This window comes from Xyrauchen texanus, chromosome 6 (genome assembly GCF_025860055.1).
Source record: "Xyrauchen texanus isolate HMW12.3.18 chromosome 6, RBS_HiC_50CHRs, whole genome shotgun sequence".
Lineage (NCBI taxonomy): Eukaryota > Metazoa > Chordata > Actinopteri > Cypriniformes > Catostomidae > Xyrauchen > Xyrauchen texanus.
Window position 1 is genome coordinate 7,726,565 of NC_068281.1, and position 70,402 is coordinate 7,796,966.

Genomic DNA, 70,402 nt, shown 5'->3' on the forward strand with positions numbered 1-70,402 from the left:
TAGCCTAAGACATTTAACAATGTTTTGCCTCACTTTTACTATACAACATTGTTCAAGTTGTCTTTTGTACAAAAAAGTATGAATCACCATATTACATTTTAACACCTTTAATTAGTTTTGTGTATAAAGCAGATTTTTTTTGTAATTTAAATACATTAACTAAAATGATAACTATATTGACTGGTATACAGTAAATAATGTGAAAAATGCAAAAATAAATCAATAAATGCCTGAATCGTTCTTCAAACGACAGCTTCCAGTTTAAGTTGTCTTTTTGTTTATTTGTTTCTTTATTTAATTACATTTTAGGAATATTCAGTATTCTTGAATTCACTGAATGGTTCTTTCGAGACTTAAACAGTTCTTAATATATTATACATTCTTTAGGTAAACATTAATATCTGGATTATTTAAAGCCACTTCCATAATAATCTGTTAAATTTGAAACCTCCGCTTTCAGATTCCTAACGCTGTCATAATTTCAAGTATTTAATCAAAAGTATGCGCTATGAAGAACATTTTTTCAGAAGTCTCTTTGTCTTTGAAAAATTCCATTCTACTCTGGACGGCATAGGCATAGATGTAGCGAAATCATTGCATTTACAAACAAAAACTTTTTGTGGACATGGCCTAAAACACCAGTACATAAATGGCTTTCTAAAGTATCAAACTACAATTCTCTAAACTATTAAAATTTTCTTAGTGCAACCTCCATGCAGTTTTATAATTGCACTAGGCTACAAACCCCTTCTAGGTTCTAACTGGAACATCTATTTTATTTTATTTTATTTTTTTATTAAAAAAAATGTTTACAAGCAACTTTATGTCCACTGCCAGCAATCTTAGACTAATCATCAACAGTCTATAACATCCCATAATAAATTGTATTTAGCTTAAGCACAGAATTACAGTATGAGGCATGGCAACACATTTAGCATTTTAAACTAAATGTGCCAGATTCCGTATTTTCCAAAAGCAATTGTTGTCCAAGGATGTTATCGTAAACTAATATGAAAACTAAAACTAAATGTAAGAAAACTTAAAAGTAAAAAATAACATAATTTGAAAAACTGAAACTAAACAAAAATCTAAATTAATTTTGCTGAAGCTAACTGAAAATAAAATAAAAATAATCTTGAATAAGATTTAGTTTTTTGTTTGTGTTGCGGTATGGTTTTAAATACCATAAACCCGCCAATACCGTAAATGGTCTGCACTTATATAGCCCTTTTTTTAACCTTAGAGGTTTCCAAAGCACTTTATACTGCGTCTCATTCACCCACACATTCACACACCAATGGCTGCAGAGCTGCCATGCAAGGTGCTAGCAACTTGGGGTTCAGTGTCTTGCCCAAGGACACTTCAGCATGTGGAGTCGTGTGGGACAGGAATCAAACCGGCAACCCTGCGATTGGCAGCCTACCTGCTCTACCACCTGAGCCACAACCGCCCCTATCATAACATGAAGATGCAACAAAACGGCGATAATACCTAATACCTCATTGCATCAGCAACAGAGCGAGAATCGCTACCAGAGAGGCAAAGCAGGTAATCTAGTTAAGAGTCTTTTTACTTGTTCTGTCATACCCTGTCAATCTGTGATTTGTTTTACATTTAATTCTCGTAAGGTAGAAAAAAAAAGAGATTTGTTTGAAGTTCTACAGGGCTCGACAATAATGCTTGTCTGGGACAAGTGGATTTTTGATGGGACAAGTAAAAGAGAAAAGTAGCCTGAATGACAATAATGAGAAAATATCTTGCTTCAGGGGCAAACTGGCCATAGGGAGAAACAGGACTTTTCCGTGATACGGGCCACGAAAATCTGAAACAGGATGCGGGGAACAGCTGCCGTCTGCGAGGCGAGGAGGGACAGTCCTCCCTGAACACCTGGAGTGATGGAGTTGCTGCCAGGGGCGGAGGAGTGTCCTCATGTGCCAGCAGAAAAATGGAGGTGCATTCTGTCCACTGGGGGTCAGAGGTTTGACTCCGATCCGCACGGGCAGGAGCGGCTGTTGTCCACCTGAAAATGTGGAGGAGTGATCAGGGACCATGCGACGGCACATCAGAGAACCAGTGAGTGAGCTTCTTCTCTCTCCTCTCTCTCTGTCACTCCGTGATGACCTTTCCCTTGCCATTTTTGTATTTTATTTTTTGCTGTTTTTCCCCTCCTGTCTCCTCCCAGGTCGAAGATGGCGGGGATGACCAGCCGGCAGACGGGGTTGCCAGGGAGCCTAAGGGGGTCCTAAGCAAAATCCTACTTGGAGGCTCCCCGCAGTAATATTACAGTATTTACAAATTGGACATTGGTGAGTCCAGCTATATGACCCACACTGCACAAATGCTTGTTTCCCCATTCTCCATTATCAATTAATATAAATACTAAAATTAAAATAAAAACGAAATGTACTGAAAAACGAACAAAATGTAAACAAAAAAATAACTAACAAACAAAACTAAACTAAACTGGAGTAACAACTTGAAAAATAAATAGAAATAAGAACTAATTTAAAAATTAAAAACTATTAAAAACTTGGTCTGTACAACAATCCTGAACAGAATAACATAAACAGGCTCTAAGCCACAGCTGGAGTCAGAACAGGAATCAGACACCAGCCTGATCAAACATGAGCGTAGAATGGCTAATCGTCTGTGGGTGAGATTACTCTTTGGATGAGTCCCTCCACAGTCTCTGCTCCTTTTCAGCTGCACCAATTTTCCCCAAGATTTCATCCCAAAACAATCTTCCACAGAGAGTTGATAAAGAGGAGGCTGAAGGCTGTTCCCTAATAAGCGCTCACTGATGTTTTCTAGCACCGTTTAGACAATGCATTCAGATTTAAAGAATTTGTTATTCTATAATAGCTCAATAACTTCAGGACAAATTTAGGACCAAAAATATGGCCTCATTTTTGTCATGTACTTCCAGGGCTGCATGCACCATAGAAAAAAAAAGAAGTTTAAAATAGTGCAGATGTATTTCTAGAACTTGCCTGTGTTTCCTAACAGAACAGAATAAACAAGATATCTGTCTCTGCTGGCATTTTAAATATAAAATTGTGATTGTAAACACCATTATCCAGGTGTCTGCTGCATCAGCTTATGTAAACAGGTTAAATCTGTGGCTTTTCATCCAATTCTGCATCCCAGTTCAACAACAGATAGTAACTGTTGTGCAACCATGTGGACGAGTCACCGTATGAGGTTACCAAGGAAATTACAAAGATTCTGGCATAGTGACAGATGTTTGATGACATTCAGAGGACTGTTGCCAAGGACACCGTTTTTGATGGGCAAACCTGCCACAATAACCTATTATTGAGTTACCGCCACAGAGACCTTGGAATGTAATGATAAGGACAAAAATCGTTAGGTAAATAATGGTGGAATACAATAAGTGCTATGCAATACAAAATTAAATTCACAGATCCAGTGCCTTGATCTAAACAAAAGGTGAGAGACTTCAGCAGCAATGTTCAGTTACATTTTTCACTATTTGGGCAGTGATTACATTTATTCATCTATGGTAGTACAGTCGAAGCACAAAGTTTACCTACACCTTATAGTTTACCTACACCCAATACATTTAAACACAGTTTTTCACAAATCCTGACATTTAATCGTAGAAAATATTCCCTGCCAGTTAGGTTTTCTACTGTATTTTAAGAATGTAACATCTCAGAATAATAGTAGAGAGAATTATTCATTACAGCTTTTATTTCTTTCATCACATTCCTAGTGGGTCAGAGGTTTACATACAATTTGTTAGTATTTGGTAGCATTGCCAAACGTTTTGGGTAGCATTCCATAAGCTTCTCACAATAAGTTGCTGGAATTTTGGCCCATTCCTCCAGACAGAACTGGTGTAAATGAATCAGGTTTGTAGGACTCCGTGCTCGCACATGCTTTTTCAGTTTTGCCCATCAGGGCTTTGTGATGGCCACTGCAATACCTTGACTTTGTTGTCCTTAAGACATTTTGCCACAACTTTGGAGGTATTCTCGGGGTCACTGTCCATTTGGAAGACCCATTTGCGATTTTGAGCTTTAATATCATGGCTGGTTTTTTGTGATTTTGTTTCAATATATCCACATAATTTTCCTTCCTCATGATGCTATCTATTTTGTGAAGTGCACCGGTCCCTCTTGAAGCAAAGCACCCCTACAACATGATGCTGCCATCCCCATTGCTTCACGGTTGGGATGGTATTCTTCGGCTTGCAAGCTTCACCCTTTTTCCACCAAACATAACACTGGTCATGATGGCAAAAAAGTACATTTTTCGTTTCATCAGACCATAGGAAATTTCTTCACAAAGTAAGATTTTTGTCCCCATGTGCACTTGCAACTGTAGTCTGATTTGCACTTTTCACAGCAAACTACATTCATCTCTAGGAGACAGAATGTGTCTCCTTCCTGAGCGTAATGATGGCTGCATGGTCCCATGGTGATTATTCTTGCATACCATTGTTTGTACAAATGAACATGGTAACATCAGGCATTTGGAAATTGCTCCCAAGGATGAATCAGACTATAGTTTGTACAGTATAAAAATAATTATTTCTATGTGGAGTCCTCATAGGGATAGCCGCACCAACATGTGTGTGTGTGTGTGGTGTGTGTGTGTGTGTGTGTGTGTGTGTGTGTGTGTGTGTGATAGTGTAAATGTTTAATACATGCTCCGGGCGCTATTTTCAGCTATTAGGAACAGGCAAATTCAAGCTGAGAAATAAGAAAAAAGAGAGGAGTGAGTTGAGCTGAGCTGTGCAAGCAGTGCAGCTACTGATCTTACACTACAGCTCAATGAACAGTGTGATAGAATGTACAGTAGGAAGGTAAAAACTAAAGAAAGCCAAAAACATTTGAAAAACGTTGTAAAGTGACCAAAGAGTGAAAGTGAAAAAGAAAGTGTGAAGAATAAAACACTTTCTACTAAAAATAGTCAAAAGCAAGAGAATATGTGAAAAAGAGCAAAGGGAAAAAGAGAAAAAATGAAAGTGCAAGAAAGAAAGTGAAAAAGAATTAAGAGAAAACAAAATGTGCGAAAGAAATAAGACAGAAAGAAAGTGCTTTAGAAATAAGAGTAAAATAAAGTCTTTCAATGAAAGTTTGAATGAAACAAGAGCAAAAGCAAGTGTGCATTAGAAACTGGGCAGAATAAAAAAAAAATGTGTGTGAAAGAATTCGGAGTAAAGAAAGTGTGAAAGAAATAAGAGCAAATGAAAGTGCGCAAATAGTGTGTAAGAAACAAACAAATCAATGTCTGTGAAAGAAAATTTGAAAGACATAAGAGCAAAACAAATTGTACAAAAGAAAGTGTTTTAGAAAAAAGAGAAAAAAGTTTCTAAAAAAGTTTGAAAGAACATAAGGGCAAAAGCAAGTGTGCAAAAGAAAGTGTGTAATAAATAAGAGCAAATGACAGAGTGAAAAAACATGCTTCAGAAAGAAGTGAAAAATAAAGTGTGCTAAAGAAAGTGTGAAATAGAGAAAAAGCAAGTATGCAATAGATACTGGGCAGAAGAAATAAGAAAAAAATGTGTGCAAGAGAATTAAGGGCAAAAGAAAGTGTAAAAGAAATAAAAGCAAAATATATTGTGCAAACGAAGAGCAAAATAAATAAGAGCAAACAAAAGTGTGCGAAAGAAAGGTGGAAAGAAATAAGAGCTAAAGAAAGTGTGCAAAAAATGTGTGTTAGAAATTAGCTAATCAAAGTAAGAAATAAGAGCAAAATAAAGTATGAAAGAAATAAGAGCAAAAATTTTTAAATCATAATTTTTACTGTGGTTTCAGTGTTATATCATCATGGCACATCCATTGTAAGTGCTTTACTGTACCCCAGATTTGTGCTTTTTTTAAAGAAAAGGAGGGACAAGTCAAATTACATTTTTGTGGTAGTCAAAATTATGCCACAAATGCTGTTGATTGAGCTGTACATGTATTGAACCTGGAATATTCCTTTTAAGAGAAAAGGCAATACTAAAAGTGCAAAATACAATCAAGAAAGCACAAAAAGAAAAGTGCAAAACTATGACAGAAGTCTTGAAACCAAGCAGTTTTGATTACGCTTCACTGGTGGCCATTACATTGAGAAGTCTCTATGTCCTCTAATTTACAAATAACAGATTTGTTGTCACATCCAATATATATTTACCGTACAAAAACACTAGTCAATAGCTCAACATCAATAATGGCATTTTAATGTCTTTATTTACAACAGCGCTAAATGTGCTTTGACAGATTTATTGTGATTATGGCAAGGAGCCCAATGTACATTATAATTAGCCGTGAAAAGAATGCTCTGACATTGAAATGCTGTGGAGACGCCTTGACAGGAAATTATGCGGAGCACACAATTCCAGACAAAGCCCTGGATTCATACAAGACTAACTCGTTTTTAATTCCTGGTCAAGGACAGGTCTCATGATCACTGCTTAGTGACGGACATTTTATAGTGAACTCTATTCATCTAAAAAGCCTTTAGAGTCCACACCGCAAACATGTTGGACAGCAAATCACTCCAATGAAAGAAGTTGACGTTTTTTGCCCAATCTAATAAACTAAAATGACTCAGGTGCTGTCAGCATGCACAAAAAGCATGCTCGGATCGGCTCTTAGAGATTTTGATGTTTCCAGAACCCTGTAAGGCCGTGTTAACGTGATTTCATATGCCCGTCAACGTAAGGACTTATCGATCTTGGCAGGAATTGAAAAGCAACGGAAGACTACAGAAAACCCAAGCCTCTTCAATATTGGCAGTGCCACAATCATATCTTGTAGTGGGACTCTGAGAGCTGATGCATACGAACAGTCAGCCAATGTTTGCCGAGGCTGCATCCCAGAATCTGCTCAACATCAGTAAATGTGTGCAGGACATGCTTTATAAATGCTTGATGGCTGCAGAGTGGAAAGATCTAAAGTAATAATGAATTTATTTATTTATTTATTTTTATCTTGTAGAGAAATGGTTATATACTACACAGACAAACGTTTAAAGAAAATAATTTTCTAAGTAAAAGGTTTGGCTATTTCAACTACACCCATTACTGACCAATTGGGTAGTTTGGTCTCCCCATTCCCAGTGGTGTGAATGAGACATACAGTGTGTGCCAATGTTTCACTATACTGTCTGCCAGTGGTGGGCTGTGCATTTTAAGTCTAGACCTTCAGTGTGGTTCATGCCAATAAGAAAACACAGTTTCACAATGAATAAGACACCCCTAACCTTTGGGCATCATACATTATGTTGCAGCTATCTAATAATACCAATTTACATTTTAAAAACACGTCCACGCACGAAAGACAGAACTTGAAACAACACTTAATTCTCAAGCAAGCCTAATTTTAACTGCATCATGCTATTTTGTGAAATAAACGTCTCCCGAACAGACATTCAAAAATTATAATTTTGCATATGAATCCACCAAGGAGGTTTATAATACCTCGAAAATGTATCTAATAATATTTGCGATTTAAATGTTGCTTGCAATACATTTTGTATAGACAGGGTACATTGTTATGCTGCGTTCCATTGGAGTTGGATGTAGGATATTCCTATGATTTCTCTGACCATAAATTCACTCCATTCCCCCATATTCGGAAGATGACCTTTAAGGAAAAAAGCAACGCTCCCGTTAAAGTGAATGCTTATCACTTATTTCGTATATCTCCCTGAGCGTCAACGTGTTTGTGTGACATCATGCACCTGCATCTCAGCAAAATCTGAGTTGAGAATTTCTGCACGAGCCTACAAGTTGTAATTCTGACTTCAAGATGCATTCCATTTCACTTTTCCTAGTTGTAAGTTGTAAATCCGACTCTCCGAGTTGAATGGGGCACAGCATTACTTTTCATAACTTGATCCGACACTGAATACTCCAGCAGCCTAATTTACACTTAGAAAACTCCTGATGTTGCTATAACCATGCAAAAAGCACTTACCAATTTGCTTGAAGTGAAAATCATCCCTCTTTTCCTGTTTAATAAACTAAGCAATCACATGGCCATGCAGAACATCTCGTGTTTTTAAATCCATAAGGATCTCTTTCTCATCAGCAATGACAGCAGTGATGACAGCCGACTTGTCAGCAAGATCTTGCACTCTTTGCTTTCAAATTACGTACATCACTTAAAGTGTGATTGCGTCAAGGCCATTGACATATCCTAAAGATCACACCCACCAAGAACAATGAGCTTTGCCACAGCATCTGATTTTTGAATTTCAGGGACTGAGAGATGTCTTCTCCTTTGTTCAGTCAGAAAATCCTGATGGTATGAAGCTGACTCTGGCATGATATCCTCACTATGACATAAGCATAGATGATCTAGCTTCACTAGCCAATCATATTGGAGTGATTGTGTAGGGTTTCAAGATTACCACCATTGGGAGAAGCTCCCTCAGCATCAGCAACTCCCTGTTTTCAGGGAACCAAGGTTACCTAAGTAATAACTAATAAGATTTCTTTATATTTAGTGTTTGGAATGGCGTTTCATTTTAGTGAGTTGGTTCTTTTGGAGGGTTCATGTAATTTAACTACTTCATATAAGTGATTAACTGATTTACTTGAGCCCCTGTTCAGCCTTAATGGGACTTTGCCTTCTTTTTTTAAAACAAAACATTTATTGTATTGTTGCTGTTTATCACTATATTTTGATTCAGTTATAAAGTGTTTTTTTTTTTGTTGTTGTTGTGTATATTAACTTTACTTTTATGTTAAATTCTATGTAGACACCCTATTTGTTAAACACTGGTTGTACTTTATTAATGTTGTAGTAACCATGACTGTAGTAAGCAGTTTTTTATGTTGTATTTTTTTATTATTATTTAATTATTTGTGATAGGAACCATGGCTCTGATACTATTAACTGTGGTTTTACTACAGAAATACTGTACTATACATATAGTAACCATGGATTTACTTTAGGGATATTGTGGTAACCAAGACTGTAGTAACCATGATTAATTTTCAGATCTGACAGCAAAATTGAATTATATCATTCAATTGTTTTATATCTAAAAACAAATATCTTCATTGAATAGTTTTAAAAAGTTAGTAACTTGAAGCAGTTCAAATACAGTCAAGCTACTCAAACATTATAGCTGCACTACCAGCTACTAACAAGAAGTGGCTAACAATTTAGTTATATTATTTTAAGAATAGCTTGACTGTAGTTTAACTATTTTAAGTTATATGCATTTTTATTTATGTATGTATTTATTTTTAGCTTGGGAAACTAGACAGTTTGAAAATAGCTTCCTGAATGCTGAAGAATGTGAAGTTCTTCATGTGTGAAATAAATTCACTGGCCAGCAAAAACCCAGACCTGAACCTCACTGAACAACCTGGGGATAAACTGGAAAGCTGGTCAACTCAGATCAATAGTTGATGTTCATTTAGGTAGAAGATAAACAGTTATCATAACTTATTACACACATGTGGAGCGGAGGGGGGCGGGGCCGGGTTGGAATATCGCGCGCCCGGTCCCCAATCGGCCTGATGAGGCGCGCGAGCATTGTTGCCAACTTAGCGACTTTGTCGCTATTTTTAGCGACTTTTCAGACCCCTTTAACGACATTTTTTCAAAAAAGCGACTAGCGACAAATCTAGCGACTTTTTGGACAAACCTTAGCAACTTTCCAAATTCCAAATATCGCCAGTACTGCAAGCGTGAGCTCTTACTTCCCCGCTGCGTCTGCTCTGTTCAGTGAGCGGCTGAGAGGAGCAGCACATTCCGTTGACTGCACGCCAGCGGACATAGACATGAATGAGCTGCGCATGTGCACGCTGTGTTAGCAGGAACCAATCAGTGATCACATAGCAGCTGCCTTCTCCTTTGTTTTGCAAAACATTTAATTTGACCGTTTTTTCTTGGCATGCGCTTATATTCACTACTAATCAGAGATTTAGTTCATTCCGGTTCGGTTTCTGAACTCTCCGACTTCAGATCGTATATTTACAGACTCTATACATTTTACTTATCCAAACACAACAATAAACCTTCTTCAAACTCATAAACATGTAACGTTAGCTAAGTTCCGTTCCGTTCCGTTGTCTAACAGAAAATATGTAATTGAGAACCGTTTTACTGGACATTCGGCTATATACTTAAATAAAAACAGTATGAGCACGGTTTAGGGGAGATAACCGTTATTATAAACTGAAGTAGGCTACAGTACCGTTTGAGTGGTGGTGGCGTACAGTACCGTTGGAGTGGTGGTGGCGTAGTGGCTAAAACACAGGGCTGTTAATCAAAAGGTTGCTGGTTCTAACCCCACGGCCACCACCATTGTGTCCTTGAGCAAGGCACTTAAATCCAGGTTGCTCCGGGGGGATTGTCCCTGTAATAAGTGCACTGTAAGTCGCTTTGGATAAAAGCGTCTGCCAAATGCATAAATGTAAATGTAATGTAAATGTGGTACCGACAAATTAGGCAGAATGCAAATACGACGCGATGACGTCATTAATATGCTAATGACGCATGACGTCATCTGGCGACATTTAGCTACTTTTTGAGCAGGCTTTAGCTACTTTCCATTGAAAATAGTTGGCAACACTGCGTGCGAGGGATAAAGGCGGCCGGTGACGATGTGTCGAGAGAGAGAGAATTACGGGCATGTCCGTCATGTGTGTTTATGTTTGTGCTTTTGGTTTAAGTTTTCATTAAAATATAATTTATGTTGACAAGCCGGTTCTCGCCTCCTCCTTGCTCATCCTTTAACTGTGTTACAACACATTTCTGGAATAAGTGACTATTGTTAAATGTCTGGCTTACTGTTTTAATAAATCCCAACTGAGTGATCAGGAACTCAATGCGAAGCATACGTTTCAAGCTTTGTTGCCATCAGTGTGATTCACAGAAGGAAACGAAATGAAGAGTGTCATGTTAGATCACAGGGGGTACAGGCAATTCAATGCAAAACCTTAGAAAATGAGACAGTTAAAGAGAGAAAAAGAGAGCGGTTTGAGGTAAAGAAATAAATTATGAAACGACAAGCACCTGTGACAGGCCGGGATCCTTTATTAAAATATCCACGACAGGGTTAAATTACTGGAAAGAGAGGCGAAACAGTGCCCTCTACTGACATGTTAGTCCTCTGAGTGTGTAAAAATGGAGGGAAATTAGATTCAGAACTGCGAAACGAGACAACATATCCTGTGGAAAAAAAGAACAATCTGGGCTCTGGGCTTAATTTCAAAATATTTTAACTCCTGCAGAACAATATATTTTTGTCAAAAAAAAAACTGCAGACAATGCCTCTGACTCAAGTCCTCTTGGCAACATCAAAACTTCAAATTCAAAACTTACTGTGCATAGTGCAAGTTTAGAAGTTTGTGACCTTTACAAATTCCTTGACCACTCACTAATTTAGAATTTTCACAAGCAACTAAAAAAGATTGCTCTCATTGGTGTGCAAATGCCCATGCTGCTTGTGGAATTTATTAGTGTTTATTAGTCCGAAGAGACCTACATGTTTAGAATGAATTTCCAACCTCCACACGATCTTCTGTTAACTTCTCAACTTTTAAGAACCAGATGAAAACATCTGTTCCACAAGCACTTTTAACCAACCTACACTAATTGCACTTACAATTGCACTTAGCTTGCAATTAATGTAAAAAATTATATATATATATATATATAATAGTTGTCTCTTTCTTCTGTGCTAGCATCTTTACTACCCAAGCCACTGTGAGAACTTGGCAGTCCTATACTGCAGATGTTGTTAAACATCTGTAATTTGCTTTGGATAAAAGCATCTGCTAAATGACTAAATGTAAATGTACCTGGAGTTCAAAAGGTTTACTGACCTATATATAATGTCACTTTGATTAATTGTGCTTCTGTTCACTCATTGGCATGGGTGAGTTTAGCCATTGACCTGAATTTGGGTGTAAAATAAATAAAAGTGTGATAAAATAAAATGTGATATTGCTTCTGCCTTTACTTTAATTTATATATATATATATATATATATATATATACACACACACACAAGGTTGGGGAGTAACGAAATACATGTAATGGGATTATGTATTTAAAATACAAAATATAAGTAACTGTATTCCACTACAGTTACAATTGAAATCATTGGTTATTAGAAAAAATTATTTTTATTACTAAAGAGATTACTTTGCATTTTATTGTCATTTGTTTCATTTAATATCAGATGGAAAACATTTATACATTTATATACTGTATTTATGCATTTGTATAGCCGTGAAACACTTTCTTTTGATGTGTTACATTCATTCGAGCAGACAGAGAAGTTGGAGCAGAAGAAACAGAAATAAACCTTGTGTAAATTGTCAGCTTTTACAAGTTCAACTTTTTCCCAAGAATTGCACTTTAACTAAGTTTAAAAATGTTATACTTTTACTTGAGTACATTTTAAGTCTGTAACTGTACTTTTAATGCACTATTTTTCCACCGTCTGTGTTCGCTACTTCCCTGTCCTGATTTTATTTTTATCTATCAACATGATTGGCTAGGGAGAGTCTCGTGTCTCCCGTCAAAATCAAATCACAGATAAAAAACTTGAATGGCTGCTGCACATTCTGCACCAACTGTGGGGAATTTTCACAGTGAAAAAGGTAAATTGCTTGATCCTGTCATGTGAGTTTAACTTGCTTAAGCCAGATCCTTTCTCTAATTTGAAGAAAAATATCAAGGTAAATCTAATTTTCCTGCTTACTAGATTCTGTGTGCCTATAACGTAGCCTGTAATTTAACTATCTATCACTGAGATTATTGGGCTGCTGAGAGAGATTAATGCAATGTTATCAATAGGGCTGGGCAAATATTTTTTTTTTTATGTTTATCTGAAAAAAAAAGAGAAATTTTGAGTAGTTTTCTATATTTAGCATATGTTCTACATCTAGAACAGGGGTGTTCATTACACCAATCACAATAGCAAGAGCACCACTGGTTGGTTGATCTAGATGAACTATAAAAGATTAACTTTTTATATCCTGACATCTATAGCTGCGTGCTGTTTGATTGACATTTAAGCGCTAAATTATAAAATACACTTTAAAGATCCTGCCAATGCCCATCTTGGTGAGGATTTAATGTAAACACTGTCGTTTATGTCTAAAGTTAATTTAAACAGTGGGACAAAATGCGTATTTGCATCAAAACCAAATTGAGCACTGAATAGTAGACTGTCATATAAAGGCAATTAATCAAACAACATTAACAAGGACTCACTACTTTTGTCCGAATAAATTGAGTAGCTTTAGAAGTATCAATGTAATAAAATAAAACAGTGACATTTTTAATAATAATATTGTTTTATAATATTGTTCATTTTTTAATAATACTGACCCCTGATTTAGAGAGTGTGTTAATTGGAATAATAAATTACCAGGAAAGTAGAGATGATAACATAATTTAGAATTATGATTAGCCTTTATAAATATAGAAAAGTATCAAAGATTTGCAGAGCAATACTTCAGCAGAACATTCCACCAGTCACAAACTTCAGAAAATTGTGCGTCACGCATTAGAATGAGAATACAACTATAGCCTAGTTTTCATCCACCTTTCGTGCTATTTTGTCATCGACAAAGTGAAAATGCGAAAAATAAAAAAGCAACATTTGCTGCCTTCTATTCAAATGGCCTGTTATCGATAAAAAGGGTGCGCATGATGATGTCATCCCTAAAAAAACACTGATACCAAGTTTTGGTATAGCGCAAAAGAAATCTGCCCTGAAGCCGTTTCCATTCAGAAATGTATATTTATCGCTAATTCGCCTCCCAGATGTCCCTAATTTTTTTCCTCCGAAGTTTTGGTAAATTGGGAAGAGTATTGAGACAATTCATTAAAATCTGCCAGTTTACTCTCATTTTAATTTCACAAATAAAAGCAATCAAAAGATGAGGAATTGCAATCAAAAGGGAGCAGTTGCCTTCTGATAGGACTGTAATATTGGTCCTGATGTTGCACCTATCGCAGGTTGGCACCAGTTCCGATCCGAAAGGGGATCGTCGTGGCCCTGTTCAAGCTGGCATCCTGCACCAAGTAGTGGCGGAAACTTTCTGTCTCAGTATAAGGACCATCAATCGATGTGTATATGCTGTGTGCAGGGCTGGCCTGAGAGTAGCATGAGTCTCCACATGCGGAGTCTCCGCGGTGTCATGCACAACGAGCCAGGTGACAAGATGCGTTGAATGACTGTCTCAGAATCGGAGGCAACTGAGGCTTGTCCTCATCACCCTGATTGAGGTGAGTAATCGTGCCACCACGAGAACCTACAGTGGTGGGAATTTGACATTACAAATTGGGAGAAAAGGGGATAAAAAAATTTATACAATTTTTTGTTGGATCATAATTTCTTTTTTCTAGTAAGACCTTTGATATTAGGGCAAAAATTGTATTCTTGATAATATTTTTTTTTTATTGTTTTCCTGTAAAAATATCTATAAATCCTAAAAACAAGATAAATTTGACTGATCTTGTTTTAGAAACAACACTGCATATGATATTTAGGTTTTTAGAGAATGTATTTTTAACTGTATTTTGTCTCATTGTACTGGCAGTTTTTATAGTCAAAACAATTGAAAAAATCTACCAGTGCTGAAGAAGTAATCCTAAGTATTTAGAATACATTACTGACCTTGAGTAATCTAATGGAATACGTTACACATTAAATTTTACAGCAAGTATTCTGTAATCTGTAGTGGAATACTTTTCAAAAGTATCCCTCCCAACCCTGTTTATATTATGTTATTTTTTTGGAGGAGTTGGGGTGGGGGAGGGGCTCTGAACACAAGCTTGACTCACATGATTGACTACAGCAGAGGCCAAGCGCGTGCTTGGTTACCGCAGTGGGTGCACAGTTAATCTGCATGAAGGGCTCTGAAGGAAACTTTGCATTCATTATCCAATTAATCGACTGGTACATGTCACCGACTGAATGAGAGGAGCATGTTTTTCATCCATTTCTGCATTGAAATGTGACACTACCTTATTCATCGAGGAGAGAAAGGTGCGTAAAAGCTATTTATGCATATTAGTGACTTCTGTTTAAGCCCAAAGTATACTTTGGGACACACACTGTCAAATGAAGTATACATTGAAAGATGAGCATTCGACTGTCAAAACCAAAGTATACTTTGGGTTTATACATTAAGGAGCTTTTATATGACTCGTGTCAGTGCTACAGTATACAGTACATTGAAGTCTTTGGAGTGAACATCAGCATTGCCCCTGGCACCAACTTTACACCAAAGTGTTTTTCACTTCATTTTGCCTAACAAATTGTATGTCTTTGATGGAACAAAGCTACAAGAAACATAAAAAAAGACAGAGGTTATTGCACAAAGTGCAAATATTGATAGATGCTATTTACAATAAGCATAAAGACAACTGCTTTTGCATTAAATGTAAATAGCAACAAAAAGAATCTTCTTTACATTAAGTGCAAATATCAAATCAAATCAAATCACTTTATAGTCACACGACCATATACCATATATAAGTGCAACAGTAGGTGAAAGTCTTGTGTGCAGTTCTGAGCAACATAGCATGACAGTGACGAGACATATACCAATTACAATAAACAACATATTTACACAACACAATTTACATATCAAATGTACACAATACACAATAATAATATACAATGTACAGTAATCAATACACACAATATAGAATACACATACAATAAAAATAAAGAGTATATAAAAAATATATATTCAGTAGTTGTATTGTGGATAATATAATTATGACAGTCCAGTGTGAGATATAAGATTAATAAAGTGCAGTGCTGATGTATTAGATCTTGAGAGATCAAGTGTTCAAAAGTCTGACTGCTTGGGGGAAGAAGCTATCATGTAGTTGGCTGGTGCGTGTACTGATGCTGCGATACCACCTGCCTGATGTTAGTAGTAAGAGCAGCCCATGAATCGGGTGGCTGGAGTCTCTTATGATCCTCCGAGCTTTTTTCACACACCGCCTTGTATATATGTCCTGGAGGTAGGGAAGCTCACCTCCGATGATGTGTCTGGCAGTTCGCACCACCCTTTGCAGGGCTTTCCGGTTGTGGGCGGTGCTATTGCCGTACCAGGTGAAATAAATAGTGTTAGATACTGATATATAATCTCTGTGTATATTAATATTAACATACAGTATACAGTATCACTGAAGCATGTATAAAACTTCCCTGAATTGAGGCATCACTGCATTAAAACTATGAATTCCATAGTGGTTACTACAATATTATTGTAGTAAAACCATTGTTTATTCCACCAGGATCAAAATATCTCAAGGAAATCAATTAAATTAACATTAAAGGATATATTAATAGTGGAGACAGGAAACAGAATGGGAAAAAGTAGGTCTCGAACCAGGTTCAACCGCAGGGGCTCATTTAGTTACGGGTGACATAGGCAGCCAAACTGAACACCACCAGCCATCTCATTTCCAACTAACCACAACCATCAGCCGCAACATGCTCCAAAATCGTCTGTCTGACACAGGTGTAGCCTACATTGATATATCCTTAGACATGCCCTTAAAATAAATCTTTCTTGGACAGATGAATTCAATTGTAAAATGTATTACTGTGAACTGTAGACCAACAACTGGCTTATGTTCAATAAATTGGAAATAACAATATATTGGATTCTAAAGCCAATTTTTGTATTGGAATGCAGTACTTGGAATGTGCACTTGCCAGTCCATCTTTCTCCTTCTTTCACACTCCTTTAAATATGTCACCTTTTTATACCAACCATATTTCCTTTCATAGCATAGAGCTTAAATACTGCAATCTGGAAGCTCACACACTCTCTGTCGACTGACCTGTTATGTCCTGTGGATTGCAGGGCATATAGAAAGCTGGTCTCTTACCGAGCTAAAAGACATATTCAGGCCAATTGAGCAAGCGAGAGACTGCGAGCAATTAACTAGTATTCATATTAAACATTGATGGAGTCAGGGATCCTTTACAGAGGGCTGCGTTCACATACACTATAATCATTCGCACTGTGTTTCTTGTGCTATCACTGAGTTAAATGCACACCTTAAGTGTTACACCTGACAGATATGATTGTGTTATTTTTATTCAGTGGATTCAGCAAGACATTTTGTATGGAGTCAAAAATAAGAGTGAACAAGAGTGTGTTGTCTGTGTCTACTGCTGCAATTGCACTACATGGCAGATTGTGTGCATGTGTTCTGTTGACATTTTTTTAAGGTGAAATGGGTGTGTGGGTATAAAATCTATACGGCATCATTACTGAAACCTTAATCACAACATTTAACTGACAGAAACACTCAAACACACAAAAAAATTATTACAGTAACTAGATTACAGAGATTACAAACGTTAAAAGAGAGGATGAACATGTGGCCTCTCTTTTCTCCAAATGATCTGTAGGTGCTTGTGTTAGAACCATGTGTGGCAGGTGGGAAGAGGTTCAGTGATGAGTTTAGGGCAAGAATTTCTGCCAACAGATACTGGCAGCACATACATTTAATTACAATCACAGTATGGCAAACACTAAACGGCCACAGGCTACATGCACACTCTGTTTCATCAACACTTTTACTAGTTATTTTATTTTTTCTCTCACAGATGGAGATGCTTGCTCTCTGCCTCCCACTCCTCCTTTTAAATTCCTGTGGAGAGAGCCAATACATGGAAGAACAATTATTATAGAAATCCAATATATCATCGGGATTCTGGGCTGGATGTGCTCGTAGGTGGGCAAATATCTTAAATGTCCCCTGTACGCATATAAAAAATTGTTTTGCTGTTTTAATAATTGCGGGTATGAATTTTTTTAAAGACAACCAAAGATTCACCAAATTTGAGTAAAAGAAAAATGTATTTTAAAATATATAAACAAACAGGCTCATCACAAATGTTTCAATTAGTCAATACACCCTAAAATTCTGGTTTTACCCACAAACTTTAAGCCATGTTGCCATGCTGTTCATTAGAATGACTAATGCAGTAAAATTCTTGGATAAAATGAATGATAGGCTACATCAAGATTTTAGGTTAGAATTTAATCAGTAGGCTATAATCAGTATTACAGTTCTGGTAAATGGTCACTATTTCCTTATGATACTTTTAAGAATTTTTAAGCACATTTTTAATTTCCCTTTTTAAATTTTAAATGCATGTATTGTGTCTATCTCAATTACTATGATTTTTAAAAAGATGCATGCATCGTGATTATAAGTGACCCATAAGATGCCTTTTATGTGTTTTCTTTTTTCTTATCATTATTATGTCTGTCGGTGTCTATGCGCATAGAGTGCTTGATGTGTGCCTCTTAGGCTATTAGAGAATGCTGTTGTCATTATTAGGCTCAATTCTCCATTACTGAGCACATGTGTGCCTATCCCTTGTGATTGGTGCACCACACATTAAGAATTTGATTGATAAATGGTGTTCACAAAGAGGGCATTTTGTTTGTTATCTTCCCTGTAACGTTTGGTTACGTATGTAACCTCCGTTCCCCGAGGGAGGGAACGACACGTTGTGTCGGAGAAGCGACACTAGGGGGTCTCTCTTGAGCGCTGATATTCACCTCTGACCTATTGAAAAGGGCCAATGAGAGTTGGCAGTCAGTATTTGCATACCCCGCCCCGCATACGGGTATTTAAGCGGGGCAAATACGGAAGTTTAGTCAGGATTTTTCTGAGGAGCCGGAATGGTCCGGCCACAACAGTGGCTCGGTTCAGTGACATGGCGGAGGAAAGACACAACGTGTCGTTCCCTCCCTCGGGAACGGAGGTTACATACGTAAGCAAGCGTTCCCTTCTGTCGCTCTCTCCACGTTGTGTCGGAGAAGCGACACTAGGGGACCCATTCCAATCTTGCCATGCCCTGAACCGTGATGCGTGAACCGCCGATACAGAGGCGGGCAGGGATTTCATCCAGTGCCGCGCATCGTCTGTACCTGGCTGCACGTACCCTTCCCCAGTGCCCCATAAGAACATCGGAATCCTTCTAGTTACCCTGGGAGGGGAACAAGGCGATGTTTGCCAACATGGGAATGGGCCAGCCTGGCTGGGCCTCTTTTCTCTCTATGTTTCTCGCATAGAGCAATCACGGCCGGGGCCCTTACACGCATATAGGGAAGGGGGTCTTACCCAGACCCTGCGGAGACCACACCTGCCCTTTTTCTTGGGGAGGAAAAGTGGTAGACACGTCACACGGCCGTCTTAGGGCTCGTGTGGAAAGTATGGTGCGGTGGTAGATCCAGCCTCGAAAGGGGGGATTTGCTACAGCACGGCGACCAGGGCAGCTGTAACTGCCTAAGGGAGACACAGGGGTCCGCTCGTAAGGGGACAGAACCGTGGAATTACACACAGGGGGAGTCTGAGCAGGAGGCCTTACCTGTGGAGCACCTATACCAGTACAGGGTAGCCATCACGGTACCCGCAGTGGCTTGGGTCGGCGAGTTCCTACGCTGAACCGCGGACCCGGAGGGCTGGGGAGGAATCGACCAGGGTCCCGACTCGGAGTGGGGTGCCCTGGGAAGAAGGCGCACTACTTTACCTTGACGTCAGGAAAAGGGCGCTGGGCTCAAGCGATCCACCCGGCCGATCGGTCTACGTGTTACCGAGTTCTACAGGCTCGGACCTGACAAAACACGAGACACAACCGACTCAACGCGGAGGTTGTAAAACCTTGCAGCTCTACAGATGTCTGCTAGGGAGGTGCCCTTGGCCAGTGCCCACGAGGACGCAACACCCCTTGTTGAGTGAGCTCGGACCCGCAAGGGTAGGGGCACGGCCTGGGTGTGATAAGCCAGTGTGATGGCGTCGACAACCCAGTGGGCGAGCCTCTGTTTGGAGATGGCATTCCCTTTCTGCCGTCCCCCAAAGCAGACAAAGAGCTGCTCAGAGCGTCTGGTGCTCTGTGTGCGGTCCAGGTAAATGCGCAGGGCGCGCACTGGACATAGCAACGAAAGGGCTGGGTCTTCCTCCTCCCAGGGCAGCGCTTGCAGGTTCACTACCTGATCTCGGAAGGGTGTGGTAGGAACCTTGGGCACATAGCTCGGTCGCGGTCTTAGGATCACAGACGTATCTGCCGGACCGAACTCCAGGCAAGTGTCGCTGACAGAGAACGCTTGCAGGTCCCCGACCCTCTTGATAGAGGCGAGCGCGATCAGCAGGGCCGTCTTAAGAGAGAGGGCCCTGAGTCCAATTGATTCAAGCGGCTCGAAGGGAGGTCTCTGGAGTCCTGCCAAGACTACCGAGAGATCCCAGGAGGGAACTAGGCCTGGCCGGGAGGGATTCAACCTCCGGGCGCCTCTCAGGAACCTGAGGATCAGGTCGTGCTTACCCAAAGACTTGCCGTCTACAGGATCGTGGTGGGCGGCAATGGCGGCAACATACACCTTGAGGGTGGACGGGGACAGCCTCCTGTCCAGCCTCTCCTGTAGGAACAGGAGCACTGACTCGATCGTGCATCTCTGTGGGTCTTCAGTTCGGGAAGAACACCAATCTGCGAACAAACGCCACTTTAGGGCGTAAAGGTGCCTGGTAGAGGGGGCTCTGACTTGGTTGATTGTATTCACAATCAACCAAGCCGGCTAGCTCTTCCGCATCCCGTCCAGGGACCAGACGTGGAGGTTCCAGAGGTCTAGGCGTGGTTGCCAGAGCGTGCCCCATCCCTGAGAGAGGAGGTCCTTTCTCAGGGGAATTCGCCAGGGAGCAGCTGTCACGAGAAGCCTGAGTTCCAAGAACCAAGTCCGAGTGGGCCAGTAGGGGGCCACCAACATGACTTGCTCCTCGTTCTCCCTGACCTTGCACAGCACCGGTGCAAGAAGGCTCACTGGGGGAAATGCGTACTTGCGCAGCCCTGAGGGCCAGCTGTGTGCCAGCGCGTCTGTCCCGAGGGGAGCCTCTGTTAGGGCGTACCAAAGCGGGCAGTGGGAGGTTTCCTGGGAGGCAAACAGGTCTACCTGGGCCTTGCCAAACCGTTCCCAAATCAGCTGGACCGACTGGGGGTGAAGCCTCCACTCCCCGCCGGGCAGGCGTTGTCGTGATAGCGCGTCCGCTACGACGTTGAGCTTGCCGGGGATGTGAGTGGCACGCAGCGACTTGAGTCGGTGCTGGCTCCATAGGAGGAGACGGCGGGCGAGTTGTGACATGTGGCGGGAGCGTACGCCGCCTTGGCGATTTATGTACGCCACCACCGTGGTCTCACAAGGACATGTTTGTCCCGAACTAACGGGAGGAACTTCCTGAGAGCAAGAAGGACGGTCAGCAACTCCAGGCAATTGATGTGCCAACACAGCGGGGCCCCTTTCCAACGGCCCGCTGCTGCGTGCCCGCTGCACACGGCACCCCACCCAGACCGGGAGGCGTTGGTTGTGACCAGAACGCGTCGGGACACCTGCTGCAGGGGCACTCCTGCCCGTAAAAAGCAGAGGTCGGTCCAGGGTCGGAGTGTTTTGAGGCAGGCGGGGGTGATCCTTACCCGATGCGTGCCGTGGTGCCATGCTTGTCTCGGGACTCGAGTCTGGAGCCAGTGCTGGAGTGGTCTCATATGCGTCCAGGAAGCGGTTCTTGTCAGCCTCATGCATCTCGACCAGACTGAGCCAGAGATGGCGTTCCTGGACCACTAGGGTGGCCATCGCCTGTCCGAGTGCCTGCGCTGTGGCCTTCGTCGCTCTCAGGGCGAGGTCGGTCGCTGAGCGCAGTTCCTGCAGCACATCAGGATCAGGTCCACCCCCGTGCATGCTTCTGAGTGCTTTGGCCTGGTGGACTTGCAGGAGGGCCATCGCATGCAGGGCGGAGGCAGCGCGTCCAGCCGCACTGTAGGCCTTCGCGTTGAATTTAGGCACTAAAGAATGGAAATTCAACATCTTATTCATGTATAATGAAAATTAATATAAGAATGTAGACTCAAAAACTGAAAGAGGGAAATTAACTTGAAGTAGACCAATTCAAAACAATGACAGAAAAATCTAATGTAAAAAACTACTGTAAAATGTGTGGCTTAAAGACATATGGGGCAAGTTAGTGTGACACATACTGTAACATCCATGCATATTAATATTGTTTCTCACTTTTTAAAAAATCTCATAATAGTGACTCACAAAAATAATATAAAACAACAATAAAAACAAAAACAAAGGATGAGTAAAATAATCAAAAGCATCCAAAATAAAAGTGTTGGTTATAAAAGAGATAGAAAACTAAATGAATAAATCGGACAATATATTTAAATAAGCAAGCAACCCTAGTTAAAAATCATTAATATACATTGTTGTCACATAACCTCACTACTTTATGGCATCCAGTTATCTATTTATATGCATTTCATATAATGTGTCAAAATGTATTATTCTTTGTCAGTCCAATCAAATTATGGGTTAAGAAAAAGATTAAAATGCTGTTGAAATATTGTAGTTTATCACAAACTGCCTTCTGTTTGTCTTCTCCCTTCCATAAAGAAAAACATTAGTGTCCAACTCCACACCTAATTTAAAGAAACTAGCTATTCATAGTGACTTAGATTAGTTAAAAGTGGAGGTTTAGCGGTTCAGATAATGATGACATATCACTCTTAATTCCTCCAAATGTGCCTTGCCTTTATAATTCTGTATTCTAAAAGTATTATTGTATTCTGATTATGTAACTTTTTATTTGATGTATTCAGAATTCTTTACCGAATACATTTAAGATAAGTATTCAGCCCAGAATACCTTCTTAAAGTAATCCGCCCAACCCTGTCTGTGTTTGTGTGTCTGTGTGTGCACAGGGTCTTTAAATAACCTTTCAGATGGATACACTAATTAAAGCTGTGAAAACCCTGTGTGAAAACTGTCAAATTAAGTGATCCATCCAACATGCCATTGAGGCAGCGTTATATCAGTTTTTTCCCTCAGGCTATCCATCTCATGAATAGTTAAAACTGCCCCATTGAGCAATAAATATGTGCAATACACAGCTTAGTCTATTTACATTTATCCAACATACCATACCTCTTCTACCATACATTCCCTTGCATCTATATATAACAGATTTGTATTTGTATATTGTATATATATCGTCTTATTGTGTATTATATATATATATATATATATATATATATATATATATATATATATATATATATATATATATATATATATACTTATATTTTCTATTTACTTTTTATTTTAAAATAATACAGTCATGTTACAGTATTTGTGCACTGGAAGCTTCTGTCACAAAGACAAATTCCTTGTATGTGTAAGCATACTTGGCAGTAAAGCTAATTCTAGTTCTGATTCTGAGCATGCCATTGAGGCAGCGTTATGGTGCTTACAAAACCGCACTGTCACCATAATATAGTTCAGAGATGGTTTCAGAGTGCAATACTATGGCATTTTAATGCATACCATGTTACAGTTTAATTATCATATTCATATACCATGGAACTTAAATGGTATTATAAGACATTTCAAATAAATAATGGTATTACCATCATGGAATAGTGAAAAAATATAACAAATAAAATAACTTTTCCAAAATATGTGTTATGTAATAAAATATTTTATAGTTATTCCATACAAACACCCCTCTCAATGCAAATACCAATTCTTTGCAGTTGGAAGGGGCTTAGGTGAGTGTACCCTTTACTGGACCTCAAACAACATGGATGGACGGATGAATGGATGGGCAGCCCTAAAGACAGAATGCTAGATAGAACACTTGATAGATTTATATAATGCTAGATATAATGCAAGGTAGAGCAATAGAATGAAAGTTAGAATGCTAGATAGAACAATACAATGCTAGATACATGAACACTATAGAATACCAGATAGAATGGTAGATATATTGATGGAGCACTAGTTAGAACAATAGAATTCTTGATAGAATGATAGAACGCTAGATAGAATAAGAGAACGTTAGATAGAAAGATGGAACACTAGATAGATAACCACAAGGCTAGATAGATTGTGTATTGTGACAATGTTTTACAAATAAGGAGGTGGAGGTAGGTGTATTTCATTGTCTCTCCAGCCAATATTGCTAACACTACTAGAATACACAGGTCAACATATGCTTGCTGTAAAAGCTAACAAGAGCTCTACAATATGAGAGGCCTTTTCTGTGAATCTCTAACAGTCTCCCAGAATGATAAGACAAGATGTAAAAATACCATCTAATTCTGGCCGAACATAACAACATCCCTAACTGTGATGTGAAATGTGTGGCATTGTGACACTGCCTCTGTTCTGTCTGTGCCCCTAATTTACAACTACTCTTATTACTTTTAGCTGCATAGCGTCAGCCCACAGTCTCATTACACAGACTTGGCATTTCTGGAAGCTCGAAAACCCAACTGATTGGCAATTTTTGCTCTTAAGTAAGCCAGAATAATACACCACAGCCAACAACAGCTAGCTCACCTGTCACTCTTGTCATGCCAACATGTGCCTTTTAGATGCTAACAAGCTAACATTTGCCAGCGTTTACATCCATTTAACTTTCTTGCCGCTTACTGGGAGTTAATTAGGGGAGGAATGAAAAGGCCACACTCAAACACTATTGCAGGTGACAGCACTAGACTCTAAAAAGCTGCTGTTTTAGCCCCAAAAAAGGAGATGCGATTTCATTTGAATCAGAAAAACTGGATGGGAGAGGTTAAAAGAGACCAGAGATTATTTAACAGATATGGTCCACTTTTAATAAAATGAATGGCAGAAATTGGAACGCTCAACCAAGGTGCTCTGGGCACCCAACAGTCAACTGATGTAGAAAGGAATCCCCGCCATACAGTAAATAGAGCCAATCACCTTGTAGATACAGACATCAGCTGTAATCAACTCAATAACAATTTATGATTCTAGTATTGTCAAATTTGATTGCTGATTTGAAATATGTTCTTTGATCATAATCTTGATAATCCATTTTTGAGATTTTGTTCTTTCCCCAATTAAGTAGATAGGTGCTGCACTGGGAAGACTTGAAATAACCTCCCAAGAGCATTCAAAAGACAGCCGATAGTAGACTGACTTGCTAGAAAGACTTTGAAGAGACACAGTTATGTGTATGCTGGCATAATATCGTTCCAAGTACATTTGTTCAGCCGAACACCACATCAAATGTACTTTTTCAAAAGGCTAGCTGGACTGTAGTTTGACTGCTTAGGACAAGCTAATAGCTTTGGGATGCTATAGTTTTAAAGTAGCTCCCCCAGCACTGCCTCCAACAATAAACATCTTAACTAGCTTGTGCCGGATAAAAGAGCAGCATTCTCTGCTGAAAAGACCAGCATTGCCGGTCTACATCTTATGTTGTTTTTTTGGTGCCACTCTCTGAGCATGGGATGCTGGTATCACAACCGCCTTAGAATTTAAGCAGGTCCTCACTGGTCTAAGCTGTATATTTAGCAGCAGACAACCACCTAGCAATGCCCTAGCCACCCTAAAAACTACTTTGAACAGCTTAGCATCCACATAGCAGTTGGCAGTGAGTTTATCACATGCGCACACATTCACATCTTCTCCAGTAAATGTAAAAATGTAGTTAGCAATTATGAATTTATCAATCAGTCTTTTATCATGTTGCTTTTGTCACCTTTGTATAAAATAATCAATGCACTTGAGGCCGTTCGTTACAGTGATTTTTCCACAGTTAGGGTGTTTTTCGGTATAATGTAAAGGAAATATTATGTATACCGAGCTATTTTACATTGGCTCACACAATCTGATTTTAGAGATTTTGTTCAATTCATTCCTGTGTTTGTGTTTTATAGATTAATCATCAGTGTTTTTCCTGGAGATAAATACAGCATGCAGTAAATCTCATCTATTTTATAGCACATAAAACCAAGCTGCAAGCCTGGCACTTCAAAATACATTAAAATGAAGTGTCATCAAACATAACAGACTAATATATCAGAGGTAAGTCAGACTACTCAAGCGCTGTCAAACAACATCCTCTCTCCCTTCCACAGGGTGAAATCCTTCACATCTTTGGACTCCACATCTGGACTCAGATTTTGATCTGAAGGTGTCATAAACAACACAGCGGCATGTGAGTCTAAACCATCACCTCGTGACTTTCCCTCCTCCTCCTCAAACAATAAACATCAGTGTTCATCTTTCATTTTCTTTTCTCCTGATACACGATTATTTGTTTTATTTTGGTTTATTTTTATTAGATAGCACAAAAAGGACAGAAACCAGGGGTATCAGGCTGACACAGCAACACTGGCCCAACCAATTGTGTGATAATTGCCGGGACCATTTGTTTTCCATCAACTAGCCAAAAAAGTGTTCTGAAAACTTGTTTAAAAAAAACAATAATTTTTTTTGCTACTGCATTTGGTGACGTTAGTAGTGAAAAAAATAAAACAAATACAATTCACCTACAATTTGAACAGAAAGTTACTCTTAAATACAAAGAAAGCATCTAATTTGTATTCAGTGATTGTGTGTGGAAGTGTTGAGGTGCATAACACGGCGGCTCATTTTAGCTTAGCGTGGCCCATTCAGCACATTTCGCGGCCGACCCACCAGCCCACACAGTTCTCTCGATGGTTGGTCCGCCACTGATCGGCCCCAAAGTGTGTCGCCCCACCGGGAAATGCCAGATTACAAGTCCAGCCCTGGGTGAAGCTATTGGAACCAAAATGACACACTTGTGTTATTGACATGTCAAGAGTCCATGCTTCAGAATCTGTGGCAGACATTTCTAATGTAGAATTGCCTCAATTGCCTCATGCAAGTCTCTCCCAACGAATAAAATCAACCCGTTTTCATATACACAATTTAACCATTCTTCATGTTTACCGTTTTCGACAAATTGCTTCCTCTGCCACTCTTAACTGCTTTCTTTGTCTCTTGGTCTCTCTTCTTTCATGGACTTAACCCCCATTTTCTACCCTGAATAACAATATTTCTGCTTCAAGTGAAAATATGACCCAGCGCGGATGAAGGTGACTGCACCCTGGGTCTTTGACATGATTCTACTGGTTTGTGTGTGTGGGAGAAGAGACCAAAAGAAGAAAAAAAAAAGATATAAAATGAGAGTGTGTAAACGTCCACACTTGCAGAATAAGGCTTAGACCTTCATGAATAAAATTGTGAAACTTTATGTTCTAATATGTTGTAATATTGTATTAGGATTTTGCTGGCTTTGAGTTTTACCCAGAGGACGAGCACATCAGAATGAAAGCAGGGAAAGCTACATCAATATTTCTATTACTAAACACATTCGTAAAACCTCACCATTATTGTCCCCGAGTCCCCAGGGTGATGCAGGATTCCATATCCTGTAGCAATTTACATTTACATTTATTCATTTGGCAGACGCTTTTATCCAAAGCGACTTACAAAAGAGGAAAACATAAGCGAATCATCTTAAGGAGACAGTGGTACAAAAGTGCCATATTACAAAGTTTCACTAGCATCAGAATAGTATTCAAATATTCCGTGTACAATCATTTTGGACACTGTAATTCTGCCCATAGATCTAGGGATTAAAAATAAGATTACATTAAAACTTATTGTTATGGAATGAAACTTTTGTTGGCATTATAATGAAAACACAGAATACATTCATAACTTTATAGATAGACAGATACAGTATATACATGTATTTTATAAATTGGGCACTATAGGGGTTTCATATGATGTATATATTTGATAGATTTTGCTATACCATTTATACTGTACATATAATTGGGCTGTTATAAGAGTAAGTGTTACAATAAGACTTTTATAAGCATGCCCGGACAGAATCGACATACTTTTTTTTTCTTATTATTATTTTTTGCATTTTCACATGTTATTTACATGTGAGGGCAGAGCGTAACATGGAGTACTATGAAAATATAGATAATTACCTTTCCAAAACTCAAGATGAGCAAAAACGTATATGGGGTGTTACACGATTTTAGTTGTTTGTGACTGCCGGTGAGTCTTTTGTTGATAACTCGAGGTTAACAATCCTTGAAAAAAACATTCTCGTTATAAATTTCTCACAATCATTCAAGTCTTTGTGTCATATGATAAAAAATGTGATTGTAGATTGTGCTTCAATAGGTAAATAATATTTGTTTTTCGACCCCCAAGTGAGCAAGCCAAAGGTGACCGTGGCAAGGAACAAAAAACACCATAAGATGCTGATTAATGGAGAAAAACAACATTGGGATAATCAAGGCTCACTTTGGGGGCCAGTTCCCTTCTGGCTAAACAGCATGAATATAATGCCAACATTAGTTATTTATGTGTAGAACAAATGTAAGTAAATGTTAGGGGCTACTGTTTAAACAAAATTATGTTGTACGAACTGTGAGATTTGTGACAAGTCTTTGAAGTCCATCTTGTATTAACTGTGGAAGTGTATGTACTGTAGATGCAGTGTTTGTTATTTGGTTGATGAAGGCTTTAGATGGCAGCTATTTCATTGTTTATGTATTCCATTTTAAGAGAGTATAGTCCATCCTTTGACCAAGACGATACAGGGAACAGTCAGTGAGGCACATCCCACTCCGGCTGGAAGCTTATGGCAGCTAATTTTGGAGGAGTCCATCCTGCGTCCATGGTTCAGACAGTGGTACATGAAGTATCCCATGTCATGGAGTTGGCATTCATCAAATACAAACTCACATTTCGGTCTCTGGAATGAATAAAATCTCTTGTTCTCCAGCTCTTATTACCAAAAAATTATGTTGAACAGATTTAGTTTACTTTCACCTCAGAAAATAAATCCCTACATGCAGTCCATCAATGCATGTCTCCTGCTATTTTCTTTCTACCTTAATTTGTAATATGTAAACAAAGCTTTAAAGCATTCTGTTATCATTAAGATGTGGTAGTTGATAGATGTAGTCCTTCATTACATAGTCAGTGTTATTTATTTGCTCAGAGCTCAGTTGTCCTGGTGCAATATATATAATGTATATATATATATATATATATATATATATATATATATATATATATATGGAGAGAGAGAGAGAGAGAGAGAGAGAGAGAGAGAGATGAAAGATCACCTCAGCCTAATATCTATAAACCAGCATATAGAAAGAGATTGCAGTGGAACAACCCGGAGGTGTTATACAAGCATACAGATATACGTGTACACATGCTTTTGTTTACATTGTGTGATTTGACAGGGGTTATGTTGCTTGCTATCGAAGGGATATGTTTGAAAAGCAGAAATGAATTATTAAAAACATACAGGAAGAAAATCTCTGTCTAGTATTGCACAGTGTAGTCTTTGAGAAAATGTTGCAATATCTACATTTATTCGTTTACCACCGGAATCCGCCAAGCCTTGGTGATCTTCATATGTCATCAGTTGACATCATATGGTACTTAAAAAACGTAACTGACTACAACTTACTAAGTATTTAAAATAGTAATAAGATTACTGACATAACTGATTACTTAATGGAAAAAATTGCTTTCTAACACTTTTCGTAGAAAAAGATTTTCCGCTCAAAATAATGCATGCTCTTCAGCTGTCACAGAAATGCAAACAAATGTACATATTAACCTACAGTAATTCATGTTTTAAAAGCATTCTAAATTAATTATTATTTTTGAAATATGTGTTACGAAAGAAAGTATTTTTAAAGTATTAAAGGTCAGTAAATGTATTTGATTACTAAAAATTTAAATGTATGTTTTTACACTATTTTATGTACCAAAAAAGTTATTTGATTGCAGTAACTAAACAGATTACTGATCAGATTACTAATCTGTATTCAGATTACTCCCAACACTGGTATAAAAATTGATAAATGTGTATATATTTTTAGCTATGGTATGTATAAAAATACATACATCAGTGTGATTGCTGTTATTGGCAATGTACAGTACACTGTAAAAAATGTGACCAATGGTTACTTAAAAAATTTATGGCAACAAAGTGACACGTAATATAATTGAATAGATTTTAAGTTCTACATCTTTGATTAAAAAGTATTGAATAAATTAACTAAATTTAAACCAAAAAAAATGAGTACATGTTCATAAAAGCAACACTTAAAATGTGTTGAATTTAGTAATAGCATGCAAAATTTTAAGCCAAAATATTATTAGTAAATCCAAATCAGTTTCACAAGGAAAAGTAATTTATGTTTAATAAATATCTGAGCAAAAGTAATTTAGATTTACTAAATATCTAGGAGAAATTGCTTTAGATTTACTAAATATCTAGGAGAAGTGAATTTAGATTTACTAAATATCTGGATAAAAATAAGTTATATTAACTAATATTTTAGCACATTTTTGCCTAATTCAACACATTTATTCTGCGTTTCATATTTATCCGTACCTAAATGAATTGTTTAAATTGAAGTTTTAATTGGTATCACATTGCTTTAAATCTATTCAATTATATTGGATGTCACTTTGTTGCCATAATTTTTCTATGTATAATACACTCAATATCATGCCTTCTTGGTGCCACAGGTAACTTAAATTGGGTTAATAAATCATCATGCATAACAGCAGGTAAACATTTATTTGTCAATTTTTTTCTAAACATGTTTATCTGACATTTTTCAAGTTGTTTAGTGCAAAATGTCAAAATACATCAATAAAACACAGAAAGAGGCTATAAGAAAACAAAGGCAGAAACCATGTATGCGTACAATAGGGACAATATAATGGCATTTGGGATTCGGATGTTAATAAATGTTTGTTCATTTAATGGGGTTTAATTTCTGCTACATCATTGGCTTAAATTTTCCAGTGATTTGTGATGTGATTTAAGGTTTAGTCCTGTTAGTGCATTTAAATTATGACAATGACAGTTATTATGACAGTTTTTAGTCTACAAATTTTTCTTACATTTTCATTTAAAATATTTTATTACATGTGCCAATTGAAATCGTCAGGGCCATTATGTTATTCAAACGGCTAATAGTAATTGATTAAAATATCACATGGAACCTGGGATAAGGTCAAGTAATTCCATTAGCCTTACTTTACTTTTTGCTTAAATAGGTCTCACATAAACAATCACATGAATTTGTTCAAATTTCTCAACATTTTACAAAACATGTAAAATTTGCCCCTGGTGTACACAGAGGAATCACAATGTACAATAACAGCTGCCTGTGGCAATATAAATTCAAAAACACAATGCAAAATGAGTATGGTTGGTTAGATATTTCTGAACAACCCCATGTTGCACTGAAAATCAATATTTTTCAGTTACTTAACAGTTGAAAAGAAAATGCCCAAACATTCATCAAGTGGAAGAAAGTTAAGAACAATCAGGGCAGCGTGAACAATCTTTATGGTGCCTTTATGTTTAATTTGGTCACTTTTATGAAGAGTAAAGTAATCTTCAAATTCCAAGTCCGAACACTAACGACTGAACTCATCAGAAAGTCCAAAGGTCTCCTTCAGTAACAGTTTGCAGTTCCTTCACAGTGAGTGGGTAACCGTGTGACAGTTTTGACAGTGACTTAATTGTCCCCTTTCATTCTGCGAGGGTCCCTTTTCTTAAGCTTGTTCACTTTTGGGGACAGCTTTGAACAATCCAGCTCAAGGAGGAGTTTCTGGAAGACTTCAAGCGTGTACCTGAGCTCCTTGGGATAGGCAAGATTCACTGCATATGCCAAGCCAATGACCATGGAGCAAGCCCTTGGAAAGTTACCCAGAGCAGTCAGAACTTTCACGCCCTCTACTACGATACCGATGTCATCAGGACCCTCTGGCATAGTAGGCTTGATGTTGTAGATTTTAATCCTTTGTACAGCAAGGTCCTGTGACACACTGTCTTTATCAGCGTCCTGGAAAAGCAACAACATTGGGTATTTCAGACTGCACCACCAAAGGAGAAGATTCTAATTCAACAACTCCCGAATTGTTTTCAACCCTTTGGACAAGAAAACCTGTGGCTATCATGGCTGTTGCACATGATTTACTTCAGTTACAGAAAAAAATCAGAGATAATGTACTTCCATAAGCATATTTTCATGCCAGGTAAGTTAAAAAGGATCTAATCAGCTGACCACCACATGAAAACAATTCAATGACACCAGAGATGATGGTCTTAATTTAGTCACAGTTAAATCTGCTAAATTAAATCCATTCATTGCTACAGAAATTAATTTCTTCCCAGCACTTGTCTGTGCACTTTGTGATCTATTGCACACATATTATTCTACATTCAATGACACAGGCTGGTCACCTAGTGAGCCTCTGGGAGTATTATACTGTAGTCTTTTTCCTGGTGCACATCTATGATGTTAAGTTAACCTTAGCCAGCCAATGAGCAGCATCTTGGTAGATCTTGGTAGTACAAGCATGCTGCATGCATATTGGCTTGGCTGATGAGATTTACTCCTTATCAAATTTGGTACAGAATGACCAGGCACTTTTTAATACTTGTCGAAGCAATTTGGCTGTCGACACCCAGCCCTAGAGATGAGACAGATCACCTTCTTTATATTTTAACATGTTCGTCAACTTACATCATACTCCTTTAAGAGGTGATCTGTGGATTCCCCAAGATACACCATCAAACACCGAATGACAACATCTCTGGTCATGTTGATGCTAGGGTTGCTTGGAGCCTGAAATGACAAACATAAACATAATTCAAGTTCATGGTGTAAAAATCATTTAATGACATAAAACATTCTTAAAGCTGCAACTTTTAACACTAGGTGGCTTACATTACTGCTAAACAAAATGTCTTAGGTGTCAACTAACAGTGCATATGAACTCCCATAAAACCACACAATTTTTACACATTGGGTTTTGTATGGATTAAACAAACAAGACATAACATGTCAATCGGTGAGCTTTATATGTGCTGGTAGGCAATTTTTTTGGACAGAGCCAGACTAGCCGTTCCTCAACGTATTCATTTAAGCAGTAAGTACACAGAACTGAGTGATAACTGGCGCTAAATGAGTTGCTATATGGTTATGTAAACCACATATTTTGCACATTATTTGTAGATGACCACGGCAGACTTTTTCAATAAATCATGTTTAAAAAAGATATACCTAAACAGATATGCTTAAAATGGCTGTTAATCACATAACCATTGCAGGTTGAGGGTTTTGGTTTCCAATCAACAACATGGAACATAATCAGTTATGCCAATACACTACTTTGCAAGTCTCAAACATGTGCCACTGGTTGTGAGTGATAGTGTATACTCAGTGGTCACTTTAAATTTGTGCACCTGTAAAATTTAAGTTCAATACAATTGGCATAAAGTCTCCTTTTATGATGTTCAGTTTTTGTTGACACAGTCATAGAGGCGGTATTAATGTATAGGTTTTAGCATTGAGCTTATTACTTTTGGAAGATTTTCTACTGGACTATTCGAAGGTATTACTAATATTCCAACATGTATGTCCCCACATGTATGTAAATATGCAAAACAAAGAATTACAAACACTTCAGCACAATGCCGTCCAGTATAGACCCTTTCATTGGACCCGTTGCCATGGTGATGTGCCAGCCCAAAGTTAACTTCCGCTCTGTTTGTTTATTAGTGTTTACTGGTTAATATGGCATCGACTACAAATGCAGTGAAAGTTAAGGTGATGAGCAGGTTGTTGCGCTGTGGGGTGCAGCCTGACCTCGGGAGCAAACGCAATTTTTAAACTAAAAATTTTAAGGTTTCCTAACGAGGAGGGAGACGGCGGTATTCAAATATGTGTAGGCTATCGTTACATTGTTTCCCATACATTTATTAGTGGCAGCCCACCACATTATCAGCGCTGATCGCCACATATTGATTTCCATGTTTTTTACTATTTAAGATGGGAAAATTTGTATTTGACTGCAGAGCTGCATGCAGCGCATATTCATTCACTCCCTCCCTCTCTCTCTCTCTCTCTCTCTCTCTCTCTCAAACACATTGACAGCGGACCAGTCTGTGTATTGAATGGTTAGTATCATGAACAACGCTGCACATATCCATCCAACACGCTGTCAATCTCGGCAACCCACCTTGAAAAAAGGTTATTAGCAAGCATGTAAGGAGCCTAGCTAATGAGAGCTAGTATGTTAACCTTATAAAACCCCGCCGACGCCGCGCTTGCCAGTTTCATTCTGTGGGAAACACAGCGGTAAATCAGACATGTTGGTAGAAAAACATTCTTGTCTCAAATTTTTGCTCAACGGGTCTGGTAGTGTGACCTTATCACATTTCAGTTTGGCCAAGTTACGTTTCTTTACTTCGACTGGCAAGAAATACCAGCTAATACTAATGTTATTTACTTGTTATGGATTGTTTGCGGAAGTCCGCCGGAAGTTAAGTTTGGGCCAGAGTAATGCACATGCGCAGTACCGTTTGTTTATGTTGTTACCGTTGAAAGCGTCTATAGCACCGCTTTTAACTTTGACTCAATAACATATAACTGAATGTACACATTTCTGACAATGTCAACAAAAACTGAACAATATAAACTTGAATAATTATGTATCTAATAAAGTGACCACTGAGTGTATACAAACTTTTTAAAATGTTAGCTATTATTTAATTTCTTTATCAGAGAGAATCATAGGCTAACATTACCCCTGTAGATTTAAGTAATAAGTGCATTATATTCCAGCAGTTTGATTACAAAATAATATACAAACATAATAGTCATTTAAGGGTACCTTGAGTAGGATGGCCTGCAACCTCAACCCCATGGTTCCACCTTTGGAGTGGAAGATGTTCAGAAGCCTCGGAGTGTATTCATCCAGCTTAGACATGAACTTTGATTCAAGATGCACCATTGTGATTCTGTTAAACTCATCCTGGATCTGAAAGACAAATAATGAAACCAGCTTTAAAGCCTCTTCTTACAACTCTAGCAAGAAGCAATCTTATTCTGATGATGATATTATGACCTTCATGTACATTCTGGGTTAAATCATCTGACTGTGCAGCATACTACAATCTTCAGTGTTGGTAGTTTCTCGCATGCACTTACAAAGATTATTTAAAATGATTCCTGTTAGAAACTGTACAGTTACATAATGCAACAAAATATAAATCATGCTGGAATTTGACTTTGAAAATATAATTGAAAACAGTTGACAGTTACATAACACACATTTTCTATTTACAATCTAAATATGCAAAACCACCAGTGCAGTCCTTCACAGTGGACTAGGAATATTTCAAATTAGCATGTGCTTGTAACTCACTTGAGATGGCTCAAATAGGGCAGGCCATCTGGTTTTGATGTCCTCTATGCTGGGTGATAGGTTGATGATTTCGTTTCTTCTGTGTGCAAATGTTTTGGCCATTTTTTCTTTGATCAATTTGTTGTTGTCCCTTTTTCTTACTTCAGTAAGCAACTGAATCCTCTCTTGTTCTTGACTTTCTTCATCCTCTCCTGCCGGGTAAGGGGGCAGGTAGTTTACCTCTGCCTTTCGAGGTTTTTTTACACTCTTTGCAGACTTCGCCTAAATTAGTTATTTACTCTGTTTTGTGGAGACACGTTCATGACAGAATGAGGATATACTGAGCATGAAATGCTAACATAATAGTGTTAAATCTGTTGTTGCAAACAGACGGACGATGCCTCTCTATGGCAGCGCAAGTCCACATCATGCTCTAATTTACTGACCTCAGACGTAGCTCGCCGGTGTAATCTGTCAGCACGTGCTGAAACCGGCTTCAATGCATACTCCGACAGAGAAAAACTTTTTGCCATCTCCCGTTGTGCCTCATTGTATGTTACCGTGAATTGCGACTTGAAACTGCGTGGCTAACATTACTTAACATGGAGCCTCTGTTAACTTTCACACCATTCAGGCGTGCGCAAAACAGACTAACGTTAGCTAGCTTGGGGTGGGGGTGGGGTGGAGGTGCAGGCCGATGCCAGGAAAATTGGCAAAAGTCGATTAAGTTAGCTGGTATCTTAAAGGCCATTATCTATAACGTTATACTTTGAAAACAAATTGTGATATTTAAACGACTAGGTTACTTTTTCAGTCATTAATTACCACGCTTTTAGTCGAAACAGTAGGCAGAATCACTGTTCCGTTACATTAAGTTAGGCTAACATATCTTTATTTTTACTTTCAACCAATAAAGTTGGAATGTTGGATAACTTGCAGCAATGCAAAACAATGTTCAACTGCTAACTGTTACAGCAACTCCTTGTAAAATGATTATTAACTTACACAAGTCTTACCTTTGGGAAAATGGCAGTCTCTGAAATGTTGACGATCTGAAAATTGCTGGAGCGGAAGTGTAAGGTGATTAAATCCAAAGACCTCCTAATGAGTAACATTTACCAATTTTCTGCATCGTTGACTTTCCTGAAAAAATATAATTAAATTCTACTTAACGATTCACAGCTGATTTTATTCAAACAAAACTGAGTAAAATGTTATTAATAAATAACTAGAATTTGTTGAAGTCAGCTCAGTGTGATTCCAAACTACAAATAGTCTTTTTTATTATGTATATGTTACTAATGTTTGATTATTAAATATTAATTGACGCCATTCCCAGTTTTTACAGTGTATATTACAAACATAATGCAACACTATGCAAAAATAATTGATGAATGGATAGTCAGGCCCTGAAATTAACAGAATGCTCAAACAAACAGCAATAATTTGATAGCATAGATCCACAATGTTTAAAATTCTTGGGAAAATCAACCTATAAATAGCTTACTTATTGCTGTCTCTGCAAATAAATCATTTAAAAGTTTAAAACATTTCACAAAATTGTTAAAGAGATATTTCTTTGTGGAAGTGTATTGTATTGCATGGTAAAAGCAATGTGATTTCACCAAACACGATGGGTACAGTGATACCTCAAATCATTTCTTTACATTGGTACACATGCAGTGTGGCATGTAAACTTAAGAACCATGCAAAGAACAGTGTAAAATAATTTATTATAATTTCAGTTATTACATGGAAAGTGTGTGTGTGTGTGTGTGTGTGTTTTGAAGGCTCTTGAGATGGGAGTTGATTTTTATCACATAGGTGGGCAGGGTTAGTGAGTAACGAAATACATGTAACGAGATTACGTATTTAAAATACAAAATATAAGTAGCTGTATTCCACTACAGTTACAATTTGAATAACTGGTATTTAGAATACAGTTACATTCAAAAATGATTTTGATTACTGAAGAGATTACATTGCATATTATTGTAATTTGTTTAATTTAATATTTAGTCCTTTCAGATGAAAAACATTTATACATATAAATGATGTGATCCAAAGTGCATTTGAACAGTGGTGAAACACTTTCTTATGATGTGTTGCATTAATACAAGCAGACAGAGAAGTAAGTTTGAAGTAAGTTTGGAGCAGAAGATATAGAAATAAAAAAACAGCTTTCCGCTAAGCTGAAATGTTATTTCTAGCCATTTTACATGGGCATGATCATATTTATTTTTCAGGAAAATTCACGTTGGATCATAATTTCCTTTCACCTTTGATATTAGGGAAAAAATCATATTTTTGATAATAATTTTTGTATTGTTTTCCTGTAAAAATATCAACAAATCCTTAAAACAAGATCAAAGAGATTAATCTTGTTTTAGAAACAACACTGCATAAGATATTTAAATTTTTCATAGAATGTATTTTTAACATGTGTATTTTGTTTTACTGTACTGGCAGAGTAATCCAAAGCATTTAGAATATGTTACTGACCTTGAGTAATCTAATGGATTATGTTACAAATTACATTTTAAAGCATGTATTCTGTAATCTGTCGTGGAATACATTTCAAAAGTAACTCTCCCAACCCTGTGGGTGGGTGATATGTCAGGTCTGACTGCAGTAACCTTCTCTATACATTTGTAACTGTGAATTGTTACATGCTTTCTTGGATGACCATTTTACAAGCATAGAACATCTTGGATAATTCACTTTAAAAAAAAAAAATTACTTCAGCCAATAAATTATAAAATTGGATCTTGAATTGCAAAAGATAAAGAATTTATTTCATGTTCGGCAAGCCACATTCCAAACTAAATGGATAAAAAGAACTACATCAATAAAGAGGCCAAGTTCCACTTAATGTTAACCAACTGAGATAGTGAAAGAGAGCTACATTAAGCTTTACAGTACTTGAAAATGAATAAATTGGAACAGAATCTGTCCCACCCAGAAAAAAGGTAATTATGGGGCCCTTAGAGCACAACCTGTCCAGTCTAATTGACCAAGTGGGTTTGCATTTCGAATATGGACTCCTGGTTATTATAGTACCCAATACATCTTTGTAGCACTCATAATTTAGGGAAAAGAGCCAATTACTGCTTGCTTATTAGCATCAGGTTGAAGAGGAAAACAATTCTGTTATCTTACACTTGTTAATACAGGCATTCAAACAGGCATGTTTAACAAGGCAAGACACCAATTACAAGTAATAAATGACAGACGAAGAAGTACCTATGACTTTAAAATGGCATCAGCCGACTCAGCACCACACAGCCCTTGCCTTCTTATGCATAGCAGACAAAGACATAGAGACCTGCTCTTGAGACAGAGTGACTAACATCGGCTTAATTTCTGCCTAATCCATCTTGCTGTGAATATCAGTGCTCACAGGATAAGAACAAGTGAAGGCCGAGTAGGCGTATATGGGAGACTATTAGAAATCAGGAAACATGTAGGCTACACATCAAAAACCAGTTGAGAACTGTGTTATAAATCTTTTGATCAAAAAGTTTCCTAAATGGTGAACAATGCCCCTCAGTATAATAATAACACATTATTATACTCTTTAATATAATTATTTACCATTATTCTAAATAAGAATAAATTAGTAACACAGAAAGCGTGAATCAGACAGTCTGTTGTTGGTTACAATACTCAAATGCACAAATACAGACGTTTTAATGCAACTGGAGTATACCTAAATGTAATCCACAGTTAGTTCATTGTGATATCTGTAATTGTAATTTTGATTATGCATAGGATTAATTGTGCACTCCTAATCTGAACTCTACCCCTGAACCTAACCCAAAAGAACCAGGTAGTGCTTTACTTATAAATATTAATGGATCTTTGCCTTGCATCCTACATTTAAGATATGTGCAGCATGTCCTGTCCAACTCAGTAATATTGGCCCGGCAATGGGATTTGATTGGGGTTTTCAGGAATCTGTTTAAAACCCTTAATTATATGTGTTTGACCACAGAAATTAATTTAGCTTTAATATTTGTTATTTTTATTATTTTAACTAAAAATAATTTTATATTGATTAATAGCTGAAAATCATACTTAAAGGTGAAGTGTGTGATTTTTGCACTATTAGTGTCCCCTAATGCAAAAATAAGGATGGTTTCCCGAACACTGCCATTGATCGAATCAGCCTCAAACTCAAGCCATTTTTTGAGCAATGTTGCTGTGTTGGGATGCTCAAAAAAGTTGAATCAAATGGGAAAGGTCAAAGTAATTTAACATTGATAAAACTGCAAACCTAACTAACAATTACAATATTACTAGAAAATCAGAATAAAAAAATGTTCATCACTTTGCCTTTGCTCAGCTCTCTTTTCATGACAACGGTGCGATAGAGCGAGTGCAATACTGCCCCCGTTAACCCGATTCTCCGGCCAACCTCTCGCTCCATTGTCCCCTCACTCGTGAACAAGACCCCGAGGTACTTGAACTCCTTCACTTGGGGCAATACCTCCTTCCAGTATGCACTCCATTGGTTTCCTGCTGAGAACCATGGCCTCAGATTTAGAGGTGCTAATCCTCATCCCAGCCGCTTCACACTCGACTGCCAAGCGATCCAGTGAGAGCTGAAGGTCACGGACCGATGATGACATGAAGACTACATCATCTGCAAAGCAGCGTTGATATCCCCAGCCCACCGAACACCATCCCCGCCTCGATATCCTGTCCATGAATATCACAAACAGGATTGGTGACAAAGGGCAGCCTTGGCGGAGACCAACCCCCACATGGAACGAACTCGACTTTGTGCCGAGAAACCGAACACAGCACTCGCTTTGGACATACAAGGATTGGATCGCCCTAAGATGGGCCCCCCCCACCCTGTACTCCCACAGCACCTCCCACAGTCTCTCCCGGGGGACCCGGTTATACGCCTTCTCCAGATCCACAAAACACATGTAGACCGGATGGGCATAATTCCAGGCCCCCTCCAGGATACATGCAAGATTAAAGTTCTGGTCCGTCATTCAATGGCCAGGACAGAACCTGCATTGTTCCTCTTCAATCAAAGGTTCGACAATTGGCCGAACCCTCCTCTCCAGCACCTTGGAGTAAACTTTACCAGGGAGGCTGAGAAGTGTGATACCCCTGTACTTAGCACACACTCTCTGATCCCCCTTTTTGAAGAGGGGAACCACCACCCCATTCTGCCACTCCTTAGGCACTGTCCCAGACTTCCACACGATGTTGAAGAGGTGTGTCATCCATTACACCCCCTCCACATCCAAAGCTTTCAGCATTTCTAGTCGGATCTCATCAATCCCCGGGGCTTTGCCACTGCAGAGTTGTTTGACTACCTCAGTGACCTCCCCCAGGGAAATTTAATCTGATCCCCCATCAGCCTCTGGCTCTGCCTATAGCATAGAGAGCGTGTTCGGATTTAGGAGTTCTTCAAAGTGTTCCTTCCACTGCCCAATATCCTCCTCGGTTGAGGTCAACAGCGTCCCATCTTTGCTGTATACAGCTTGGATGGTTCCCCATTTCCCCCTCCTAAGGTGGCAGATTGTTTTCCAGGAGCACTTTGGTGTGGACCAAAAGTCCTTCTCCATGGTTTCTTCGAACTTTTCCCACACCAACTGCTTTGCTTCCCTTACGGCAGAGGCCGCAGACCTTCGGGCATGTTGGTACCTTGCAACTGCCTCCGGAGACCTCCGGGACAAAAAATCCCAGAAGGCCTCTTTCTTCAGTCGGACGGCTTCCCTGACCGTTTGAGGGTTACTGCCCCTTGCGGCACCTAAAACCTTGGGGCCGCAGCTCTCCACCGCTTTGAACATTGCCCACTCTGGTTCAATGTCCCCAACCTCCGCAGGAATGCCTGAAAAGCTCATCCAGAGGTGTGAGTTGAAGATCTCATGGGCAGGGGCCTCCTCCAAACATTCCCAGTTCACCCGCACTACTCACTTGGGCTTCCTAGGTCTGTCCAGGGTAGGGAGTCTTTCCCCACCCCCTGACCCAACTCACCACCAGATGGTGATCGGTTGACAGCTCCGCCCCTCTCTTCACCCTAGTATCCAAATTATATGGCCTCAGATCCAATGATACTATTACAAAATCGATCATCGACCTTCGGCTTAGGATGCTCTGGTATCACGTACACTTATGAGCATCCTTATGTTCGAACCTGGTGTTTGTTATAGATAATCCATGACTAGCAAAGAAGTCTAATAACAAACATCCACTCGAGTTCCTCCCAATCACGCCTTTACAGGTGTCCCTGTCATTTCTCACTTGTGCGTTGAAGTCACCCAGCATCACTATGGAGTCCCCTATTGGGGCCCAATTCAGGACTCCATTCAGGGTCTCCAAGAAGGAACTGAACTGCATATGCACAGACAACAGTCAGAGTCCCCCCCCCCCACAACCCGTAGGCGTAGTGAGGCGACCCTCTCGTCCATCGGGGTAAACTCCAACGTAGCGGTGCTCAGCCGGGGACTCACTCCAGACGGGGGCCCGGGCTTCCTCCAGGCAGGGTAACTCCTCCTCTTGCTGTTTTTTCCATGAGTCTTTCTTAGTCTGGCCCCTCACCTGAGACTACTTTGCCTTTGGAGGCCGTACCAGGAGCACCTGGCTCCAGACAACTCAGCTCTCAGGTTCATAAGGGCACACAAACCTCTCCACCACGATAAGGTGCTGGTTCCCATTCATGTTCATTTTAAATATCTTGAAAAGCTACAGAAAGTAACTCTCTCAATCTGATATATTTCCATAATTGTGTGTGGGCTATGGTTGGAGCAATATAATTCTAATCTGATTCAAAGCTAATTATCCTAATTATTCTAACAGCTCATTGTTCCATTTTGTTTCTTAATAAAATATAAATTTTACCAAGTCTGAGGTTACCCAATTTGTCTTTTCATTGTGCCACATCCAACTTACTAAAACTGCTTCTAAATTACATAGTACATGAACTGTGGGTGGCATGTACAGTAGAAGTTTCAGTTCTACACAGCCAAAATTATCTCAATGATCCATTATCAACCGAATTAAAAACAAAAAGGGCTACATGGAGTATGTGTGTCAAACTGATAACATCCATTCCATTGCAAGACGCATATTATCCTAAAGCTATATGTGTCATTACAGCACATTACTCAGTGAGATAGGGTGACCAACTACACGCAAAATGCGGGACAGTCTCAAAATTGGAAGCTTTGTCCCGCAAGTCATAAGCAGTGTCCCGCATTTAAATTTTGTCTGTATTATATTTTATTATTATTATTTCGGCATCATTTTATTTCATCGTCCTTTAAATTACAAAATCACTATAAAAAAAAGTTAATAAGAAAACACTGAACATGCGTAACGCAGCCGGTTTTCTTGCCAGAGTGGGAAAACACTGGAGAAAGAAAAAAAAACTGCATCAGAAAAATGTATCTATCCGTCGCTCCCGAGAAGAAAAGGTGTATTTGTTCGTATAATAAAGGATGGGAGAAAATATATACAGTACATGGTTAAAACCAGTTACAAGTTTCACGGACAGCTCTGCTGAAGCATTTCAGTGCCCCAAACATGACAGGTCTGGTATCTTTGGCTTTGAGCATTCCTGTCACCAATGCATTCGTGGAGAGGGTGTTTTCTCTGATGACCACTGCGTGGACAGAGACAAGGTACTGAGCATCTGTGGACCTCATAAAAAGTGAACTACAGCTACACCTGCCAGGAGTTCTACAGACATGTAATGAATGAGAAGGCCCTACTTGATGCTGCCATATCAGACAAAGAATTTAAATACAAGATGCTCTAAATTCGGTAAGAACGCATTTAATCTTTCCTAATGGAATTGATGTGCTTATTTGGAAATGTGCTTTTTAACGATTATATTATTATTTTCACTTCATTATATTTAGATTGAGTAGGTCTGTGCAGTTAAAATTAGTTTGTATCATAGACCTTATGCCAAACTGAGTGATGTTCACAGCACCGGTCAGCGCCAACATTAACATTTAACATCACAGCAAAAATACATCTAATATAAAATCAATATTTATTCACCTAGTACAATAATAGTAAGCTATCTCTCCTTCGTGTCCCGCATTGTCCCGCAAAATCAGGTCTGCTGACCTGCAACCGAGCAATAGCCAGGTGGTCACCCTACAGCGAGGTCTGCACATGTCAGTTTGACTCTCCCCACACCTGACATAAAGCGATGTCAACAGAGCATTATCACACGTACTTTACCATGAGTGTTTAGCTGTGGGGGTCACTAATGAACTATAGCGTGAAATTGAAACATGAAGCAAAAATACATTTAATCACACAGCAGGCATATTTGTGGGAGTTACTGCATATTTATGCTAATTAAGCACTGACACAGGTAAATGAGTGATATGTTGGAGAAATGCATCAAAGTTTGAAGGAATATGGATTAAAAATAAGACGCAAAATGAACAGAACATGTCAACATCAGTTTTTCAATTTGTGTAAAAGTGACACATTCATTTTCGAATGGTTGCATTGGATGGCTAGCCAAGTCCTATCCAACAACGAACACAAATATTAACTGACGTGTAACTAGGTTACAACATGAAACTATGTGATATGGCTATACTGTACATGGTCTATTTGAAATGGTGCAGACATGCATCTTTTACTTAATATAAACCAACAAAGAGTCAATATTAAACAAGTAGCATTACATTTGCAAAGTACCACTAATTATGTTTCATATGCACTAATAATTATGATTGTCATGCTTTATTATCCTTTGATTTCTTCTAGGTCCAATTAAAATTAGAGACAGGCATGTATACATTTTTGTATTGTGTTTTAGAACCAGACATATCATATCAGAGGCCCTGACATACAGTACATTTCCTCCATAATTCTGTGACAATGAGAATGGCACAACTGTCCTTAATAACTATCTTCAGAGAGGAATATTAGATCTGACTACTTAAAAGGCTCCTCTCTGAGACAGCAGAACAGAGAACTTCATCTCTGTCCTGTGATTAAACTGTTCCTATTGTCTTTCAAATACTTCATGAAATGCCTTAAAGATGGAGTCTGTGTTGGCTGTTAATTGCCTGGATATCTCTGAAGCATGACAGTCTCATTTGCAATACAAAAAAATGTAACACTGCAGTCAGCCAGAGTGTGAAAAGGCAAAACGAGACAAGTCCAAGATGAAAGGATTTTAGCTGGCGGGGATAAAGAGAAAGAAATATGGTGGCACTCGGGGAGAGTGTTTGGAAAGAACATATTGGATTAAAAGGCAAGGTCATGCTAAATCCCATCACCAATGCTCTAATGCAGATCCACTAGAAATCTGGATGAGACAATTTAAATAAGCCACATTAGTTCAGAGAGAGAGAGAGAGAGTATGAGGACAAGGGTACAAGTCCAAGCAATGGATAGGTAAGTGTCATGAATGCTAAAAAAGGAATAGGAAATTATTAAGAGACACAGAAAACTAGAAACAGGAGAGTTTTTAATCACGTCCACTTGCAAAATAAACCTAAATCCCTGTCACTGCGCTAACCAACACAAACCATTTTAGACCAGCATAGAAAATAATGATGGTTTAAGCTGGTCTTTTCAGCAGTTACCCTTTTGCTTATTATCTTCTTTATCTTGCACAGTGATTCTGCCTTCTCTTTACTGCACCATACAACCCCAGCCATCATCACGGCAACATGGCCAGCATGATGATCAAGGTTCTGCAAAACAGCAGTAGTTGGATTCAGCGCTGCAGGGTTTCCATCAGATCCATCACATGAAACGTATCCAACATACAGTCACCATTACAAAAAAAGATACTTCAAAGATCAGAAGGATCAGAGGTTTGACTTGAGATTCATCATTGATACAGCTCATCATATGTGCCCCCTAAGCAATCGGATACAGTCTCAAAGTGCTCATGCAGCTCCCATAGACCACCAGAGAACCATGGCGTCCAGACGGGACCCAATGTATTTGAGACTCTATCATGAACATCTGTCGTCACTCCAATGAAATCTAATGCTTCAGGTATCTGCCATAGACTCCCGTTAAAGCATAGCTTCAATATCACTCTGTATGGGCAGTATGTCAACTAACTGCTATGGATATATTCATGTATAAAAAGTTATGTGGATATTTATGCTTCATTGCAACGGTTTCTCCCCCTCTTGCAACGACGTTGTGCAGAGAAGGCCCCTGGGTGCTTCAGCAGCTAAATAGTATATTCTTTCCTCAAAAAAGAGTATATTTCCTACTAAAAGAGTTGAGCACTGACGGAGCGTCTTTTTCAAGATGCCTTTCTGGCTGTGTATAATTCCAGGTTGCAGTCGCTATCTCTCCGCTTCTGACGGCAATGATCGCTGTCTAACATGCTTGGGCGCGTCCCACGCAGAGACATCGTAAGTGGAAGGTTCATGTCTGCATTGTGAGAACAGGATCATGGCAATGTTGCGGCTCTCCTTCGTCAGAGGGAAAGCCACCCCAGCGGATCCCCACCTCTGTCCTTCTACCTACGGGTATGAGGCCGCTACGGTTAGCACTGGGGGCGATTTGGGGACATCAATGGGAGCTTCTCTGCTGGGAAACCCCCCACAGACCTCCCCTTCCCTAGCACGCTCATGTGCCCAAGTCGAGTGCTGGGATGAGACCGCCGGCTCGTCTCAGGGTGGGTTTTCAATCTCATTCGGAGTTCGCGAAGAGGATGAGCTCTCGATCGCAGCATCGGAGAGCTCAACATTTTTTTTTTTTTTGTGATGTCTATGTATTTACTCTCTATTTGTTATCGCTGGAAAGCACATTGGTGCAACTGTAGTTGCAATAAATTGTGCTATATAAATACAATAAAGAAAGAAAGAAAGAAAGTCTGACGCCAAGGACTCGGCTGGGCTCAAACCCTCGGGCGCGGTCACCCAGTCGCAGGCTGTGCTTACTTCCATCAAGAGGGTAGGGGACCTGCAGGCTCTGACAGCGAAATATAGTGAAATGAGTTTGATCCGGGTTACTCTCACATGGTCCTGAGACCCCAACCAGGCTCTGTACTGTACCCGTTAAGGGATCAGGTGGTGAACCAGGAAGGGCTGCCCCAGGAGGAAGCAGACCCAGCCTTGGCATTGCTATTTCCGGTGCATGCTTTACGCATCTATTTGGATCACACACATGGGGTGTGATCTCTGCAGTGTACTCCCCCTGGGTGGGACACCCCCCAACGCGGACCCTATATGGCCCAAAGCTGAACGATTTTGTTCCTTTCGAGGAGGACAAAGGAGAGAAGGCCACGGCTGGGCCAGCCTGTCACTATTGTTGGGCAGACGACTTGTCCCCGAGGTGAAGGGGACCATACGACCATTGAGGGATGTTACGTGATGGCCTGGTTCGCTGGCTATGAGGCACACAAGGGTCTCCCCCTCTCGCACCGCCAGTCCATGTAACACAGTTCAGGAAAATGTGGCATTTATATAGGGACCCCTAGTTTCGTAACCTACGTTCCCTGATGGAGGGAACGAGAGGTAGTGTTCTTAATGCCACAGGTGTTTGGGGCTCCCAAGGGCGACACCTAGTGTCACTACATCGACACAATGTCTCATTCCCTCAATCAGGAAACGGAGGTTAGGAAAGTAACAAGGACATTTTCCATAACCTGTTGCACAGAAAATATCAGAAGGTATCTCTGTAACTTTAATGTTCAAGGGCATTTATGGTATAATACATTTTAATGTCAGGGAAACAGAGCAATAACCACAGCTCCTGTGTCTGCAGTGGTATGTTCAAACCCAGAGAACATTAGTTGTAATTAATATTTAAGTGGTCCTGATGAGTTTCACATAATCCGCACAGCTATTCCAGAAATCCAGGTACTGTAGGTGGAATTTTTACTCAGACCTAAAGCATTCATCACTTCATTCAGATTTCTTCACTGATTGATGTTTGGTTGTTGGCTAATTAATTGTACCAAGATGGTGACTAATGAGTGACTTTGAGACATCTAACCCAAAGAGTTTTGTTTTAGTCTCTTTTGGTTTTCTTTCTCTCAACTAATTCTGGATTATCAAGGTTTACACAAACTAAATGTCAGCTAAATTTCATTTTGTTATTAAGCAAACGGGGCATATACCAAGCACTAATAAATGAACATAACATTTTCAAATCTTAAATAGATTATATGATAAACATATGATATAATCTGCTACAACATATTTATAAAAAAAAGAAAAATATTCACTTTTTTGTTGTTATTTTTTTATTTATCCATGTATTTATTGTGTATGTACTGTTTACAATTGCAGATTACATTTCCTTTTTTTTTATTCTGCTGGCTCCTGCAATTCTTAAAACCACACATCCTCCCCCTCTGTTTATATTATTTGTTTCAAATGTGTGAGTCGGCAGGCAGAATTAATACCAGACATGCTGAGACTGAGAGAAGAGAACAAAGCCCTGCTAATGTGTTTTGCAATGCTTTGGTTATACGTCACAGTCAAATCTAAAAAGAAAAAAATAAGACAGAGATATTCACCACTTTCAGTCATGAGACTCTACACGTCACCTATAATTTTATTTATTTTCTGCTAACAGCAATTGTTATGGTTTCCACCTTCGGTCTGTTCATAATTGATTTATTTTGGAAAACAAGGGTCCTTTAAAATGTGCACACTTGAAAACATTAAAAAGTGACAAGATGGAAGGCCGGATACTGTAAGATGTCGAGTCAAGTCATGTTTATTTGTATGGCGCTTTTCACAACACACATAATTTCAAAGCAGCTTTACAGGAAATCATGCATTAACATAAAAACAAAAAATTTAATTGTAATATCTATAAAGTCTTCGAGTCATCATTGTGTAGTTTGATTAAATATGATTGTAAATTGTGTATACAATTATAATAATTATATAATAATTGTATTTAGAACCAAGCTGAAGGCAACTGTGGCAAGGAACACAAAATGCCATAAGATGAAAAATAACCTTGGGAGAAACCAGGCTCACTGTGGGGGCCAGTTCCCCTCTGGCTAACCAGTATGAATATAATGCCAATATTAGATAATTGTGTGCAGTGCAAGTCATAGTTTAAAATATGCTAATTAAGTAAGCGTGTATTCCATTTTAAGTGTGTAGTCCATCATTAAACAAAGGTGATGCAGGCTGAGATCAATGAGGTGCATCGCAGTTCAACCGGCATGTATAGATGCATGGACTTAACAGTTGGGATCTTTTCAATTAATTAGTTGAGACACACATTTGTTCATGAATCATACTGAATCAGTCTGAGGGGACTAAATGTGACTGATGGTGAAAATGTTACTAAAAATGTGTTATTTTCAGTTCCAAATAAAATAAATGTTAACAAAAATAAAATGTACTGGAAATATATTTATGATTTTATGACAATTTAATAATAATTCTTAGCAGGTTTAAACTGGTCTCTCAGCCTGGTTTAGCTAGTCAGGAAGATGGTTCCTATTCTGACCAGCTGAAAAGTGCTCAAAACCCTCATGGTTAGAGTAAGAGGTTATATTAGGGGCTCTGTATATCTTTGCTGACTTTTTTAGTTTTTTGGAGCTCGGCCTGCAGCTATATCCTTCTCCCAGCATTGAGAGTCCATTATTTAAATAAATTGAACTCGACACAGTGAGAGAAATTCTGACAGAATAGAGGGAAAAAGAGAGAAAAGGAGTGTCAGGGTGAGAGCGGGAGCAGTTCATACATCTGTTAAGGTAAAAAACCAAATTTTCCTCTGTGCCATATTTCAAAAGCGATTAGTCTAGCAGGGAGCATCAAACTGACAGAGTTTTTGTCATGAATATGTTTGTGTTTAAGCTACTGTCAGCTAAAGAAAAGGTGTCATTGATGAAGAGTGAACGAGTTTGATGCTGTGGCTCTTCCCTTTCTTTCCAAATGAAATGACTATCGATTATTCTGAGAAAGAGAGAGTGAAGAAAACTGGAATCCAAGTCTGTGGTTTTGGTGGGTCACGTGTAGCCAAGCTGGTGAGACATTAGCATGTGGCAACATGATCACATGGAAAGTCTGCATGCTGTTTCTGAAAGTTCCAGTACCCAAGGATCGGCAACAGTATGCCGACTCACTGAAATGCCCAATCTCACATCGGACATATTTGGAACGGCTCAACAACAATTACTTTCCCTCGTGGCACAACTGGTATCACGTTGCATCAGTTGCATGGGAGACCATAATTCAATCCCCATTCAAATGATATATTTGTATAAAAAATCACAAGCATTTTTATCCGTAACATTGTATTTTGTCTTCACTAATGGTTAGGGTTAGATTTGCGTTTTAGTTCGGGGGCAGATTAAATAAAAACAGCTTTTATCGTCAGTTTTACACCCTGTTCAGCTGAAAAAAAAAATTTTTTAAACTGGCTTCTGGTGAAGAAACCATCTTCTCCTATATATAAATGGATGTCACACTTGTTTATATGCTCTGAAACACTAACCGCTTTAGCCTCTGTGTGCAGTATTTTCAAATTCGGTCAGCGTATACCGATTTTGCCTAAAGAAAAATCGGCACACACTTACAGATTAATATGTGAGATCAGGCTGCATTTGGAGAGTCGCATTCTGTGGTGTGTAAAATTATTTGAGAATTTCTTAGCTGTAACTGACAGCTAAAGATTTACACACCTACAGACTAATAAGTAAATATTAGACCCTTTTCATAATCTAGAGTAAAAATGGGGAGGGGGGGGGGGTTGAATATCTGCCTATCAGACTACTTTAAGCTGGTTAGCACATAAACCAGCCAAAATTAGCAAAATTAGAAAATAGTCAATCATAATGTTATACTGTACTGTAATAATGAATGACAGACAGATAGGGAGACAAGAAGGAAGGAAGGTTGGAAGGTTGGAAAGAAAATATAGATGGACAGACAGAAAGAAAAATACAGACGGGTGGAAAGAATAAGATGGATGGACAGATGGAAAGAAAAAGACAGATGGACAGAGAAAAAAGACAGACTGACAGATGGATGGAAAGAAAAAGATGGATGGACAGATGGAAAGAAAAAGACAAACAGATGGACAAAAGAAAAAGACAGACAGACGGACGGGAAGATAACAACAGACAGATGACGGAAAGAAAGACATACAAAAAGAAAAAGACAGACATACGGACAGACAGAAATAGACAGACAGACAGAAGGAAAGAAAAAGATAGACAGACAGATGGATAGGAAGAAAAAGACAGACATACAGATGGAAGAAAAAAAAGAATATAAGCATTTTATGATTTTAATTTTTTTTATGTATTGAAAAATTAACCTTTCCAAGAGTGCAGAGTGTCCATAGACTGGATTCCACCTTCTGCTGGTTGAGTCATAGGATGGTTTCCACCCCCTGTTGGGTTGAAGCTCTATTTCCAAAACCAAAGGTTAATATTTTATGGGCGAGAATGTGCCCTTGTGGCATTTCGACTTCAGACACCTTAATTTGCCCTCTCGGCTCCTCTTCACCTTTTTTTTTCTCCTTTCCCCTCTTGTTCTTCTCTAAATGTCCATGTGACGAGGAGGAGGGCATAGCAAGGCCATGAGGATGCATGCCCACCGCTGAATCGTCTTCCTCCTCGTCACAGTCACTATTTGCACATCAGTTTTTCTGCTTAAATCAAAAAGTGGCTGCTCTTTAATTACAGCCTGACACTGAATTGGCTTTGGCAACTGTTGAGGGTTTCCCCTCCCAGGTCAATCTTTTCCACATCATGCATTTACTCATATTGACCTCCAATTGTGATGACCGCACACAAGTGGATTATTGGAGCTAGAGAGGGATTGTTGTGTTGATGTGTTAAGCAAATATAGAGTTAAAGTCTATTAAACTGGCATACCAGTTGGTTCACATAGCCATACTTTTGAAAATTGGCATAAAGTCTGGTCCACTATGCAGCTTGGCCTGAAAAGAAAAGGATTGCCTGAATGACATCTCAAGTGACCAAACAAAGTTTACTATTTTATATACTGTATATATTTAGGGGTGGGCAAAAATAAAATCTAATATAACCTTGAGAACAAAGCAGAATATAATTGTGTGCTCAAGGATATCTTAATTACCTTCAAACAAACTGTATATCTTTCAAAGATCAGATGCCAGAAACCTTAAAAAAATACTTTATAAAACCTATATTTTTGCAGAGTGATTTTTACTTATGGGGTCTTGTTCACGAGTGAGGGGACAATGGAGCGGGAGGTTGGCCGGAGAGTCGGGGCAGCAGGGGCGGTATTGCACTCGCTCTATCGCACCATTGTCACGAAAAGGGAGCTGAGCCGAAAGGCAAAGCTCTCGATCTACCGGTCAATTTTTGTTCCTACCCTCACCTATGGTCATGAAGGTTGGGTCATGACCGAAAGAACTAGGTCGCGAGTACAAGTGGCCGAAATGGGCTTCCTCAGAATGGTGGCGGGCTTCTCCCTTAGAGATAGGGTGAGGAGCTCAGTCATCCGTGAGGAGCTCGGAGTAGAGCCGCTGCTCCTTTGCGTTGAAAGGAGTCAGTTGAGGTGGTTTGGGCATCTGGTAAGGATGCCCCTGGCCGCCTCCCTAGGGAGGTGTTTCAGGCACGTCCAGCTGGGAGGAGGCCTCGGGAAGACCCAGGACTAGGTGGAGAGATTACATCTCCACACTGGCCTGGGAACGCCTCGGGGTCGCCCAGTCAGAGCTGGTTAATGTGGCTCGGGATAGGGAAGTTTGGGGCCCCCTGCTGGAGCAGCTGCCCCCGCGACCCGACTTCGGATAAGCGGTTGAAGATGGATGGATGGATGGATGGATAGATGGATGGATGGATTTTTACTTGGCTCATTGCACATATTCCGGTGTTGGAATGTTTAAACTACCTTTTTAGTAGTTTTAGTAGTTGAAAAACTGCCTTTTTTTCAATTCTATATATATTGCCTCAAGTGGCACAGAAATTAGCTTTAACTTTCTATTTTGGTAAGTCAATTATTTCGTTTCTCAGGCAACATCATATGTACAACTAGATGCAGTTTTGTGTTATGTAACATGTTTAAATATTGCACTTCCATGGTCATCAGAGCTCTGTTTGTCTAGAACATCAAGTTATTTAGGGGAAAGAAATACAGTTTATCGTTTATCTCTCCTACCTACAGTTCTCACTGGTCTTTATGGTGCCAGTAAAGGAATGGATCTTCATGTGTCTATAATGGACAGCCATTTGTAATGGTGCTGTACCTACAGGTTTAATTGAAGAGAGTAGTGTTTTATTTTATGACTAGAGTGTGGTAAGCATTCTCCATGCCGCTCGTGTTCTCCGCCACAGCGTGTACGTGTACAGTGGGATACCGGAGTGGGTCACAGGTCTGACGCCAGCGGGTAGATCTGGTGGAATGCGCACAGTCTGTTGTCTGCTGTGAATAAGTAACGGGTTCAAGTGGGGGCAGCGCTTGTTAGAAAACCACCTGTCAAGCGAGATAATGAGTGATGGAGGGATGCTTCGGAAGGGAGAAATTACACAAGAGTCGAATAAACAAAAGCAGCATATACGGTGTGCATCTGTATATTCTTCCATTTCTTCCAAACTAACAGGGAATGTTCCAAAAATATTGGCTTACGCTATGTGGAGGTTGTTAAATTATTAGGTTGTGAACGATATATTAAAGGGATAGTTCACCCTAAAAATGAAAATTCTCTCATTATTCTTTCTTTTGAAAAACACAAAGATTTTTAGAAGTATATCTCAGTTATGTAGGCCCATTCAATGCAAGTGAATGGTCACTAGAACTCTGAAGGTCCAAGAAGCATATAGAGGTAGCATAAAAGTAAAGCAGGTGCCACACTAGAAGTATCACACATTCTGATATCAGTTTTGCTGAGATCACACACTCTTCAGTCGGATATGACACATTTGATGATACAAAAGGGTGGAGGGGTGACAAACATACCAACTCACAGCAACCATCTCTCTCTGATTCCCTGTCAAGTGGAGCTCGATGAAATAATAACAGGACTACTGCATGAGCATAAAAAATTGCGATATAGTGTAGGTCATTTTCAGACCTGTAGCTTGGTTTTTTGTTCCGAAACAGGGTCTAAAATAGTTACAATGTTGCATTTTTCATGTTTTGGTTTGCTTCCAAAAGGTTATATTTTAATGGGACCAAAATTGTAAAATATCTGTTGTGGTCATTTTATTTTGTCATTAGTTGCTTTCACTCTCTCTCCCTCTAGCATCTCTCAAAAACACACACATTCACAGAAAGACTGAAGCCATGTTTTTTTCTGTCAGAATGTTGCTGATGCCATTGTACCTGTGTCTGTTCTGCCACTATCCACAAGAGAGCAGCGATCATGAAGATCGACCAATATCTGATGTAGCTGCCAAAAGGCTATATCCATGTTCTGATGACGAATACAGTGCTGAGCTTACCTTCTGCTTCATCCAGGTGTTCTTGGGCCAATTGTTTTGGTGCAGATCCACGTACTCAAATATGCCTAATCGAACCAAGGGAGAAAATGCAACAGGTTCCGAAACAAATGTGACAGGTGTGAAAATGCACAAAGGACGTGATTAATGGAGTAATTTACCTTGTGAAAGTACGTGATTGTTTATTTATCCCATCGATGCTTGTCATAGAATGTGTATGTCCATATGCAGTTAAATGAAAAACTATTATTATGGCTCTGCTTTCGGATGTCATTTAAGTGTAGGAAGAAACGCTTGGTGACAGGATCACTATGGATTACAATCAGCATTTGTTATAAAAGTGTCTGAGTGTGATTAAGATGTTCAGGGGTGAGTTTCCTGGACAACAATGTAACTCACTACTTAACCACCATAGAATGTTGCATCATTGGAGAAATTAACTAGCTAGTCACGACTGTTTCTCGAAACCATAGTAACTATGTTGCACATCCATCACTCCAACCACGTTGGTTCAGCAACATAGAGCAGTCATTAATGACATTATGTGGGGTGGAGTAATAACTTACAACAGAATTAAATTATAATAACTCAATTAAACTTACACCAGAAAGAAGTTAATTGCGAGAAAGCTACTGAAGACACAAAATCAACATGCTAAAACGCTTTCTCTTAACAGCCTTAAATGCTTAAACAGAGGCATTTGCATTTGCATGACATTTCAGAAAGGCTTTCTGCAAAAGCTTTTTTAAAAAATTTGTTTATGTAATCGTGATCAAAGTCTTGAGGGAATGAAAGATGTATACTGTATGGAATAAAAGATAAAAAAGCCACAGCGAAGTTAAATGATGTCCACACAGCAAACCAGGAACTATATGCTTCTAACCACAAGTATAGAGCTGTAGTTCCAACAAAACAAATTTGCGATGCTGTCTGAGAATATTCGTTGGAACTACAGTTTCAGGAAACAACAAATCACTGAACCTTGTTGGTAACGATGGAACTTACCACCATAGTTGTCTAATGATGCATTTGGGAAACGCACCCCTTATCAGCTTCTGATGAGTACGTTTTTTTTATTTTAATTTTTTTTAAGTTTTTGAGCCATTATCTCAGTAGGGAGACACGATGGTCAAGTAATTAATCACCTCCCGTGGACAGATGCTTATGCACGCTTTGTCTCCCCTAAAATGTAAATAATTAAAGTGAAAGTGAAGATTTATAGTAAAAAAGTTTTTAACTTTTTTTAAAAGGTCGTATGGATTAAGCCAGTGTATCCTGGCTGATTTTTCCAGTGATTTCTAGGTGTAAGCTTCATTAATATAATACATTTAATTAATATGACTTTCACATTCTTCTTATTTCTTTTTTTTTTTGGCAATATGCATATCACTACCTAGGTGTAGATTTATATAAAAAAAGGGCTTAAATATTGATCTGTTTCTCACCCACTCCTATCATATCGTTTCTGAAGATACAGATTTAACCACTTGAATCATACGGATAATTTTATGCTGACTTTATATGCTTTATGGACCTACAGAGCTGAGAAATTCTTCAAAAAATCTTGTGTTGAATAGAACAAAGAATCTGGGATGCCGTTAAGGCGTGTAGGAGCCACAGTTTATTTTTTGTTTCTCTCCCCTTGTCCCCTACCTCATCCAAGTAGACGGGGATGACCTGCTGGCAGACGGTGCGGAAGTCAAGCCCCTCCCCAGGAAAAGAGGAGGGGGGATGTACGTCATGAGAGAACGAGGGAGGAATGTGACAGGGTGGAGGGCGTTGCCGGGTCGTGATTCCGCACACCCGGCCCCTAATCAGGCTAATCAAGACTCAGAGAGGAATAAGGGCCGACTGGAAGCTGCAGTGTGAGAGAGAGATTTACGGACAGCTGTCTGACACCTTTGTGTGTTTGTCTTTTTGTTTCAATTCTACATTAAACTATGATTTATATTGTCAAGCCGGTTCTCGCCTCCATTAATTCAGGCCCGGATTACCCAATGGGCATTATGGGCACGGGCCCATGCGCACTTGGGGCCCAAGCGAGGGGAAGATTATTTATTTTTTATTTTTTTTTATTTCATTTCCGAAAACGGAGCGTATATTTGCACTATACGTGCCGGCCCGGTGCCTGTCTTTTTAGCAAAAAGACGCTCGACACAAAATAACTACTGTAGCGTAAGGCGTGAGGTGCATGATGGTAGCTTTTGACGCGTTAGACCAGAGTTCGAATCCGCCTTTTGCCGAACTCGCTCTTCTCCCTTTTCCCAACACATGCAGGTACTTACTGCTGGTGGTGACACGTACGCGTGCATTTGAGCAACACTGGCAACAAAACTAGCACTAGTGTAATTGCTAAATAAGTTAATTGCCATTATGCAACGTTTTAGAAAAGTATGAATTAGCAGAATATCCAGTGTTATGAAAACACTAGGTCAACATAACTACAATGCATTCTTTAATTCCCTGTCTTATTCTGCCCTCTGGCATATCGAAATTAATACAAACCTTAACATAAAGAGACGGACAGTGTTATTAACAGACAGTAAAAATCATCCTAATAATACTATGTAAAAAAAATCTGATGAGCCCAGAATATAAACTCAACGTGTTTAATTACACGTTATAAGCATTGCCGAATACACTCAAATGAGATCGACTCAGAAAAGACGTCAATAAATGCACGCGTCACCTGCTACATCCTCTTTGTTGCATGCGCAAATTATGATCACTAATACAAAATACAACATTTTATTCACAAAAATGTCTCTATTTGTAGAAATTGCTGCACATTCGTTGAATTCTGAATTTTGCACACATAAGTTGAAAGCAATTTGTTTGTGGATAGTAGGCACAGGCTATCCTAGAAGAACATATCTGCAACATTTATCAAGTTCACGGATAATTGTGCGTGCATCTGATCTATTAAATTAGTATTATTAAGATAGACAGACAGATAGACAGACAGCCCCTGAGGAGAGAAGGAGAGCATGAGACAGACAGACAGACCCTGAGGAGAGGAGGAGAGCATGAGACAGATAGACAGACCCTGAGGAGAGGAGGAGGTATTGTGTGTGTGTGTGTGTGTGTGTGTGTGTGCGCGCGCGTGTTTTTGTGATTTACGAGGACAATTTTGTAAGTTACAAATTAGTAATTACAAGGGTATTATGCTATAAATGTGATTTATGAGGACATTTCTAGTGTCCCCATAATTCAAATCGCTTAAAAATCATACTAAACAATGTTTTATTGAAAATGTAAAAATGCAGAAGGTTTTCTGTGAGGGTTAGGTTTAGGGGTTGTGTTAGGTTTAGAGGATAGAATCTATAGTTTGTACAGTATAAAAGTCATTATGTCTATGGAAAGTCCTCATAATGATAGGTAGACCAACATGTGTGTGTGTGTGTGTGTGTGTGTGTGTGTGTGTGTGTGTGTGTGTGAGAGAGAGAGAGAGAGAGAGAGAACAACTTACATGAAATATAGTATTATCAAAAAAAACAAAAACAAGCTGCTTTATTTTACATTTGATTTACATTTACATTTAGGGCGTTTGGCAGATGCTTTTATCCAAAGCGACTTACATGTAGTACATTTGTCAATAGTTGGACAGGTCATACACCAGCAATTGTAATTTGTATTGTAAGCAACCAATATTATACCATAATACTTACAGCATCTTGTAATGTGTCTACTACCATTTCACTATCATTCAATCATCAAACAAAGTGCCATTAGGGGCCATGAATAATAAAGTGCTAAATACATAAGTGCAGAATTTTTTTAGTATAAAGAAGAGAGAGTATAAAGAAGAGTAAAAAAGTTGAGTTAAGATGACCTATACTGTTTGCATCCTTTTCATCACAGGAAGAGGAGAGGGGGAGAGAGACAAAGCGCGGCAGCCCCTGTAGAGCCGAGGAGTAGAGGACAGGGGAGGAAGAGAGAGACAGACAGGAAAGCTACATTAATGGGTGTGTGTACGTGTCTGTGTGTTAATTATGGAAGAATTTGATTCATATAACTGGATTGGTAAAGGTGAGGCACTATGTGCTTGCATATGCCAGCTAGTTGCTCGCTATAGGTGTTACCAGCAAATAGTATCCAAATATTCAAAAGCTTGATTGTGTGGGTGGGGTGGGGGGCCCTACAAGACATTGTGCCCAGGGGCCTCTGAATTCTTAATCCGGGCCTGCATTAATCCTTGTACATTGACCAAAATGATACAAATGTGCATTGTGTGCAGCATTTTTAAAGTTTTCATGCTGCTTTCTAAAAATGGGTTGGAAATGAAAATATGTATTATTTTATTGTATTGACAGCCAAAGTTTTTAAAAGACATTAGATATCAAATCAGTAGATCATTTTGTGACCATTTCTTTTTTAAATAATAATAAAAAAACAAAAAATCTGTTTGTTTTGGAAATAGTACAATGACAATATAAAAGCCAAATATTGTTTGGAATATTTTTGGAAACATCAGGTCTTCGTAATACTGTATTATGCTAAAAAAAATAAAAAAAATAAAAAAAAATTAAAAAAAATCACATGGTATATATTCATTTTAAGCATGTCAAGTCAAGTCAGTTTTATTTGTATAGTGCTTTTCACAACATACATCATTTCAAAGCAGCTTTACAGACAATCATGCATTAACAGAAAATGAAACTGTAATATCTTCAAAGTCTCAGTCATCATTGTGTAGTTTGATTAAATATGATTGTAAAATGTGTATAAAAATAAATAATTAAATAACAACAGTATTTAGAACCACAGTGCAAGTCATGGTTTAAAATGAATAAACCAAGTATAACATGAAAATGTATTGCTGTTGTCATATATTAGGAAGTGGTCCCTTGCAAGGGGATTGCCATATTTGGGTGTCCTTGGAAACAAAAAAGTTTGAATACCCCTATATTACTGAACAAATCAGACATTAAAATTGTTTTTCACAAGTTTGCATGTCTACCTAGTCCTTGAAGCAGAAATGGTATTAAGGGTAAACATATTTGCCTTGCTGTCTGTAAAGGAGGGGAGCTGAAGCAAGGCTCAAGCTTGAAGCTTAGCTTTCTAAAACCAGATATTTAATGCACGAGCACAGGCATTCAAGGATCAGAAGGACAGGAGGTAGATAGAGGCTGAAATGAGGATCTTTGCTTGTAAAAATTCAGGCTGTTTTAATAAGCTGAGGCAGCACATTCAGGGTCTCTATTCATGCTAGTGCCGCTGTTGCCTACAGCATTTGCAGCAGATGTCTTTGAAGTCATCAGGTAATTGTGTCCTGTCAAAAGCCATGCCGATATCAGCCAATACCCTCAAAGGGCAGCACATACCACAAGTGATACCACAATACAGCATGACCTCTCTCTCTCTCTCTCTCTCTCTCTCTCTCTCTCTCTCTCTCTCTCTCTCTCTCTCTATATATATATATATATATATATATATATATATATATATATATATAAGTCGCTGCATGTGTGTACAGGCTTTTTGCATGTATAAAGTGCTGAAATTTTATTTCACTTAGGAGGCCGCCAAATATTTTTCAATGGGAAAATATACACTCAATTTAGTACCAACTTGCTGTCTTGTTGGCAGCTGCTTTCAAGCACACATAACTCATGATTGTGGCTGTGTGTGAATGGTTAGTATGTCAAGCTGTCCATCCAATAGTCAGATGCAGTAAGTACCAAATATCTAGATGCATAACCCTGAAAAACAAAGAGTACTCTACAGATGTGCGAGAAGTTTGCAAACTTTAAGTAGTGCCAGGACATTTGCGTTTTTTGTCATAAAGAAATTATGCCAAGGACCTCGCAAATTTTGGCAAACTTAAAATGTACTCTCAACTATGCAATGCCGAAAGGGATTTTATATATATATATACTGTATATATAAAATTGTTTAAAGTACAGTGTACAGTCATAAAGCATGTAAACTTTTGATCTTTCAGCATGTCTGAAGCTGAGACAAAAGTTAGTGGGACCTTTTCTAATTTGTAATATTTAAAGATTTACTCTATAAATTACACCTTACAGATGCTACATTTAAAAAAATTTTACAAAGTGTGTTGTATTCCAAAATTTCAAGAGAGGATGGCCTCTGAGACATGCGTTCTGTTCTATTCGTTGTGCAGTGTCAAGCTTTTTTAGTGCAAGAAAGCATTTGGACTGAATGGCCCTAAGGCAGCATGTTTACTGAAATTAAACCTCATAAATGACTGAGGAAATTTTTTTAGGTTACAAACTGGTAATTACTAGGGTATTATGCTATAAATGTGGTTTATGAGCACATTTCAAGTGTACTCATAAATCAAATCATTTAAAAAACATACTAAAAAGTGTTTTTTTGAAAATGTAAAAATGCAGAAAGTTTTATGTTAGGGTTAGATTTATGGGTTGTGTTAGGTGTAGGGGATAGAATCTATTGTTCGTACAGTATAAAAATAATTATGTCTATGAAGAGTCCTCATAAGGATAGCCGCTCCAACATTGTCTTACAGTAATATCCCAGATTATTTATGTTCCACAAATCTTTAATTGTATTATCACATACACACCCTTGTGTCGTTCCAGACCCATATAGCTTTCTTTCTTCAGTGGAGCACAAAAGAAGAGGTCGCTTTTTTTCTCCCCATACAATTCCACACAATCACTAGGCACTGGAGCTTTCAAGCCTCAAAAAGGATGCATCAGCACCATAAAAGTTTCATTAAAGTAGTGATGCAACTCGTGCTCTGTTTCAAGTCTTCTGAAGCCACTTTACATTTACATTACATTACCAACTACATTTACTGGCTTGTTCCAGTGTGATCAAATTGTGCTGTAGCTCAACTAACAGAGCATTGTACTTGAAATGAAAGGACTGGGGTACGAGTCCTAAAGAGCATATGCATCGACAAGTTTGGGGAGTAACGGAATACATGTAATGAGATTACATACTTAAAATACATAATATAAGTAACTGTTTCCTCTACAGTTACAATTGAAATCATTGGTAATTAGAACACAGTTACATTCAAAAAGTATTTTGATTACGAAGAGATTACTTTGCATTTTATTGTCATTTGATTCATTTAATATTTAGTCCTTTCAGATGGAAAACATTTATACATATAAATGATGCGATCCAAAGAGTGTTTGAACAGCGGTGAAACACTTTCTTATGATGTTTTACATTCATACGAGCAGACAGAGAAGTAAGTTTGGAGCAGAAGAAATAGAAAAAAACCTTGTGTAATATTTTTCGGACAAAATCCATTAGGTTCCGGTTAAAGGTTTATAGGGAGGATTAGAGCATTAACCTTCAAAACCTAATCTTTTTGGGAGAACATTTAACTCGCTTTTAGCACCACACATCAGACTATTCTCCTCGGAACTGCCACGGAACTTTCAAGCACCCAAAAAATATTTTTTTCTAAAATGGCGCCACACTCACAGATTTGTTATGAGATTGTTCTCAATATTTTTAGTGTAAAACAACATTCAGTCACTATACACTGAACAGCAATATTACTTTTCTACTATTGTGTTGCATGAAAAAATATCTGCATATGTGTAGCTAAATGGCAGAATTTTCATTTTTGGGTGAACTGTTTATTCATGTCTATATAACCCTTAAAAGATAGAAAAAAGCAGTTACAAATTAATTACTAAGAGAGATTAAAAAAATTTGATTGAAAGAGTGTCAAAAGAGCAAGTGACAGAAAAAAGCACAATACAAAAGAGAAAGGTGAGGAAAAACATCAAGAAGGAGGAAAACTGAAAAAAAAAAAACAAGCTTGGAGTGGGCTAGAAACATGTGAGGATATGAAGGGAACAGACAGGAAATGAGAATCCCTCTGATATGAGATGTAGTTTGTCTTCCCTGAGAGGTTGTTTCCCAGGTTGTTAGGAAGAGGAAATAGGCCAGGCAAGATAAAGCACACCTATACGCACATTTTATTTTTTCCAAACACAACATCATTCAAACACCCGTTTATCTAAGCCACCTTCAGACAGATGCATTTTTGCTCTGCAAAAACGGTACTGTGGCAATCTGATGTAAAAACACATCACATACACACACACATCCACACGCCCTGTGTTCCTTTGGATATGACAATACCTCACAGTCAGACCCCTTGAGGAAGAACAAAAAAGGACAGTCCATCAAACACCACCCAGGGCTGAATACGGGCGTCACATCTTCGCTCCGCCAAGATTCTGAGGTTGTGTGTAACAAACAGAGAGTGAGCTTGACAGGAAGCATCTGGATTGTGTGTTTGGTGTGATTGCGTAGTTTGGGAGTCATTGACAGAAGGGGGTCTGGTGGATCCAGTGTTATAATGTCTAAATAATTAACTCACTGACATTATTCAAGTGAGATGAAGTCATCAAAACCTCTTCCATATAAGTGTGTGTGCATTTGTCAGTGTAAGGGAAACTAATTTGGAACTGTAGCTTGTTGAGTAACTAATGTAGTAATTAAAGTAGTGAATAGGGATGGGAATCGTAAGGGATTTAACTAGCTCCATTAGCCATTTTTTAAAAACTATTTGGGGAAGACATATTAAATATTATCTTTAACAACACATTTGCATCAACAACCATCAAGTAATTACTCTGGTTAAGTCACATAAGTTTTATACGAATTAAACAGTGGGTGCTTCTCAATCTGAAGATTTCAGCCTAGTTAGGCTGCGTCCGTCGTAGACCAGTCCTTCTGAGGCTGTAGACTAGGCTCCTCCTTAGCATTCAGCACTAGAATGGGATGGTCTAGTCAGTGCGCATGGCTACTACATAAAGGTTTCCACCTCTGCGGTCACAGTGCAAAAACGTTGAAAAGAGAAAAAACGGCATTGAAGATGACAGATGTGGAAATTGTGCTGTTCTTCTACAATTTCTTTGTAGAAATAGAGGAAAAAGCCAGGACAGTGCACAGCCATGCAATAGCACGCAGAAGGACTTGTTTTCCAGAATATTTTTTAAAGAAATTTGATCATGTTCAAGGGAATGTGGGTGATTGAAGGCTGCGAAGAATGCTCTTGATGCATCCTCCTAAAATTGGTGAAGGAAGGATACGAAACGAGGCCTCCTTACAAGGGTCTTTGCTATTTGCAGCCTAACTTGGCAGCAGCCTTCTGATTGAGAAGCATTGACTATCAGTTCTTGTCTTGTTTAGAGTCAGACATCTCAAAATGAATCAGCTGTGGTTCAGCAAGCTTTTTATTCACTAAAAATAAATTTGTAAGAAATTAATAGAAATGAATCATCATTCGTCTAGAATATAGCATTTTATGTTTTCCTGTGTAGATTCAAAAGAACCTAGGCATTAGATTAATTTGCACGGGAATAGGACCGCACTGATCACACTATTTGTTTTGCAATGTGGATTCAAAAGAACCAGCTCATAAGAGTCATTCATTTGTGAATCTTACTACACCAAACACGCTGTATGTTTTGCACTAATTCAAGTCCTGTTGTTAATCTTCTAAGGCTCAAGTTCTGTATCGGATATGGCATGTTTCTACTGTTAAGCAGGCCTGAAATGTTCCTTCATCTTCTGCCCTCCAGACACTGTATGGAAATGGATCCATGCAGAGCACACTCATAAATAGCTCTGGAGTGGAGACAGCTTTGCTGAAGATAGACAGGGTGCATACACAATAGCTGAGGGCCTGAATAAAGCATGATTTCTGCAGCCTCTGCTCGTTATTTTATTAGACACATCAACATCACTTCTTGCTGTCAGGAGAGCCTTCTTGCTTTCTCTCTCTATCTCTCTCTGTCTGCCTCATCAGCTCACTGACTAGAGGGAGTGCCATTTTGGACAAACTGTGCAAAGCGATAATGGATTTCAGTACTCTGTTGGTGTTGTTGACCTATTAATTTCTTTGGTCATGTGGCAAATGCAAGAGCTCTTCCAAAAGACCAGAAAACAAAAATAAAAAAGGAGGAGAATAATGGAGAGGATACTGAAAGATTGAACATGTGAAAGGCTGGTGCACGTAACTGTAAAGGAGAATATGGAACTGGTGAATTCTGGGAGTGCTGTGGGTAAGACTGTAACACATGTACTGGAAGAGAACAAATTCTTCCTCCCTGATGGGTTCCAAAAATGAAACCTGCATTATTTTTTTAAAGCACATAAATATATGATTTTTTTTTTAAACATGCACAGATGGAGTAGAAAAATAGGGAATGGCCTGGAATGGCAATTACCAGGGTTCCAACTCTTTTCAAGGGACGGTCTGCTGGGGCATTTCCAGGATCAGTGCAGAAAAAAGAGAACTTGCTTATGTTTAAGTCTTAGTATTTTTTTTGTTTGTTTGTAAATGCAATTACTGTAGTTCAATAACTTGGGCCTCTGGACACTTGGAAACGATAAGGTTATAATTAATTAATATAAATGATGAGACATTGTGGGGATGGGGGTGTGGTCAGTCTGCGGGAGAGAGAGAGAGAGCGGTAAGGCTTGTCACCTGGGTTGTAATTATTTCTAACACCTGTCTCTTGTTATAGTGATGATAGAGGGAGACTCAAAAGCTGCACCAGCTCACCAGTGGAGGTAGAGAGAGAGAGAGAGAGAGAGAGAGAGAGCATAACCTCGATGCTCAGTCATGAACTGACTGAGTGTTTAAAAATCATTTATTTTGTGTATTTGAGTGTTTGAATTTATGTGAACAGACTGTGTTCAGATCCTGAGGCAGAGAAATAAAAGTCTTGCCTGTACTGTTTGATGCCTCCTGACTCCTCCATTACCCAAGAGAACAGAACACTGGTGCCAAAACCTGGGACTTTGGAGGACGACACCATTATGGCATCTTCACCGCTGGGCCAAATCATCAAATCCCTCACCAGCATCCAGAAAACCCAGCCTCAAGCCCTCATAGAGTTATGCCTGGAGCAGGAACAGCGGTTCCAATTCTTGTTCAAGGACAGAGCGGAGGACCGGCAGGTGTTCCGGAGCCCAATAGACAGAGAGGGATTCGGATTCCAAAAGAAATCCTCACTGATCAAGGCAGTACATTTATGTCACGAACACTATGCAAACTATACAAATTGTTAGGTATTAAATCGATTTGCACCAGTGTTTACCCCCCACAAACGGATGGGCTGGTGGAATGATTTAATAAAACCTTAAAAAATATGATTCGCAAGTTCGTACACGAGGACACTAGAAATTGGAATAAGTGGCTCGATCCCGTTATTTGTAGTGTGAGAGGTCCAGCAAGCCTCTACAGGGTTTTCCCCATTTGAGCTTCTGTATGGGCGTCAGCCGCATGGCGTCCTCAGCGTCATACAGGAAGCTTGGGAGGAAGGACCTTCAAACAGTAAAAATTAAATTTAGTATATTCTTGATCTTAGAGCAAAACTCCACACCTTTGGTCGATTAGCACAGAAAAATTTGCTCCAAGCTCAGGATCGTCAAAGCCAGATGTATGACAGGGGCACTCGACTATGGGAATTCAAACCAGGAGATAAAGTGTTTGTATTACTGCCCACACTCAAGCTGTAAATTACTCGCCAAGTGGCAAGGGCCCTTTGAGGTTGGAAATCTTGATTATGAGGTTAGATGAATGGATAATTGCGGGGTACGTCAAATTTACCATCTCAACCACCTAAAATCATGGAGGGAGGCGGTCCCTGTGGCTCTAGTGACGGTAGTCCCCGAGAGGGCGGGGCTCGGGCCAGAGGTCACTCTCAAAACAAATTAATTCACCCCGGTCCCTTGTGGAGACCACCTCTCACCATTGCAGCTCACAGACTTGGCCTAGTTGCAAACGGAATTTGCGGACGTGTTCTTGCCTCTCCCCAGTCGCACTAACCTCATAGAACACCATATCATGTCCACCCTGGGGGTGGTGATTCGTAGCCGCTCCTTTTGCCTTCCTGAAAACAAAAAAAGTTTTTTAAGGAAGAATTAGAGGCTATGCTTGGCATGGGCATAAGAAAAGTGTCGCACAGCGATTGGTTCTGGGCTGGGGGCAGTGCTCTCGCAGGAGGTGGAGGGGGACGAGCGACTGGTGCTGTACATTAGTCGAAAGCTCTCGCTGAGAGAGACTAAGTACAGCACAGTGGAGAAGGAGTGTCTGGCGATCAAGTGTGCCATCCTCACTCTCCACTACTACCTGCTGGGGTGGGCCTTCACCCTCTGTTCAGTTCACACCCGACTCCAATGGCTCCACTGCATGACAGATACCAACGTTTGGATCACCCGCTGTTACCTGGCACTTTAGCCATTCAAATTTGAGGTGATCCACAGACCAGGAGCTCAGATGGCTGTGGCTGAATTCCTCTACATAAATGGGGTGGGGGGTGGGGTTGGCAGGCCAGATGTTGCCCTTGCCTGAGTTAGGTGGTGGGGATATGTGGGACATTAAATATCTCTTCATAAATTTGGACAGTTTCAAAATATTTACTGTAGCTTTGTACTCTCAAAGATAGCGCTGGGCGATATGGCCAAAATTGTTATCACGATAATCTTTTCATATTGTTCGATATCGATATTTATCACGATATACTTTTACACATCACACTTTCTTTTTTTATTTCAAAGTTGACTGAAGAAAAGAAGAAAACATTAATTCTAAACAGTCAAAATAGTATCTTCAAATCTGCACAGGGGGTCCAGAGACAGTCAAAGCAGTGGGATCTTTGGGATCTTTTAAAAATATGAAAATGTAAAATATAAAAATATTTTATAGTTTATCAATTGAAAATGAATGTTAAAAGATCATCTGTTTGTTCTGAAGCATAGTGAAATCAGTCCAGTATTTGTTGGAATATTATTGCATTAAAACAAAATATTTTTTTATATTTCTTTAGATTCAGATACCAAAGTATGGGGGCTTAGAAGCCCTTGTGACTGTGGAATGATGCTGAATTTGGGTTACGGGGTATCCCGAGAGAACATTTAGAAAAAGTTAAAAAAATTTTTTAAAACAAATTGTATATTTTCGTTAAAGTGAGAGACTAGTCCACCAACTAGTAATTTTAGTCTTTCCTTATCCGTTCCAGACATCTAATTCATTTTCACATACCTACGTTACCACTGGGGTGATGTGAGTGAAGCTAAGAGCATTTTCAATTCATTCCTATGAAAGCCGAGCATCATACTCGCAAGGTGGATCGTAGGATTGGCAGCGGTGCAGAGCAAGCTCTCTCCCAGCGCTGTGAGCGCCTTTGAGTGGATTTCTTCTGTCCCAGTGGAAATGCAGCCTGAGAAAGCCGAACTGCTTGTGTTTTAGCGAAATGATGTAAATCTCAAAAATATTAAAAGCTTATCATGGATTTTCTTTTCTTTATCGTGATAAATATCGATATAGTTTTATTGCCCAGCCCTACTCAAAGACATCATTTATGAGGCAAAAACATGTGAAAAACTCTTTGGTGTGAAGTTGGAGCCGAGGATGCACTGATGCGTCACTTCATAGACTTCAATGTATTTGGAAGTGCTGATGCGAGTCATGTGAAAGCCCCTCAACAATTATAAACATCTGTCACTTTTACACATTAATAGCTATTCCGCCCTTTTCTCTCTATGATGAACAAGGTAGACTCACATGCTGATGCTGGAGTAAACAAACAACATACCCCTCTCATTCTGTTGGTCGGTACATATGTCAGGTCATTCAGTTTATTTTCAGTTTGAATGAGAAGTTTCACGAGTGCCTCTTCTCACTGCGCACGTGCTGCTGTAGCCAAACACGCTACTGGCTGTAGCTGTAACCAGTCAAGTGATCTGCCTCAGTTAGAATGTGACTGCCACACACAAGATTGGACTGTAATCAATCACGAGGGTGTAAGCGCCTTTAACCATTGATGTTAGGCTCATCTAAGATGCCAAACGCCTTGCCTTGAAAGTAGACGAGACCAGGCTGGTGCAGTCAGACAAGGAGTGAAATTTAAGAGATGTCAAGTTGGACAGTTCCCATTTCTCATTGTGGATCATCCCAGTGTTGCCAATTTAGCAGCTTTGTCGCTAGATTTAGCGACTTTTTGAGCCCCTTAGCGAGTAAAAGAGCCATCTAGCAACTAGCGACAAATTTGGCAACTTTTGTAGTCTGCTTTAGCGACATTCTTCCACATCTGGCGACACAAAAAACATCAGCTCTATCGTTAATGATGTCTAATTTTTCTCATTGTTCTAGCCCCCCCTGTGTTTCAAGTAATATAACTGACCTGCATGCCATCAGGAGTTGGATTTATGTGCATACGGATGTTCTGTGAGCTTAAGTGTTGTTGCTATTTGTTGCAACAATCTCAACCTCAATTTGCTTGCATGCTCTCCGTTTAGAAAAGCCAGCTTACAGCGATAGAAGATCATTGAGTAATTATCTAGCAGGGCGAGAAATAGTAAGAGGGAGAGAATGGAATGGAAATGAACCCCTGATCTATAATAAAATGTAGAGATAAGTGATATGAACAGATGAGGTGGCACTGTCAAAAAGTCATTGTGACACAGTAACACAGGCACAAGTAATCAGTGGTGTATTTGGGGCCATACGCACGTATATCCCATATACTTACTTTTTTCCACAGGGCTGTTTTCGATAACGACTTCTAAGGATCAATATTTGCATATACCCTTGGTATACCCACTGATTTTGCTGCTTCAGAAGTCCATAATCTACTGTCGTGTTAGTTTCCCTTGAACTGTATTGGATGCTGTTTTGTGAAACTGGAGATTCTTTGTAGTAATTGGTGCATTATCACTTGAGTTCTACCATTCCCCACCCTGAAAACCATTGTCACTGCCATTATCGAATTAATGACAGTGAGTGGTGTCCATACGCGATGCCGTTTGTCTCGTATTTTACCGCCACACACCCAAACTGCTGAGAATGTTTCACAAATTGAGAGAAATGGGCCTTAAAAAAAACACACTGGTTACTTTCGTAACCTCCATTCCCTGATGGAGGGAACAAGATGTTGTGTCAATGTAGTGACACTAGGGGTAAACCTTGGGGGCCCTGATCTTTCAGAAAATGCCCATGGGAATTGGCAAGTGGAATTTGACTGCCACTCCCCCGGACATACGGGACACAGCAACGACAAGGCTAGGTCTGCCTCCTCCAGGGGCAGCGCTTGCAGGTTCACCACCTGATCCCGAAACAAGAAAGCCTGAATGAGATCGCAAGGTTGCTGGTTCGATCGCTACAGCCACCACCATTGTTTTCTTGAGCAAGGCACTTAAATCCAGGTTTCTCCAGGGGGATTGTCCCTGTAATAACTGCACTGTAAGTCGCTTTGGATAAAAGCATCTGCCAAATGCATAAATGTAAATGATTGGGGACCGGGCGTGCGCTGTTCCAGCCCGGCCCCACCCTCCTTCGCTCTACAGAAATGTATATATATATTTTTTTTATATTTCTAATTTAAACTCCTTAGACACATTTATTTGTCTATGACCCATAAGTATTAAATATTATAAAAGTAGTCCATACAACACAAAGCTGTTGTAAGTTCTCAGAAAGCTTGGAATAAAGTGCTCAAGTCATTTGGACTACTGTTAAGATGTCTTTATACTGAACCTTTGATAGTGTTTTATAATATTTGTCCTTTTTAAAGCTTGACTGCTCCTGCTCACTATAAACTGTTATTCTTTGGAATAGATCTGCTTAAATTATCTAGTTTTATCTTCAAATTAAAAGTAACTGTATATGGGTTAAGGGTGAGTACATTTTCCATTTTAGTTGAACTTCTTTTACTGGTGGCTCATTTTTGAGCACAGACCTGTCAAGGGCATCGTCAAAATAAAATGGTATATTTTAAAAGAAGACTCTTTTGCATTTTCTTAGACAATGTCAAGTGAATTTTCTAAAAAAGCTGTTTCAAAAGCCTGACAGACAACCGCATTCATTCAGTTATTTTACAATATACACACATTCACTTTTTGTCTTCAGCCTGATATGTGAATGTTTTCAAATTCACAATTATGAATGACAAATGTATCACATACTGTACATGACATTTTCAATTTTAAATGGTGAATTTCGCCAAATGGAAAATAGTTTGCACCCTTGGAAATTTGGTTGGATCAAAATTTCAATCATAAAACAGTGGTCAAATATTGCATGTTTGGTTAGATAGCCTACTTACATCTTACATGACACTGACACTGTTAAAATGAACTGCTTGCTAATTCGTGGCATCCCATTTAGCTTCTTAAACTTGAATCCAGCGACTCCCGCCATCAGCGATTTGATTGATCTCAAATGACATTGACTACTGAGCACGCTAAAAATGTTACTTTTTTAAACCGTTATGTTATTCCTGCAACAACTTCATAACAATTAGACAGCGGTGCATAATGGACTGCAGCAGAACAGCAACAAAGATATCAATTACTGTGTATGTATATTGTCCAAAGTCCAACATTCTATGAGGTGAGCTAACGCAGAAGCTAATCACATTGGAATAAGTGTGTAAATGTAGGTGAGTGAGCAAGATATGTGTTAAAATTTATAGTTTTTCAAATGATGCATTATAGTAAAAGTGTTTTGATATCATAACAAAGCAGTGTTGGAGTAATTGTGCAAATTTATAAAGTCATGATTTGCGTGAAAGTTCATAAAATGCACAGTTGAAGCTCCTCTAGTGTTAATTTCACGAGGAAACTGCGACGAAATAGAATTCAGCACGAAAAATGTTGTTATAATAATTTTCATTTTATGAGACGGGGTTGTTGTTTGTTTTGGATATTGTTCTTGAGTACAGTAAAATCTGCTGACAAGCTATAGTGATATTTGATTTGCGTGCAAATATTTCTTTCGAGTTTCAATTCACAAATTGGTCTTAAAGATTTCTTACACTTCAGAAATGCTTTCTTAATTTTTTTGCATTGTTTTCCAGAAATAAAATATCTAAACATTGTTAAAACATGACACAGAAAATTTACAACATTGTACATTTACTTAAAATGACTTAATATATTACTCTAAGACTGGTTTCCAAAGAAATCTAAGACAATTTAGTGAGGTTTATGCT

The 70,402-nt window shown here is 39.0% G+C and overlaps 1 protein-coding gene across 2 annotated transcripts; it reads right to left on the bottom strand.

Annotated features, from left to right (window-relative positions):
- Positions 1-31,171: 31,171 nt before the first annotated feature.
- On the bottom strand, positions 31,172-36,224 carry LOC127645603 (uncharacterized). 2 transcript variants are annotated; one of them, XM_052129267.1, is made up of 5 exons: positions 36,088-36,224; positions 35,093-35,283; positions 34,559-34,705; positions 32,407-32,508; positions 31,172-31,722 (listed from the first exon to the last, which is right to left on the bottom strand). In XM_052129267.1, exons 2-5 carry the CDS (start codon positions 35,192-35,194, stop codon positions 31,396-31,398), a joined length of 678 nt encoding a protein of 225 aa, XP_051985227.1. In that variant the 5' UTR covers positions 35,195-35,283; positions 36,088-36,224; the 3' UTR covers positions 31,172-31,395. The 2 variants fall into 2 exon arrangements, with proteins under 2 accessions (XP_051985227.1, XP_051985226.1); XM_052129266.1 differs by lacking the exon at positions 36,088-36,224 and having other exon boundaries at positions 35,093-36,026.
- Positions 36,225-70,402: the final 34,178 nt, after the last annotated feature.

What these genes read in the sequence shown, in the direction of transcription:
- LOC127645603 (XM_052129267.1), bottom strand. Translation starts at nt 35,194, where the DNA reads ATGGCCAAAACATTTGCACACAGAAGAAACGAAATCATCAACCTATCA. An exon ending in CCCTATTTGAGCCATCTCAA is followed by an intron (nt 34,706 to 35,092) that starts GTGAGTTACAAG and finishes TTTGTCTTTCAG; the next exon opens with ATCCAGGATGAGTTTAACAG. An exon ending in TGCAGGCCATCCTACTCAAG is followed by an intron (nt 32,509 to 34,558) that starts GTACCCTTAAAT and finishes TTGTCATTTCAG; the next exon opens with GCTCCAAGCAACCCTAGCAT.